Here is a 72,089-nt window from a genome sequence, read left to right as displayed (position 1 = left end):
ACATCAAGAACTTTAATCGGTAGCAGGTAGCTGTGGGTTAGAAATAGGAAATGACAGAGATAGATAAGATTTATTATTTAATTTATGAAATCATAGAGTTTAGAGCTAGGGGGAAGTGAAAACTTCATTTAATTTCAACAGATCAGTGTTTTGAGGCCTATAAAAACAGTCAAAATTATAAGGAAAAGATAAAAATGATTTAGTTTCTATATTCATATGTATAACCTACATCAGTGCCTAAATATAATCATACAAATTCTTAGTGCCTCATTTTATCCTTCTGCTTTCTTTTCCCGCATCTTTCTTCCTCTGTATACAGCACGGTTCCCTACTAATTTATAAAAATGAGATAATGTGTACTTTTCAGAGTTTTGCTTTACTAATTCATTATCTCATGGAAATCTCTCCAAAACATGATATAGTTCCAATTCATTCTTTTAAATTGCTGAGTAATATTTCATGGATGAACCATAATTCAGCTGTTTATCTACTCAAGTATGATAGAGACTTATGATCAGGTATATCCAGTTCTTATCTCTTGCCAGACATATGAGAAGATTATACTTTCCCTCTCACTTTTGTAAGGCTTTATGATAAGTTCTGGACAATCAATTTTAGGTAGGAGTGATATGCATTCTTTACTTCTGTGCCAGAGTATTTGGGTAATAACACGAGACCCTCTGTTACATTCTTCTTCCTGCTGCAGCAATTTGTGATGTTATAAATGACAAAACCTCTGTCATCCTAGGTCTGTAAGTGAAAATTACATGGAATCAGGTTTTCTGATTAGCCCATCATGGTCATGTAGTATGAATAAGAAATAAGACTTTGTGGTGTTAAGCTCTTGTGAGTTTAGGGTTGTTTGTTATTGTTGGCATAACTTATTCTATCTTAACTGATATAATGGGATTTCTCTTTGTTTCCAGTTTTATGCACTATGAACATTTCTATAGGATAAATTATTAGCTTGGAGTTCATGGGTCTATGGGGCTATATATTTAAAATTTTAATAGATGTTGCTGGACTTCCTCAGTAGTCCAGTGGTTGAGACCGTATGCTTCCACTGCAGAGAGCACAGGTTCCATCCATGGGCAGAGAACTAATAAGATCCCACATGCTGTGCAGTGCAGCCAAAAAAAAAAAAACCCAAAAAAAACAAAAAACCAGTGATAAAACTATGGTGCAGATCATCTAATTATTTTAATAATTTTCAAATTAATTTTAGTTTAAAAATTATTGCTGTGATACTTGCTTGATGAGGCTGTCTGTAGTTAAGCCTGTGTCTGAACCATGATTTTTCAAAAGATAATGCATCAATTTTTTTTCAGTGACTTTTCCAGTAAATTGATAGTCATTAAATGATGTAGTTTCAAAGAGTAGAGAATTTCTTTGTCAACAATATTGTTCATAGTCAACAATATTGTTCCAGTAGCCATCAGTGGATGTGAGAAGTGGACCATAAAGAAAGCTGAGCACCAAAGAATTGATGCTTTTGAACTGTGGTGTTGGAGAAGACTCTTGAGAGTCTCTTAGATTGCAAAGAGATCAGTCCAGTCAATTATGAAGGAAATCAGTCCTGAATATTCATTGGAAGGACTGATGCTGAAGCTGAAGCTCTGATACTTTGGCCACCTGATGTGAAGAGCTGACTCATTTGAAAAGACCCTCATACTAGAAAAGATTGAAGGCAGGAGAAGGGGACAACAGAGGATGAGATGGTTAGATGGTATCACCGACTCAATGACATGAGTTTCATCAAGCTCCGGGAGATGGTGAAGGACAAGGAAGTCTGGCATACTGCAGCCAATGGGGTTGCAAACAGTTGGACATGACTGAGTGACTGAATGACAACAAATTGTTCATAGTGCCAAATCCTCTCTCAACTTATACCAGATTAACAGCTATTACATTTAAGATTTTCTAGCTCTTATAATAGTACCTGAGATTTTTGTACATTCTGTTTATCACCTAAATAGCAAATATGCATGCTCAGTCATGTCCAACTCTTTGTGACCCTTTGGATTAACCCACCAGGCTCCTCTGTCCATGGGATTTTCCAGGCAAAAATAATGAAGTGGGTTTCTCTAAATAGCAAATATAGTTTATTGGATAATCATGTTTAATTAAGTCAAAACTACTTCTTCAACCACCGGGGATATGATGTGTATGTGAAAAGTATGGGATTTGTTTGGCTGACTCAGTTTGGAGTCCTAGCTCTGCCATTCAAGTTCAGAATAACGTCTCTGTGGCTCAGCTTTCTGGGCTGTAAAATGGTGATAATTATAAATAGAGAAAATGAGTTAACAGACATTTTGAAAGGTGTCTAGCACAAAGCAAGTGCTAATAATTATTATCTCTAATTTTTGTTAATGGAATCAATGTTATGAATGCCCATGACAGGTGGGCCTGTTTAGTCACTAAGTCATGTCCAACTCATCGTGACCCCATGGACTGTAGCCCACCAGGCTCCTCTGTCCTTGGGATTTCTCATGCAAGAATACTGCAGTGGGTTGCCATTTCCTTCTTCAGGGAATCTTTCCAACCCAGGGATTGAACCCATGTCTCCTGCATTAGACAGGCATTGGCAGATGGATTCTTTACCACTGAGCCACAAGGGAAGCCAGCCATTATTATTACCCACCTGCTTATTCCAGTTCCTTTAAAAACAGAAGTTAACCTGAGGGCTGTAGTTCCTACAAATGAACATGTTAGGGCCACCCAAGGCAGCTTTGGTCAGTAATTGGTGACCACAGTCAAAGACCAGGTTGGATTGGAACACTGGTATTTTGGTGCCAGCTCTACTGATTCAGGTATTCTTTGCCTCACTAAGAGCTGCATTTGCTTTGGAGGACTCATGGAATGGTTTGTGGTACATGGGAGTCAAAGCAGGCTAACTGGCAGACCAGCAAGTAGATGAACTTGAGGATGTCCCCCTAGTAGTAACCATCTCTGGTGTCCAGGACCCTGAAAGAGCATGAGTGTAACATAGTCTGACCTTCCAGACACCCTGTGGAAGGAGGAAGGTAAGGATGCCAAGGGAGGTGGAAATTTTTGTCTAATGAACTTGATTCCTGTGACCTTTATAAATCTGCTTACTAGTTCTCATAGCATTTTTGTATATTCCTTACAAAAATCCTTATATTTTCTGCATAGATGGTCAGCATCACCTGTGGATAAAGGAATTTTTACTTTATCAAACTCTATGTTTTTTTTCTTTTTATTGTATTGTTACACAGGCTAATATTTTTGGTGCTACATTGTATACACACATGGTGAGAGTGGACATCCTTGCCTTTTCCCCAGTTATTTCACCTTAAGTATGATACTGTGGTGTTGGAGAAGACTCTTGAGAGTCCCTTGGACTGAAAGGAGATCCAACCAGTCCATCCTAAAGAGATCAGTCCTAGGTGTTCATTGGGAGGACTGATGTTGAAGCTGAAATGCCAATACTTTGGCCACCTGATGTGAAGAGCTGACTCATTTGAAAAGACCCTGATGCTGGGAAAGATGGAGGGCAGGAGGAGAAGGGGACGACGGAGGATGAGATGGTTGGATGGCATCACTGACTCAATGGACATGGGTTTGGGTGGACTCCGGGAGTTGGTGATGGACAGGGAGGCCTGGCATGCTGCGTTTCATGGGGTCGCAGAGTCAGACACAACTGAGCGACTGAACTGAACTGATGATGTTATTAATAGATATCTTTTAGCAGGTTGAAGAAGTTCATTATATTACTAGTTTGCTGGAAATTTTTATTATGAATGAATGAATGAATGATGAATTTTCTCAAGAATTTTTCCACATGTTTTGAGATTAATAACTGATATTTTGTTTTTAGTCTCTTGACATGGTGAGTTACATTAATTGACTTTTGAGTGTTAAACCGACTTTGTATTCCTGGTATAAATCTCACTTGGTCATACATATTATCCTTTTTTATATATTATTGAATTTGATTTCTAAAATTCTTATGAAGAATTTTTGCATCTTGACATTATTTGTATTGTTTGTTTTATTTTTAGATTCCACATGTAAGTTATATCATATTTTTGTCTTTTTCTAGGTCCATCTATGTTGCTGCAAATGGCAATATTTCTTCATTATAACTGAATGCACATTTCAAAATGAACAGTTCTGTGGCATTTAATATATTCACAGTGTTGTGTAAGCCCTACCTTTATCTAGTTCCAAATCATTTAATTACCCTCTAAGCTGTTATTCCCCATTTTCCACTCCCCCAGCCCCTGGTAGCCACCAGTCTGCTTTCTATCTCTTTGAATTTACCTATTCTGTATATTTCAAATATGTGGAATCATGTCATATGTGAGTTTTTTGTGTCTAGCTTCTTTCACTTCAATTATTTTTTACACATGTGTAGTGAAGGAAGTTAACTATATTATTAGTTTATTATTCCTTAGCTACACAGACTAATTTGCTAACAATCTTCTATTGATTTTCACGGATAACAATACTATGAATTCCTTTTAAAGAAAAAGGTCTACTAAACAAAGATGAGAAAAGTTAAAATACTTTTTGGTGAGATTCATAACATATTGTTGATTAGTTGCTGAGAAGTGGTTACACGTGTTATTGTGAGTACAGTTAATACTGCTCATATTATTCAGCCAGAGAAGTAATATCTAATTACCAAGAGGTTATATAAAGTAACAAAAATAGAATGAAAGATATTATACTAAGGGTTAGAGAAATGAGTTTTGATGTATAGGAAAGAAAAATTGATACTGATCTGACTATATGACTCTACAAATTTTATTACAGAAAACACTAGCAATTCCTATTAACATTTATAGATGACCTTAATTTTAAAAATGTTTTCAAATGGATGGAACAAGTTTGTATAAATTCATATAAATCTGACATATTAGAGGCTTTAACTGGTTACCAAAAGAGAGCAGCAAATTGACGTAATTTTTATACATATTAAATCAAAATTGTCTCTTCACTTCGGAGCTCCAAGATAATAAAATGATCAATGTGCCCATTAGGTCCAGCTCTACTTGCTATCAATTATCTGTGTTGTTTAAGAAAAGAGCATTAAAAGGAGTTTAATAAACAGATTTTGTTTCAAATTGCAGGCTATTGTAATTTGACGCTTATAGATAACTCAGAGTTCAGATGAATAAACTGATGTTTAAAAAAGTATCTGTTGCATAGGATTTTAGAATTTTATGGAACTAGAGCATACTGCAAGGTAGAAAAGCACCTACTCTTTGAGGTGGGGAAAGCGTTAGTAACTCTGATCCATATTCCAATGTCACTCCTCTGTTAAACTAATTGTGAATGGCTTTTTTTTCACCTTTGAAAGTGAGTTAAAATTTTAATGTAATAAAAAAGATATTAGGAGACTTGGACTTTAGCCTGGCTTTGCCTGTAACTATCTTTAGAACACTGAAGCAGTTAATAACCTCTCTATGCACAAAATTATACACTCTGAGATTAGCAACTATATGTTCACTTATGCATTCAATAAATATTTATTGAACATATCATGTTTACAATAGGCTGATTTGATCTGTGAGGATACAGTGATGACCATGACAGATAAGGCCCTCCATTTATGGTGCTTATATTCTATTTGGAAAGGGAGAAACAGAAAAACATGTAAGCAAATAATATAACATCAGAAGCTTATAAATGCTATGAAGAAAGTATGAGAGGGTAGGATAAAAAGTGATGGGCTAGTGTGAGACAGTACATTTGGTTGTCAAGGAAACCTTTTCTGGGGAGATAATGAGGAAGCCATTTGGAGATATGGTGAAAGGGCTCTTCATAATGAGCAAACAGCAAATGGAAAGCCCTGCTGCAAGAAAAGTTTAGAATGTTCAAAAGAGTATAGTAAAAGGAAGAGTGAAGAGTGAAAAAGTAACACAACATGTATCCAGATAAGTAGGCACAGACTATTTTTATTTACTGGAATTTTAAAAACAGCTTTGTTGGGGGTATGATTGACATGCAATTAACTGTTAGTCGCTCAGTCATGTCGGACTCTTTGCAACCCCGTGGACTGTAACCCGCCAGGTTCCTCTATCCATAGAACTCTCCAGGCAAGAGTACTGGAGTAGGTAGCCATTCCCTTCTCCAGGGGATCTTCCTGACCCAGGGACCGAACCCATGTCTCCTGTGTCTCCTGTGATTTGTTTCAGCAGGTAAAGAATTGCTTGCGATGCAGGAGACACAGGAGACATGAGTTTGGTCCCTGGGTCAGGAAGATCCCCTGGAGAAGGGAATGGTAACCCATTCCAGTATTCTTGCCTGAAAAATCTCATGGACAGAGGAGCCTGGTGGGCTACAGTCCAAAATTGCAAAGAGGTGGACAGGACTGAGCATGAGCAAGGCGAACATTGCAGCAATCTATAAATTATGGGCTTTCCCTGGTGGCTCAGATGGTAAAGAATCTGTCTGCAATGCAGGAGATCCGGATTCAATTCCTGGGTTAGAAAGATGGCGATCCACTCCAATATTCTTGCCCAGAGAATTCCATGGACAGAGGAGCCTGGAGGGCTACACAGTCACAGTCCATGGGGTGGCAAAAAATCAGACAAGACTGAATGACTAACACTTAAATGAAACACAATTAACTGTATGTATTAGTTTCTTAGGGCTGTTATAAAAATGCATGACAACTGAATGGCTTAAACATCAAAAATTTCTTGTCTCATAATTCTAGGGGTTAGAAGTCCAAGGTAAAATATTGGTAGGGTAGGAGCATGCCACTCTGAAGGTGCTGGGAAGGGATCTGTTCTAGGCCGATCTCCTAGTTTCTGGTAGCTCCTTGTGGCAAGGAACTTTAATCATCACATTTCATTCTCCCGGCTCCTATGTCTGTGTCCAAATGTCCCCTTTTTATAAGGATACCAATGATGGGTTGTTTTAGAGACCTAACCCACTTCATCTTAACTAATTTCATCTGCAATGCTCTATTTCTCAAATAAGGTCACATTCAAAGTTACTAGAGGTTGGCACTTCAATGTATGAATTTTGGGGGTACAGAACATAATGGTGCATATATTTGAAGAGTATAATTTGATAGGTTTTGGCATATGTACATCCTGTGAAATCATCATAGTCAAGAAAAACATATTACCCCTAAAAATATGTACATGTTACCCCTAAAAATTTTCTGTGCCCCTTTGTCATCCCAGTCTCCTGTTCTTCCTTGTCTTTCCCCATCCCCATATAATCATTGGCTTTTGCTCTAATGATTAATTTGCATTTTATAGAATTTTATATAAACAATCATATGGCATGCACTTTTTTTGGTCTAGCTTTTTCACACTGAATAATATTTTTTATTGAGGTAACAGTTTATAACATTATATGCTTCATGTGTACAACTTTATAATTCAGCTTCTGAATAGACAACAGTGTGTGCACTACCAAGAGGCTAGTTTCTATCCATCACCATACAATTGACCCCCTTTACCCATTTTGCTTTCTCACCAACCTTCTTTCTCCTCTGGTAGCCACAAATCTGTCCTCTGTATCTATTTGTTTGTTTTTGTTTGTTTTGTTTATTTTGATTTTTGAAATATTCCACATATGATTGAAATCATTTATTATTTGTCTTTCTCCACCTGACTTATTTCACTTAGCATAATACCCTCAAGGTACATCCATGTTGCTGCAAATGGCAAGATTTCATCTTTTTATGGCTGAGTAGTTTTCCATCTTCTTTATGTATTCATCCACTCATACACATTTTAGGTTGTTTCCATATCTTATCTATTGTGAATAATGCTGTCATGAACATAAGGGTGCATATATCTTTTTGAATTAGTATCTTTGTACTCTTCAGATAAATACCCAGAAGTGAAATATATGGATCATATAGTTGTATTCTTAATTTTTTGAGGAATTAACCATATTGTTTTTCATAGTGGCTGCACAAGTTTACCTTTCTACCAAGTGTATGAGGGCTCCCTTTCCTCCACATACTCTCCAAGACTTGTAATTTTTTTCTCTTTATGATAATAGCCATTCTGATAGGTATGAGGTGCTAACTCAGTGGTTCTGATTTGCATTTACCTATTAATTAGTGATGCTGGGCATGTTTTCATGTGTCTGTTGGCCATCTGTATGTCTTTGGAAAAATATCTATCTAGGTTCTGTGCTTATATTTTAATTGGGTTGTTTGTTTTTTTGATGTTGATTTGTATGAGTTCTTTATATTTTTTGGATACTAACTCCTCATCGGATATATGATTTGCAAGTATCTTCTACCATTTGGTAAGTTGTCTTTTAGTTTTGTTGATGGTTTATCCTTTGATGTGAAGAAGCTTTTTAGTTTGATATAATACTGTTTATTTTTGCTTTTGTTTTCCTTGTCTGAGGAGACATATCCAGAAAGATATTGCTAAGACCAATGTCGAAGAGTATATTGCCTGTGTTTTCTTCTAGAGCTTTTATAGTTTAAGGTCTTAAATCCAAATCTTTAATCCATTTTGGATTAGTTTTTGTGTATGCTCTAAGATAATGGTCCATTGAACTGTTGACATATTGCTTTTGTTACAGTGAGGCAAACAGGTTAAAGGGGTAAAACTGAGTTATGGCTGTGGAATGAAGAAAAGTGTATTTTGGTTCCAAAGATTCAGTAATTATTTATTGAGGTACTCCCCCAGCCATTTATGCATTCAACAAATTTATGCATTCAAAAAATATGTACTAGGTGCTGCAGCTAAATATTTTTAAATAAATAAATGTTGAGTTATTATAAATTGTGGTTGTTTAGTCACTAAGTCACATCCAACTCTTTTGCATTGCCATGGACTGTAGCCTGCCAGTTTCCTATGTTCATGGGATTTTTCAGGCAAGAATACTGGAGTGGGTTGCCATTTCCTTCTCCAGGGGAATCTTCCTGACCCAGGGACTGAACCTGCATTGGCAGGCAGATTCTTTACCACTGAGTCACCTGGGAAGCCCTTACCTCACATTTAGTGCCAGGCTGGATCAATCACAAGGTGGATCAAGATTGTTGGGAGAAATATCAACCATATGCATATGATACTACTCTAATGGCAGAAAGGGAAGAGGACCTAAAGAGCCTCTTGATGAGGGCAAAAGAGGAGAGTGAAAAAGCTGGCTTGAAACTCAGTATTAAAAAAACTTAGACCATGGCATTCAGTCCCATAATGGCAAATAGAAGGGAAAAAAATGGAAACAGTGAGAGTCTTTATTTTCTTGGATGCCAAAATCACTGCAGATGGTAACTGCAGCCATGAAATTAAAAGACACTTGCTTCTTGGAAGGAAAGCTATGGCAAACCTAGCCAGCATATTAAAAAACAGAGACATCACTTTGCCAACAAAGGTACATATAGTCAAAGCTATGGTTTTTCTAGTAGTCATGTACAGATGTGAGAGTTGGATCATAAAGAAGGCTGAGCACCAAAGAAATGACGCTTTCGAATTGTGGTGTCGGAGAAGACTATAGAGTCCCATGGACTGCAAGATCAAACTGGTCAATTCTAAAGGAAATCAACCCTGAATATTCATTGAAAGGACTGATGCTGAAGCTGAATCTCCAATATTTGGCCACCTGATGTAAAGAGCTGACTTATTTTTTTTTTGGTGGGGGGGGCTGACTCATTTGAAAAGACCCTTGATGTCTGTAAAGATTGAAAGCAAAAGGAGAAGAGGGCAGCAGAGGATGGTATGGTTAGATAGCATCATTGACTCAATAGATATGAATTTGAACAAACTCTGGGAGATAATGAAGGACAGGGGAGCCTGATGTGCTGCAGTCCATGGGGTGGCAAAGAGTTGGACATGACTTAGTAACCGCACCACCACCACAACAATAACAGCAACAGCTATTTATTGAGCACTTATTATATGCCAGACACTGTGTTAAGTGCTTTACACAAACACTGATATTACCTTTAAACAGGCAAAGAAACGGATAAAAGAGAGCTCAAGCATGCTAATGTCATATAGCTAGTAAATGACAGAGCCAGGATTTGAGCTCAATCAGTTTGAGATCTCAAAATATTTGGCCATTTACTTAAATACTATTGTTTCCTACATGTAAATTTTATTTATTAAGTTTTAAATTTAAAGAAAAAACAATTAAGATACTTTGAACTATTTTAATCAGCAAGATATGTACCAATTGTCCTGGATTGCCATAAAGAAGTTGCCTTTGCTTTATAGATGAGCAATAATTTTATATATCTCTAAATGAGCATTTAGATAAAATTTGGGGCGCTCAAGTTTCCCCCAAATTTTCATTCCCAAGACTGACATAGACTGTATTAATGGGTCTTTTTTGTTTTGTTTTGAATTTGTTTTTTCTCCTTCTCTGTTTATATTTTTTAATATTAATAAATATTAATAAAGGATGTATTTATAAGGGTAGTTTTATTTTGAAATAGGAGAAAAGGAAAATTCATGCTACAATAATGTCAGAGTTTCCAGAGGAAGATGTGAAGATGTTTGTCTAAACACATTTTATTTGAGATTCAGTATGAATTTTCAAGAGGTGATTTTCAGATAAGAAAGCAGTAATTCAAACGTGATTATGTAAACAAGAGGATCAGAGAGGAATTATCCTGAAGGGTATAAAATGAACCAAGAGTTTTTAGTCTGGGTCATTACAGCATCAGCTCACCAATGCAAAGTAAGGTAGGTGTCTACCCTGAGAAGGATTTGTGAAATGAAATGTTGCTATTCTAAATTATTCTTATTTTCATCATTTTAGCATTTATTTAAAAATGGCAAATGCTGAGTGATAATTTGCCTTGATAAGCTCTAGAAATCCTAATTACTGCTCCAAAATTGTTCAATGGTGGGTGAAGATGAATAAACTACATATGTAAGGATAAGAAAATTTTCTATTGACTTCAAAGAAGAGGAAAAATTGGTCAATTCCCTAATGAAGGCTGATTGCTATTCATGGCCTTCCCTTAATATTTACATTTGATTTAAATGTTTTAATCAATTGAATAGTCTATGTATTAAATCCTGTAAATTACTAATGATTATTTTTGATGATAATGTACTTCTGAGAAAACCTAGAGTAAATTCAGTTTGGGGTACTTGCAGAGGTAATTTACTCTGTATTATTTTAGTTATAGCGAACCCACCTTGGATAGTGTCCAAAGCACATATATACCTTATAGTACATTTTGCTCTCTAGAAAAATATATTGCTTTAGGGTAGTTCCTGGATTGTTCACAGGGTGGGCAATTGATTATTTTCATAGCACAGTAAGGGATTTGAAGAGAAAAGATTGGTGAAAGAAACTAGAAGAATAGAGAGAAATTGTACTTAGAATAGAGGTAGTAAGAACAAAAAGATGAGAGAAAAGGTTGGGTAGGGGACAAAGGAAAGAGGATATCTTGGAGTCAGGAAAAATGTTGCAAGTGTAGATGATCATGGCACTGAAAAGGGCATCTCATAATTTGTGCCTGAAATCATGCCTCTGTGCTTAGGTGCTCAATAAATCATTTATGAATAGTTTTAAAAGAGGCTATTAAGTTGCAGAGGTTGAGAATCCAGGTGAGGACACAGGAGAAATTGTGGCAGGTCTTACAAGGAGGTATTAACTAACATTGATTTATATACTGAATGTTACATAGTTACATAGTCTTCTGTAGCATTCCAAGTGCTTCACGTGTATTGTTTTATTCTTATGATTTTAGGAAGGAGTATATGGAAAAATGAAAGCACAAATTTCTTGATTTCTTAGTTACACACAATTGCAATAAAATCTGGAAGCATAATTTTAGATCACTATTAAACCAGGGGCCTGACACTAATTTATCACATAGAATCATACTCTGTTTGTGCTGAAAAGTCCTTCCTTATCATCTTCTAGGTCTCAGTGTTTTTTTACAGCTGAAGAAATTAAGGCCCAGAAAAATTCTTTGGGTGAAATTTTACTATTTGCAATAAAGGAGAAAGAATAATTCTTTATTTACTGTTATATAGCAAAGATGATTCAGCACTTTTAATTTTTCTTTTGTTAGCTTGGAGTTTTACATTTAAAAGAGAAAATTCAGAACAATTTAAAGTGTCCATAATGGATATGACAACAATGAGTAAAAGTTCCAAGACTGTTTTTTAAAAATTCTACAGTTTCAAAAAGGATGAAATGTACTTGTCTCTTTCTGCTTTGCAGATGGGGAAATCAGGCCAGACAGATTCAATATTTTAGTTAATTTCTCATAGATCTATGGGAGATCTTGAAATCTGTTCCTTACCCTCAGAACCAATATTCTCATCATAGGTTAGCACATATCTATTTTATATAGATCATATGCCTAAAAGTTAAAATACGTGAAATTAATTATTTCCTATGGCAAAAATCCAGTGGTTGACTGGCTAAATGGGCAAGAACCGTATGATCATGATGTGTGAGTATTTTATGTCATTTCCTCAGTCAATACTTTTAAGATCCTTCAGAGGATTAAGTCTGTGGCTCTAAAATAATGGAACCAACTCTACCATAGAGGGAGCTCACATCTGTGAAGCACTGAGAAAATCAGACTCTATGAGCCAGGAATTCTTGTAATTTTGCTCTGTTCTTTTGTAATTTTGTTCTTGTGCTTTCACTCTGTTCTTTTGCTGTACAAAATGTCTGTAATTTTGTTTCTTGGTATTTCATACCAAGAATATGCAAATTTTATTTGAAAGTATTTACCAGAAAACCCTTTTTAATGGGTTAGTTCACTTCCTTGTCTATATAGAAAAAGTCTGATTATTGTGGTGTCAGAGTCATAGTTTCAAGTTTCTGAGCACTTAAAACACTAACTACTTTTTGTAAACATTTGTTCTTATTTATCTTGAGTGGATATCTAAGAGTAGAATTGCTGGGTCATCAGTTAAGTATATGTGTAATTTTATAAGAAACTGTCAAACTGATTTTCAAAATATTTTTGTGTATCATTTTACCATCCCACCAACAGCATATGAAGGTTCTATTTACTCAAAATCATCACCAACACATGGTGTTATCAGTTAAACAGTAGGTAGTTTTCTTAATTAGTGTTCATAGTTATCTCTTTCACTAGACTGTCAGCCTTTGAGGTCAAAGACTATAACAGCCATTTTGTATCTCTCAGTGCCTAGTTAAAATACTCAATATATATTTGTCTAATTCATCTGCAGTTCTCATTCTGCAAATAGAAGACTGGTGGAAATGGCCACTAATCTCTGGAAGCTGACATTTAAAATACCTGGTAGCTTGTTGAATATGGTTTCATTTTTTTCCTATGAGTTAAGTTAATTAAAGACAAAAATTCTTTAACTTGTTAACAGGCTGAGTCCATGAGATTTCAATTAATGGAAGTTTTAGTGTATGCAGTTTAAAGATGCTATTGGAATATAATTGATAGATTTGAGGAAAAATTGAGAAAAATCTTGATACAGTCTTCTTGATTGAATAACAATGTTTAATGAATTATAATTTAATAAAATAATAAAACAAGTTTGTGTTCAAAGCTATTCCATGAAGATATGTATTTTCTTTTCTGACTATGGTCCTTGAGAAGGTAAAGAATCCAAATATGCCAAGCCAACTGTACAGTATTTATAAGATGAAAAAAATCTTCTTAATCTTTGAAGTGATCAACTTATATCCAAAAGTCTCAAACTTGATTATCCCCTCTCAGTGGCAAAACTTAAATAAGTCATAATATTATCCAGCTCATTACAATGCCCAGTTGATAGTGAACACACTCTTCATCAGAGGGCTCTCATTATTTAGGGCCTGAAATCATACCTCTTTGTTTAGGTGCTCAGTGAATCATTTATGAATGATTTTAAAAGAGGAGATTAAGTTGCAGAGGTTGAGAATCCTCTGATGTCTTCCATGCAGCCAAAACTTATTTTACTTTCCTGGCTAACCTACAGTGGACCTGCCATCCTTGATTGTGTTACTCTCATTGTGTCAACCTATATTTTTTGCCTCCATAATCTTTTTAAGATAATGAGTTCCATACAACTTCAAGTAAAATAGTTTTATTTTTCCAACTCTATTTCTTTCAACTTTAAAGGAATATCCTAAGGGTTGAGAAGAGGGGTTTTTAAGTTGCTGGGTTTAGCCCCTTAACACCAGTGTAATTTTAGTTGACCTTTTTTGGACTTTCTCTAGCCTTGTCTTTCATGACAGACATTGGGTAGAATCATACACAAGATTATTTGCATTGAGCTGATACTCAAGTTTGATCATTCACTTCCTTGGTTTCTTTGCCCTTTCTTATTATGACCAGTTTGTTGGCTTTTTAAGCTATTGAACCAAAGTTTTTAGAAAAGCACATTTCTGGGAAAGCCCTTACTGAAGCTTATTAACTCACTTCTTATAATGATAAAGGCAGGTATTTCGATTGTTTCCAATGAATGAATTATTTTGTACTTAGTTGACTCTATGTCCCTGCTACTTTTCTGTTGTAGTGTTTCAGGCTCACCATTTCACTGGATCTAAGTGGCACTTGCAAGCAGGACTTTCACTCTGTAAGCTTTGTCATGATGAGGTACATAGGTCATAGCCACATCTAAGTGTGCACAGAAAGGTTATTGAGAAAATTAACTATTAAAAAACACTAATATAGGGTCTAAGACAATGTAGGTATTCAATAAATACATATATTTGTACACACACACATACACATTATAGCACTTTCCAAATGTCCCTTCTGAATGTTCTAAAGGATACATGTAATATCTTAATCTTATCTTTGATTTAGCATGACTGCTATCTTCCTGATGTCCATGATTTTTGGCCTTGCATGTGGACAAGCAATGTCTTTTTGTATTCCAACTGAGTATACTATGCATGTCGAAAGGAAAGAATGTGCTTACTGCCTAACCATCAACACCACCATCTGTGCTGGATATTGTATGACACGGGTACGTAGTTCATTTCAGTTCTTTTAGCTGAAAATTAGATAAACCTAGACCCAGTCCTTTTCTATCCAGAAAGAAAATGAAATAAACCACAACCTCATTTCCAAAATCTAATGCTTCTTGGTTCCGTAGAGGTAGAGTGCACAGGTTACAGTGTATACTCAGCACAGTGGACACAGATAACTGTTTATAATAGTTTTACTTCCAAAATTTATTTAAATGTCATATTGGTCGCATGATATAAGATGAAAGAGAGGGAGTGTCACTTTTATCTCTACGGGATTTAGTGTGGATATATTGAGTTGGCACTGGGAAATAGAACTAGAGAATCCTCCTCCAGTCCTATTTATGATGAATATAAGTTAATTAATTTTTATCTGTTTCCATGACTATATATTTTCTAAAGTCCTATCACATTATGCTCCTTTTAAATTCTTTCCTCAGGATGTCAATGGCAAGCTGTTTCTTCCCAAATATGCCCTGTCTCAGGATGTCTGTACATACAGAGACTTCATGTACAAGACTGCAGAAATACCAGGATGCCCACGCCATGTTACTCCTTATTTCTCCTACCCTGTAGCTATAAGCTGTAAGTGTGGCAAGTGTAATACTGACTATAGTGATTGTATACATGAGGCCATCAAAACAAACTACTGTACCAAACCTCAGAAGTCCTATGTGGTGGGATTTTCTATCTAATTTTAATAGTAATGTAATTTGCAATTTGGTTAAATGTATTTACCTGGAATAAAACTAATAAAATATTGACATATTTCACAATACCTTGTGTACATTTGAGTACTATTTCATCCATATCCTACCCATTCATGCATTAGAGAGCTTAAGGGCTTCAGAAGAAAAGGGGAGTGAAAGAGCATTTCCAGCTCATATGAAGAATGATTTCCACATGAAAGGGCAGAGTGGTAAAATGAAGAACAGGGACATGAATTACTAATGAAAGCCAGTCTTAAGTAGACTCTTTTAACAGAGGGCCATGAGGGTCATCTTAGCCTATTACTAGAAAATGAATATGGGAAAGCTACAGAGTAATGTGATCAGCCCCTGAAGTAACACATGGCATCAGTGTACTGGAGACACCTACTTCCAAAGGCTGAAACAAGACTGGAGCAGAGGGGAAGGGTAAGGAATATGTGAAATTTGCAATATAGTACTTTATCCTGTCATTCAAATGCACAAGATAAAACTTCACCAAAACTCAGTAAACAGTATATTCTAATCTATTTAATTACTCTGGTGGGCCTACTGACTTATGAAAGCTATACTCCAAAAGCCTAGATAAGAGGCCACGATCATTTTACATGTAGAAGTCTAAATCCTTTGTAGTCTTTCAGGTAATTTGAGACATTTTTCAGCAACTTATGCTGTTTGGGGTTTTGATGTCATGAAAAACTAGTATAATTATGAAAGATTTTAGGAATAGTGGTAGAGTGTGAAGGGATTTCATTGAGAGGAATCATCTTAAATTCTAACCTAAACCTTCAATATGGAAACACTGTTTTCTAGTAAATTTGCTTAGCAAGTGTTTTGTTTTTCTTTTCCTTTCTTAAGTACTCTTTCATTAGAGTTTGGTTTCAAGAGCAGTGTGAAGTGACAGACCTAGTCCCTTGTAGACTTGACCTCAGAAGGACGACTAATCCTGTATTTTCCATTTTTCTCTATCCAAATTCTGGATAGAGAATTTGCCACTGGGTGAAAACCATTGTCAGCAGGGCCAGTTGTCTTTGCTATATCCCACCGTCACTGGTTGCATTAACATGGGCATCATGTAAATGCCTACAACCTGACAGTGTCTGAGGGGGTGCTAAGGCAGTGCAGATGGATTAGTACCCAAACCCATGCTCCACCAATGAGGACACAGTAGTTGTACATTTATATGCAATGTCAGGAATCCAAATTATTCTTACCTTAATATCTGAAGTTGATATTAGGATGAACTCCAAATATTAATCTGGGTCTTCAGGTTCTCATATTGCTTGATGACATGAACACTTAAAGCTTCAGGATTATAACATTCCCTCTGAATACTGTATATTGAATACAAATATTTGAATTTGTCTAATGTTTAAACCTAACTGGTACTAATCACATATGACTTTCAGAGAATCTGAAAAATGTTTTTCAAGAACTTGAAATATGGAAAGGCTATGAGGTTCAGAGAGAGCCCTTATAAATAGTCTGGCTCAGAAGACATTTTTAAAAAACTAATTTATTTTAATTGGAGGCTAATTACTTTACAATATTGTAGTGGTTTTTGCCAAACATTGACATGAATCAGCCATGGTTGCACATGTGTTCCCCATCCAGAACTCCCCTCCCACCTCCCTCCCCATCCCATCCCCCAGTGTCATCCCTGTGCACCAGCCCTGAGCACCCTGTCTCATAAATCAAACCTGGACCAGTCATCCACTTCACATATGATAATATACACATTTCAATGCTACACTCTCAAATCATCCCACCCTTGCCTTCTCCCACAGAGTCCAAAAGACTGTTCTTTACATCTGTGTCTCTTTTGTTGTCTCGCATATAGGGTCATCACTGCCATCTTTCTAAATTCCATATATATGCGTTAGTATACTGTATTGGTATTTTTCTTTCTGACTTACTTCACTCTGTATAATAGACTCCAGTTTTATTCACCTCATTAAAACTGATTCAAATGCATTCTTCTTAATGGCTGAGTAATATTCCATTGTGTATATGTACCACAGCTTTGTTATCTAGTCATGTGCCAATGGACGTCTAGGTTGCTTCCATGTCCTGGCTATTGTAAACAGTGCTGTGATGAACATTGGGGTACACGTCTCTTTCAATTCTGGTTTCCTTGGTGTGTGTGCCCAGCAGTGGGATTGCTGGGTCATATGGCAGTTCTATTTCCAGTTTTTTAAGGAATCTCCACACTGTTCTCCATAGTGGCTGTACTAGTTTGCATTCCCACCAACAGTGTAAGAGGGTTCCTTTTCCTCCACACCCTCTCCAGCATTTATTGTTTGTAGACTTTTTGATAGCAGCCATTCTAACTGGCGTGAGATGGTACCTCATTGTGGTTTTGATTTGCATTTCTCTGATAATGAGTGGTGTTGAGCATCTTTTCATGTGTTTGTTAGCCATCTGTATGTCTTCTTTGGAGAAATGTCTATTTAGTTCTTTGGCCCATTTTTTGATTGGGTCATTTATTTTCCTGGAATTGAGCTGCATGAGATGCTTGTATATTTTTGAGATGAATTCTTTGTCAGTTTCTTCATTTGCTATTATTTTCTCCCATTCTGAAGGCTGTGTTTTCACCTTGCTTATAGTTTCCTTTGTTGTGAAAAAGCTTTTAAGTTTAATTAGGTCCCATTTGTTTATTTTTGCTTTTATTTCCATTACTCTGAGAGGTGGGTCATAGAGGATCCTGCTGTGGTTTATGTCAGAGAGTGTTTTGCCTATGTTTTCCTCTAGGAGTTTTATAGTTTCTGGTCTTACGTTTAGATCTTTAATCCATTTTGAGTTTATTTTTGTGTATGGTGTTAGTGTTCTAGTTTCATTCTTTTACAAGTGGTTGACTAGTTTTCCCAGCACCACTTGTTAAAGAGATTGTTTTTTCTCCATTGTATATTCTTGCCTCCTTTGTCAAAGATAAGGTGTCCATAGGTGCGTAGATTTATCTCTGGGCTTTATATTCTGTTCCATTGATCTATATTTCTGTCTTTGTGCCGGTACCATACTGTTTTGATGACTGTAGCTTTGTGGTATAGTTTGAAGTCAGGCAAGTTGATTCCTCCAGTTCCATTCTTCTTTCTCAAGATTGCTTTGGCTATTCAAGGTTTTTTTTGTATTTTCATACAAATTGTGAAATTATTTGATCTAGTTCTCTGAAAAATACTGTTGGTAGCTTGATAGGGATTGCATTGAATCTGTAGATTGCTTTGGCTAGTATACTCATTTTCACTATATTCTTTCTTCTGATCCATGAACATGGTATATTTCTCCATCTATTTTTGTCCTCTTTGATTTCTTTCATCAGTGTTTTATAGTTTTCTATGTATAGGTCTTTTATTTCTTTAGGTAGATTTATTCCTAAGTATTTTATTCTTTTCGTTGCAATGGTGAATGGAATTGTTTCCTTAACTTCTCTTTCTGATTTCTCATTGTTAGTGTATAGGAATACAAAGGATTTCTGTGTGTTAATTTTATATCCTGTAACATTACTATATTCATTGATTAGCTCTAGTAATTTTCTGGTGGAGTCTTTAGGGTTTTCTATGTAGAGATTCATTTCATCTACAAACAGTGAGAGTTTCACTATTTCAGAAGACATTTGTCATATGAGCTTCCTCCTTCACTAAGGAGGCTACGCCTGGACATGGGTATGGTGGCCTGTACCACCATGGAACCCTACAATGGGTGCATCAGGGACAACTTGTTTCCTTCCACTGAATGCAATCCATTTGCGATAGACACATATATGTTGTATTAAACTACTTTTGAAAATGGAGTTGTCCAAGGCAAAGAATCCTTGAAAGAGCTTAGAAATTGGCTTGACCCACAATTTACCTCAAATGGATCCAGAAACTTGAGCATATGGAAATGCTGTTTTGGAAAGTATTAGTATTCTTTGGGTTTAGAAGTAAGACAATAAATAGAAAACTTAGAATAAATAAGAAATAAATAATAAATGAGAAACTGAAGAATTATTGCTTGTGTGAGAAGAGAAAGATAGAAATTTGGGAACATGTTCTGAACTAGTCTTTAATTCAATCTCAAGTTTGAAGGAGTCACTTTTTGGCAGAGGATATTTGAGATTCAATTCTTTAAAAAGAGTCTCTCGTTTCTCATTTGACTTTGCAATATAAAGAGTTCTTTCATAACCTAATGGATTTGGAATCAGTGCAATAATCTTTGCTTTTCTAATGACCAAATTCTTTAGAAATAAGTGAATGTACCAAGATGATATATTGTCAGGTAATAGTGTGATGCTTCCTGATAAAAGGAAATTCAAGTAATACAACTTCTCTTTTAGAGGAAATGTATCTCAGCATAATAAATGTCATATATACAAGCCCACAGAGAACATCATACCAATGAAAAAATGTTTTCTCTAAGATGAAGAACAAGACAAGAATATTCACTCTCACCATAGTATGGGAAATACTAGCCAGAGCAAGTAGGCAAGAAAATGATAAAAGACATCCAAATTGGAAATGAAAATGGTCACTGCATGATACTATATATAGAAAACCTATAAAAAGCTATATATATATAGTTTTTATATATTATACTATATATAAAAAACTAAAGACTTCATCAAAAAACTGTGAGAACTAATAAGTGAATTCAGTAAATGAATTCAGTAAAATTTCAGGATACAAAATCATGCATAGAAATTTGTTGCATTTCTATACATTAGTAATAAAGTAACAGAGAAATGAATAAAGCCATCCTATTTACAACTGCATCAAAAATAATAAAATACCCAGGAGGTGAAAGTCCTGTACATTGAAAACTATAAGACATTGATTAAAGAAACTGAAGAAGACCCAAGTAAATGGGAAGATATTCTGTGCTCATGGACTGGAAGAATTAATGTTGTTAAAGTAAATTTCCATACTACCCAAAGTGATCTACATAATTAAATTCAATCTTCATCAAAATGCCAATGCTATTTTTTACAAAACTAGAACAAACAATTCTAAAATTTGTATGGAAGCACGAAAGACCTCGAATAAACAAGGCAAACTTGAGAAAGAAGAACAAAGCTGGATCATCATCCTCCCTGATTTCAAACAGTATTGCAAATCTATAGTTATCAAGACAGTCTGGTATTGGCATTAAAAAAGACAATCAATTGAACAGAATAGAGAACCTAGAATAAAACCATGCATATATGGTCAATTAATATACAACAAAGAAGCCAAAATTATACAATGGGGAAAGGATAGCCTTTTTAATAAATAGTGTTGAAAAAACTGGACATCTATCTGCAAAAGAATGAAAATGAACTACTTTCTCACACCATATACAAAAATCAACTTAAAATGGATTAAAGACTTAAAGGTAAGACCCGATTCCGTAAGACTCATAAAAGAGAAGGTAGGCAGTATGCTCTTTGATGTTGGCTTTAGCAATAGTTTTTCAATCTGTCTCATCAGACAATGGAAACAAAAGAAAAATGAACTGCATCAAACTAAAAAGCTTCTGCACAGCAAATGAAACTATCAACAAGATAAAAAGACAACCTACTGAATGGGAGAAGGTATTTGCAAACAATATATCCCAAGGGGTTAATATCCCAAATAACAAAGACTCATATAACTCAACATCAAAAAGATACATAAGCAATCTGATTTAAAAAATGAGCAGAGGACTTGAATAGAATATTTTTCTAAAGAATACATATAAATGGCCAACAGGTACATGAAAAAATGTACAGTGTCACTAGTCTTTGGGAAATGCAAATAAAAACCACAATGAGATAGCATCTCACACCTGTTTAATGGCTATTATCAAAAAGAAAACAAGTAGCAAGGAAGAAAGGAAACCTGGTACACTGTTGGTGGGTTATAAATTGGAGCCACCATGGAAGACTATATGGAGTTTCCTTTAAAAATTGAAAATAGAGCTGCCATATGATCCAGCAATTCCACATTTGGATATTTATCTGAAGAAAATGAAAACACTAACTGGAAAAGATATATGCACTCCTATGTTCATTACTGCACTATTTATAATAGTCAAGATTGTAGCAACGTTGAAAACAACTAAGTGGCCATGGATGGATAAAGTTTTAGTAGATGTATATAATAGACTACTGCTCAGCAGAGAAGGAAATCTTCCCAATTTTGATAACATGGATGGACCCTGAGTGTATTATAAGTGAAAAAGTCTGATGGAGAAAGACAAATACCATTTGATTTCACTTATATGTGGCAAAAACCCCCAAACAAGTCCAGAGAAAAAATAACAGATAGGTAGTTGCCAGAAGTGGAGGGTGGGGGGTAGATGAAATAGATGAAGGGAGTCAAAGGGAACAAACCTCCAGTTATAAAATAAATAAGTCATAGGGTGTACAGCATGGTGACTGTAGTTAATAATAGTGCTGCATAGTTGAAAGTTACTGAGTGAAAGTGAAATGTGAAAATGCTTCCCTGGTGGCTCAGAGGTTAAAGCATCTGCCTGCAATGTGGGAGACCTGGGTTCGATTCCTGGGTTGGGAAGATCCCCTGGAGAAGGAAATGGCAACCCACTTCAGTATTACTGGAGAAAGTTACTGAGAGTAAATCTTAAAAATTCTCACCACAAGAAAAAAATTCTTTAACAATTTATGATGGCAGATATTACCTAGACTTACTGTGGTGATCATTTTGAAATATTTACAAACACTGAATTATTAATTTGTACACCTGAAAGTAATATATGTCAATTATACCTCAATTGAGAGTCCCTTGAACTGCAAGAAGATCCAACCAGTCCATCCTAAAGGAGATCAGTCCTGGGTGTTCATTGGAAGGACTGATATTGAAGCTGAAACTCCAATACTTTGGCCACCTGATGCAAAGAGTTGACTCATTGGTAAAGACCCTGATGCTGGGAAAGACTGAAGGTGGGAGGAGAAGGGGACGACAGAGGATGAGATGGTTGGATGGCATTACTGACTCGATGGACATGGGTTTGGGTAGACTCTGGGAGTTGGTGATGGACAGGGAGGCCTGATGTGCTGCGATTCATAGGGTCGCAAAGAGTCAAACATGACTGAGTGACTGAATTTTTAAAAAGTTTGTTTTTTTTTCCTGTATGAGATTGCCTCCTTTACCGAGCAGCAAGTCTGGGTTTAAGTGCAATAACAATTCTTCTTTTGTGGTATCTTCCACTCCACTTCTATTTTTAAGTATTAAGTTCTTCCCTACCCTCTCATTTCTCCTGGCCAATTTCTATTTAGCTTTTAACATAGCTATGTCTCACTTTCTCTATTTCTGTTACTTTTTACTTGACTCATTTGTATGTATCTTCAGGACTCAGTTTGGTGTCTTAAAATTCAGGAAGCCTCTCTCCTCTGACCATCCTCTCCAAGGCTGAGTAGATCCACTCTGGGTTAATGATTATCATAACACTTACCTCATGGTAATTATACTTTCCTGTTTTCCACTCTAACCTCCTTGAGGCAGATACTTGCTTTGTTCATTTTAGCATATCAGCATTCTCATAAAGAGCTTTTTCAAGTGTACAAAATAGTAGTTCCAAAATAAAGTAAAAAAACATTCTAATATTAGAGTGGGTTGCAAAGAAATAGAGGAAAACAATAGAATGGGGAAGACTAGAGATCTCTTCAAGAAAATTAGAGATACCAAGGGAACATTTCATGCAAAGATGGGCTCAATAAAGGTCAGAAGTGCTATGGACCTGACAGAAGCAGAAGATATTAAGAAGAGGTGGCAAGAATACACAGAAGAACTGTACAAAAAAGATCTTCATGACCCAGATAATCACCATGGTGTGATCACTCACACTCACCTAGAGCCAGATATATGGGAATGTGAAGTCAAGTGGGCCTTAGGAAGTATCACTACGAACAAAGCTAGTGGAGGTGATGGAATTCCAGTTGAGTTATCTCAAATCCTAAAAGATGATGCTGTGAAAGTGCTGCACTCAATGTCAGCAAATTTGGAAAACTCAGCAGTGGCCACAGGACTGGAAAAGGTCAGTTTTCATTCCAATCCCAAAGAAAGGCAATGCCAAAGAATGCTCAAACTACTGCACAATTGCACTCATCTCACACAGTAGTAAAGTAATGCTCAAAATTCTCCAAGCCAGGCTTCAGCAATAGGTGAACCATAAACTTCCAGATGTTCAAGCTGGTTTTAGAAAAGGCAGAGGAACCAGAGATCAAATTGCCAACAGCTGTTGCATCATTGAAAAAGCAAGAGAGTTCCAGAAAAACATCTATTTCTGCTTTATTGACTATGCCAAAGCCTTTGACTGTGTGGATCACAATAAACTGTGGAAAATTCTGAAGGAGATGGGAATACCAGGCCACCTGACCTGCCTCTTGAGAAACCTGTATGCAGGTCAGGAAGCAACAGTTAGAACTGGACATGGAACAATGGACTGGTTCCAAATAGGAAAAGGAGTATGTCAAGGCTGTATATTGTCACCCTGATTATTTAACTTATATGCAGAGTACATCATAAGAAACGCTGGGCTGGATGAAGCACAAGCTGGAATCAAGATTACCAGGAGAAATATCAATAACCTCAGATACGCAGATGACCACCCTTATGGCAGAAAGTGAAGAAGAACTACAGAGCCTCTTGATGAAAGTGAAAGAGGAGAGTGAAAAAGTTGGCTTAAAGCTCAACATTCAGAAGACAAAGATCATGGCATCCGGTCCCATCACTTCATGGCAAATAGATGGGGAAACAGTGGAAACAGTGTCAGACTTTATTTTGGGGGGCTCCAAAATCACTGCAGATGGTGACTGCAGCCATGAAATTAAAAGACGCTTACTCTTTGGAAGGAAAGTTATGACCAACCTAGATAGCATATTAAAAAGCAGAGACATTACTTTGCCAACAAAGGTCTGTCTAGTTAAGGTTATGGTTTTTCCAGTGGTCATGTATGGATGTTAGAGTTGGACTATAAAGAAAGCTGAGCGCCAAAGAATTGATGCTTTTGAACTGTGGTGTTGGAGAAGACTCTTGAGAATCCCTTGGACTGCAGGGAAATCCAACCAGTCCATCCTAAAGGAGATCCCTCCTGAGTGGTCGTTGGAAGGACTGATGTTGAAGCTGAAATGCCAATACTTTGGCCACCTGATGCGAAGAGCTGACTCATTTGAAAAGACCCTGATGCTGGGAAAGATTGAAGGCAGGAGGAGAAGGGGATGACAGAGGAGGAGATGGTTGGATGGCATCACTGAATGGACATGGGTCTGGGTAGACTCTGGCAGTTGGTGATGGACAGGGAGGCCTGGCATGCTGTGGTTCATGGGGTTGCAAAGAGTTGGACATGACTGAGCAACTGAACTGAACTGAACTGAAGAATGTGTTGCATCATACAAGACAGAGAGACCCAGAGAAAAATACAGGAACTCTAGCTATGGCTCTTGATATATAGTTTTAAATTAGAATTGGGAAATATATAAAAAACTATTCATTAATTCAACAGATGAATGTGTTCAAATAGGTATTTGGTATCTGTGGAAGTATCTTTAGTTATGCACAATTATGCATGTTTGAATTATATTAGGTTGGTGCAAAAGTAATTGCAGTTTTTGCATTGTTGACATTTGTTATTTGATATTGGAATACTTTCTTAAATAAATGTGATTATGTTAAAACATCATTTTAATGCACATTTCTCATGCTATGTTTTTCCTAATGATTTATTACTTGCTCTATATTTTAGGCTAGGGAAACAATGTTAGACAAAAGCAAATTCGAGTGATTTTCTTATTTGAGTTCAAATGGGTTGTAAAGCAGTGGAGACAGCTTACAACGCCAACAATACCTTTGGCCCAGGAACTGCTAATGAACATACAGTGCAGTGGTGGTTCAAGAAGTTTTGCAAAGGAGATGAGAGCCTTGGAGATGAGGAGCATAGTGGCCGGCCATCTGAAGTTGACAATGACCAACTCTGAGCCATTATCGAAGCTGATCCTCTTAAAACGTCACGAGAAGTTCCCCAAGAATTCACCGTCAGCCAGTCTCTGGTCTTTTGGCATTTGAATCAAATTAGAGGGTGAAAAAGCTTGATAAGTGGGTGCCTGATGAACTGACTGAAAATTTTAAAAAATTTTCATTTTGAAGTGTTGTTTTTTCTTATTCTACACAACAATAAACCATTTCTTGGTCGGATTGTGATATGTGATGGAAAGTGTATTTTATATGAAACTGCTGATGACCAGCTCAGTGGCTGGACCGAGAAGAAGCTCCAAAGCACTTCCCAAAACCAAACTTGCACCCAAGAAATATCATGGTCCCTGATTGGTGGTGTGCTGCAGATCTGATCCACTACAGCTTTCTGAGTTCCAGCAAAACTATTACATCTGAAAAGTATGCTTAGCAAATTGATGAGATGCACTGAAAACTACAATGCCTGCACCTGATATTGGTCAAAAGAATGGGCCTAATTCTTCTCCATGACAACACCCAACCGCATGTCACACAACCAACACTTCAAAAGTTGAATGAGTTGGGCTGCCTCATCAGCTATATTTACCTGACCTCTTCTCAACTGACTACTACTTCTTCAAGCATCTTGACAACCAGCAGCAGGCAGAAAATGCTTTCCAAGAATTCGTCGAATCCTGAAGCACAGATTTTTACACTACAGGAATAAACAAACTTAATTCTCATTGGCAAAAATGTGTTGATGGTAATGGTTCCTATTTTGATTAATAAAGATATGTTTGGTCAAATTATAATGATTTAAATCTCACATCTGAAATCACAATTACTTTCATACCAACCTAATAATTAACAAAACTCATAAACATAATAACAATAGGTAATATTTATCAATGTTAGGTATGCTAGACACTTTGCTAGTTATACCTTTTAATTTAATTTAAATTTCTTCTATTTAATATAAGTAAAACCATCATAAGTTATACAGGACAAAAACAAAACAACATCAAAAGTTTTGGAAGTGTTACTGGCATATGAGCTATAAACTTTGTGAAATCAGCATGGATTTTTCTTTGTAGCATTCTGGACATATTACTTCTATTCCTCATGTGTTCCATGTCCCCAGGAGAGAGCCATCCGAATAGTGGACTCCTGAAATGTATTTAGTCATCCTTGTTAAAATGAGAATATCAACAAAATGATTAATAACATTTTGCATTGGTGTAGTCTTTTTACCTTTCAAAGGACACCCACACGCAATACCTCACAGGTACATCTTATAGAAAAAAGAGTCATGTTGAAAGAAGATAGAAACCTTTTGTCTTTCTTAAAGTATACGTGTGTGTATGCTATGTCATGTCAGTCACCTGTGATTCCCTACGACCCTATGGATTGTAGTCCACCAGGCTCCTCTTGATTCTTCAGGCAAGAATACTGGAGTGTGTTGCCAAGCCTTCCTCCAGAGGATCTTCCTGACTCAGGGATTGAGCCTCTGTCTCCTGGGGCTCCTGCATTGCAGGCGGATTCTTTACTGCTGAGTCACTAGGGAAGCCCGTCTTAAAATATACCTTGACACAAATTTGATTTTGATAAGCCCAAACTAAGATGATGTAGTTAGGCAACTAACTTCAAAGGCCCGTTGGTGCTCCCTCCTAGGGGTAGGGAAAATGGGGTTGCTGAAATCAAGGGCCTGGTGGTCAAAGGGCATTACAAGGGAGCAGTGTGCAGTTTTATAGGTTGTATTTTGGATAATAAAGGAGCTACTCTGGGGAAGAGAAATGTAATTTGGGTGAAACAGTATTAATTGAAATAGAACTATATACAATAACTTTATGAGAATGTTTTAAGTCCAGCTCCCACTTCAGTTCAGTTTAATTCAGTCACTCAGACGTGTCCAACTCTTTGCAACCCCATGGACTGCAGGATGCCAGGTTTCCCTGTCCATCACCAACTCCCAGAGCTTTCTCAAACTCGTGTTCATCAAGTTGGTGATACCATCCAACCATCTCATCCTCTGTTGTCTCCTTTTTCTCCTGCCTTCAGTCTTTCCCAGCATCAGGGTCTTTTCAAATGAGTCAGCTGTTCGCATCAGGCGGCCAAAGTACTGGAGTTTCAGCTTCAGCATCAGTCCTTCCAATGAATATTCAGGACTGATCTCCTTTAGGATGGACTGGTTGGATCTCCATGCAGTCCAAGGGACTCTCAAGAGTCTTCTCTAACACCACAGTTCAAAAGCATCAATTCTTTGGCGCTCAGCTTTCTTTATAGTCCAACTCTCACATCCATAAATGACTACTGGAAAAACCATAGCTTTGACTAGATGGAACTTTTTTGGCAAAGTAATATCTCTGCTTTTCAATATGCTCTCTAGGCTGGTCATAGCTTTTCTTCCAAGGAGCAAGCGTCTTAATTTCATGGCTATAGCCACTATCTGCAGTGATTTTGGAGCCCAAGAAAATAAAGACAGCCACTGTTTCCACTGTCTCCTCATCTATTTGCCATGAAGTGATGGGACTGGATGCCATGATCTTAGTTTTTTTGAATGTGGTGTTTTAAGCCAATTGTTTTACTCTCCTCTTTCACTTTCATCAAGAGTCTCTTTAATTCTTCTTTGCTTTCTACCATAAGGGTAGTATCATCTGCATATCTGAGGTTATTGATATTTCTCCCGGCAATTCCAGAATGTGCTTCATCCAGCCTGGCATTTCACATGATGTACTCTGCATATAAGTTAAATAAGCAGGGCAACAATATACATCCTTGACATACTCCTTTTCCTATTTGGAAACAGCCTGTTGTTCCATGTCCAGTTCTAATTGTTGCTCCTTGACCTGCATACAGATCTCTCAGGAGGCAGGTAAGGTGGTCTGGTGTTCCCATCTCTTTAAGAATTTTCCAGTTTGTTGTGATCCATAGTTTCCACTAATAACACTATGGAAAGGTTACTACTCTTTCCTTTTTTCATCAATTGTTTAGGTTGATTGATATTAATAGTTAGATGTTTAGATAAGTTGTATGAAGGTGTGGATAAATATATAATGGAATTTTAAGATAAATCAAACAAGCAATTGTAGTACATAGAAAATTTAATTTGAAATAACTTAAAATATTTCATCAATATGCTTTGATTCAGTGTCTGGGTACCATACATTTAAGAAAATGTTTGGGTCTGATCTCATATTAGTTCAGGTAAACAAATATAACCAAAAACTTATATATGTGCATATATATTTGTACACATATATGTATACATGTGTTTATATATGTATACATATATTCAGGTTATACATATATATTCTATATATATAGAGAGAGTCAAGATATATACGTATATAAGTCTACTCTCACCCAGAGGTTAAATTCTCTACTTTCACTCATGGCACATATTTTAGAAAAATTACTCCCAAAAGGTGCACTTTAATCATATATGGAACGAATCTCTACTCTTCCACTTTTAACTAAACTTCTTTAAGGTTAATTCAGATATAGAATGAAACTCACTTTTGTTGAATCTGAGCTGAAAGAAACCTAAGTATACCCTGAGGCTTGTTTCCTGTCTTTAGGCAGACAAATGAAGTAAAGCCACCAAGAGAGATGGACTGCTTGTTCTTTACTTTCAGAGCTCTATTTCTCAACTACCAGCATAGAAACATCTATTTCATGAAGTGATTTTCTTAAAATAATCTTTTTGTTACCTATGGACAGAGCAAAGTAACCATGCACAATTAAATTTTCAGCTTGCCTCCAACTGGACTTTTTTTCTAGAAATCTTCCTCCATGATTATTAGCAGTAGCAAGTATGGCAAGAGAAAAGCAGTTCTCTAAGGGAATGAGATTATTTCAAATGGATAGGCCTTTTCAGCAAAATGTTTTATGAAAGTTTCTTGAAGTGTACACTTTCCCTTACACAGACCCAAAGATTTGTGTTCTCACACAAGTATAAACTTATTTGAGGGTTTCAAAAGTCCCCCATACTTTCATTTTTGTGTGGCCTTTTAAAATGTAAATTAAAAAAAAATCTATGATTTACTAGATGCAGCAAATTGTTAAAAATGGACATACATGTCAATTTAGATTATAAATTTGGGATTACAATGAAGCATCAAGACCATAAAGAACACAAACCTTTTATTTTTATGAAGAGACTTGCACAGAAGGAACATGTTTCTGTTGTGTGTGTATTTTTATTTCCTTAGCTTGTCTCTGTTGTGTGCACAAAACTAGGAGAGGATGTTTTCCTTTATTTTGGTTTAGCTAAGGATGCTCTGATATATTTTAAGAGGTGAAAACTTGTAGTTCTTAATCTATAAAGAAGAATTCTCTAGGTGAATAAATAAGAAAACTACAAAAAATTAGGAAAATATGTAAACTCAAGTTATGAGGTATTTCAAAGATACAGTGCCAGTAAAAATTTTCTTTCCCACAAGTTGCAACTGCCAGATCTCTTGCTTTAGTCTTTCTATGCTTCTATCTGAAGAAACACAGAAAAGTTTGAGATCAAAGCCCTTTTGTGGATGTGAGGGTGGCAGTGATTCAGAGAAGAGTCAGAACTGTCTTTATATAAGAACAAAATTATTTAACTGTCTTTATATAAGAACAAAAATATTTCCTTAAAACGTTGTTAAAAGATTTTCCTTTTAGTCCTGAAAACACGGTTTTATAGAGCATGTGATTGTCTGTGTGACACTCTTTCCAGAGTGAGGGTTTTTTTTTTTTTAATACTAGGAAAGTATGACTTATTCAAATTAGATTTTCCATGCTATATTTAGTTTTACAGGTGTATTTAATTCTAAATTCTGGAGAGATTACATATATTTTAAAAAAATCCCAGGAAACCCTTACACCTAACCCAAACACAGTTGCTTTTATCATTGCACCATGATCTCTCAATTTCTGTGGCTTATTGCTTCCATAAGTTAGAAATCCCTGAATTCTCTGTATCTTACTTCCTATGGCTAGAGTCTGAGAAACTGACCTACTATCATTTTTCTTCTAAATAACCAAGTTTCTTTTTTCAAAACTTTTTGATCTTTTTCTTAGAGTTAAATATGCTCACATACCAAGATTCAGGAATTCCCAGCAACCAGATTTCATTATGCATATACCAGAAACACGCAGATCACACATGAACATGCTCTCAGTCAGCATACATAGGCATTCATTAAGGGTGAAAACCAGTCTTGAGCCAAACACACATACATGTGCAAATGTACAATTAACAGCAAATTATTTTAGATCCTAATGTCCTTTGAATATTAAAAACGAGCCAGGAGACAGCCCCTGTGACATTTCTATACTCTAGATTACACTTTTCATGTAGAAGTAGCTTCATATCACATCTCGTGAATTTCGTATCGCACAGCAAAGGACCATGCTGAATACCATGCCAAAGATCTGAAACAGAAGAAGCCACTTGTTAATGACTTTCAAATGATGAAAATTGATTTTTAAAAAAGGCCAGCAAACTGCCTGTATGTTTAACTCAAGTTAACAAGTAATTATAACCAATAATTACTGGTTATAAATGGCACTTTTATGTGTGATACACAATTATGGCTACTGGTTAAAGACTTCCATTAACTGCTTAAAATACATTCCTATTTTATTATTGTTTTAAAAATAACAAGACTCTGCTCTAAGAAAAGGCATCTATTTCTAGCTTATAGGACTGTTCTTAATAATTATAAAAGACTTAATACACTACTGGTTTTGGAATTTTATATTTCAGGTTAACCCCAGATCTCATTTTTATTTTTACTTTGGAAAATGTGTTTGTAACCATTTGTTGTTTAAATACACCTGTGGTCTAAATAGTTTTCTATTGCTGCCAAAGCTTTGAATTTTTGCAACACTGACCACATATTAAAAAATGGAGCATCTTGGGACTTTCCTGGTAATCCAGTGGTTAATACTCCAGGCTTCCACTGCAGGGGGCATGGGTTCATTCCCTGATCTGAGAACTATGATTAAGATTCTGCATACCAAGTAGCATGGCAAAAAAAAAAAAAAAGCCACTGATTTATTAAAAAAGTGGACCATCTCTTCATTTCCAGTTAATTTTTAAGTGCAAATGATTCTTAATAAAGCATCATTATTTAACTCAATTTCACCAAAGCATAAACTGAGGTGTTTGAACTATGGCATTACTGACATCTTCTATGTCTTGGATAATTCTTTGAGAAGCTAAATATCTGGCAAAATCAATAGCTACTTAAATGGTTTGAACAGAAGGATGCCAAAAAATCATTTTTGTCCTCAATAACTTCTACAATTTTGTAGAGTCTGTGAAATGCTATGTGTAGGTGTGATATTTATAAACTGCTACCAATGTTTGTTCAAAGAAATTAGTATCATAACTCTGATGCTTTCTTCAATCTCACCCTACATCAGACTAAGATCTATAAATGCTGGGTTTAAAAAGGCACATGTTATCAGTTTTTGGAAGGGAAAAGATAGACTTAAGGGAATAACCGGGTTCGGGACTCCAAGCTTCTGACTGACAGAATTCAGCACCAGGGTGTGGCAGGGGAGACACCTAATGGCCATCTTGTTAACTGATTACACAAAAAAACTTATCTTATGAAGAAAAGAATAAAAGAAGGAACTTTGGGGGTGCTGAGTCAAGATGGCCAACAGAGGGCATTCCCCCTTTTCCATGGTTGTAAGGCTGGATGCAACCCCTACTTAAGCCACATTGTACCCTCAGAGAGAAGCTTCTTCAGTCTCCCCCTGGCACTGTCGCGAGTCAGGGGCGACCACTTTTAGAATGGGCACTTGAGATTGTAAAATTGTTGGCTGGGTCTATTTGACACTTCTGTTAATGCAGATCTTTTTCAAATCTTCTGTCTCAGAACTGTCCTTGGGAAGCCACAGACTGGTCATCAGGCTAGCCCCAGAGTGGGTGGGGAGGGGCCTGAGAGAGGTCCCCAGATAGGGATGTCCTCAGCATAGTATTTTCACCCTTTGCCCCAGCCCTCTGTGCTCTAAATGCAAGAAAGGAGCAAAGATGACTGTGTGTCCCCTGAGAACTGCCAGTTCATTAACTTCCTCACAATTCCATTGCCCTCGCCTTAGCTTAGACCATGAATTAACCTACAAAGGAGGACTAGAGGGTAAGTCTATCTCGTCTGCTCAGTTGTTCAGTCATGCCTAATTCTTTGTGACCCTATGGCCCACCAGGCTCCTCTGTCCATGGGATTTTCCAGGCAAGACTACTGGAGTGGGTTGCCATTTCCTCCTCCAAGGGATCTTCCTGACCCATGGATTGAACCCACACATCCTGTGTCTCCTGCATTGGCAGGCAGATTCTTTACCACTGAGCCACCTGGGAAGCCTAAGTCTATCTTGAAGTGAAAGTGAAAGCAGCTCAGCCGTGTCCAACTCCTTGCGACCCTATGGACTACACAGTCCATGGTAGTTCTCCAGGCCAGAATATTGGAGTGGTAGCCTTTCCTTTCTCCAGGGGATCTTTCCAACCCAGGAATCGAACCAGGGTCTCCCACATTGCAGGTGGATTCTTCACCAGCTGAACTCCCAGGGAAGCCCCAAGTCTATCCTAGCATTAGAACTCAACCCCTGGACAGTGGAAATCACCTCTTTAGGGGCTTACCTAAGTCTTGCTTCCCTCCAACTTTATCTCCACATTGAACTACATGTCCTTCCAAACCTGGGTGGCTCCCCTCTACCTTAAAGGATAAAGCCCGACCTATCAAACAGTAACACAAAGAACTCAATTATGTGGACCCTCCTAAACCATTCCAGTGTCATCTCTTCCCCCATAGCTTTCTGACCCTATAGACTCTTGTACATTCTTCTTTTGGGCTTTAGAGGTACTGAGCTACTTGCCAGTGCATGGGTGCACTATGCTTCAATTCAGACTTCTATGTATATTTTGCCTGGGTCCTGGTTTGGGAATACTCATTACATGTAGATCTAGCATTTATTGACTGCTGCATTCCAGACACTTTATATGAATTAATTTCTAATTATTCTTTATATCTATTATCCCACTTAATCTTCACAACAATTTTATGAGGTTGATATATTAAGATCCCCATTCTGCAGATGAAGGAATTAAGACATAGAGAAATTAAGAAAACTTCCAGTGACCCCCAGGGCTGGTAAGTAGTGGAGCTAGCAGTTGAATCCAGGGAGTGGGATACCAGAGGTCACATTGTTAATCACTACATGGTGCTGCCTCTGAAGATCATAGGTGAGAGAGTTTAACCTATGTTATCTTCAATTTCTAACAAAGGAAGAGACTCGGAATTAAAAATCACTTGTCTAGTTTAAGCTTGATGGCCTTAAAATGGGAAGCTATTGCAATGATAAACTCAAAGTCATAATTTGTTTAAAATGGAAATTTGTATCATATTTTTAGAGAATTAAGTATTGATGGATCTAATTAGCTTTGTTCTTAGATATCCTGTCAAAAAGTCTTTGCCTTTTATGAGAAATCTCTCCAAAGACACTGCCACATCACACTTGAAGAGAAGATGCAAAGGTTCAAAGGCTTTTTAGGGGGTCAGAGAAGGTACATTCTAGAACTTTCTTACCGTGAGGCCTGCGATTCCAATACCGACAATTCCGATGAGCTGGAGCTTAACACTGATTATGCTCTCAATTTCATCAATGCAATTCTGTTTTGGAAAAGAGAAGGTCAGGAATAACAACTGATGGCATGTGTGAATCATCCAGTTCTAATCCATTCCTGTGAGAGTTGACCTATGTCAGCTTCTGCTCATATTTAAACCATTCTTCCTAGGTACTTACAATCTCCTTTAGGGTCTGCTAAATCAAAAATGTAGTTGGGAGAAAAAGGATAATACTCTCCTTTTGGTGGAATTTTCCTATTTAGGCCAATGGCTGCTTCAAAGCCCTGAAATCTGGCTGGGGGAAGCTATTCTGGAACATGAGGCATTTAAAAATTTGCAGCCTCTCCTTTCTTTCAGCAAATAAAAAATAAGTAAAATACACCCAGAATAATAGCCCCTTGTTTTGGGTTGCCATTTATAGTTTAAATGATTTTACATACTTTTTAAAAATACTTAGTCCAATTCACAATGCAAGGTAGGCATCACCTAGTGGTAGGTATGTAAGTAAGAAGCTATGAAGTCTGTATAGGTTCAAATTTAACAAAGGAAAGCCAAGTGCTGGGGGCTGGAGGAATGTTTTCTTCCAGGGTGGCTGAGATGGATGGCCTTATTTTTCCATCTGCGTCCCACAGAGACTGTGCAGGGCAGCCCCAAAGAAACTTCATGGATGGGGGAATATTGGACACAGGGGCAGAATAGCTCACTCGTATAATAATTGAAATTACTTTCTCCAACTTCTGTTTGGTCCTCTTAAATACAGAGGTATTCTTGCAACCCAAATTTGTCCTTAGGCTGCCCAGGTCGTTTTACTTGTCAATGATCAGCTCTCTCTGATACTTGCATAAGCTATATGAAACTCTTACCACTCTCCTCACATCTCCTATCATATCATATCATGGTTAATTCATTCAACAAACATTTCTCAGCATCTGCCTTACACGCTATGCCACTGCAATGGCGTGATGGATTTGGAGATAATAAGACATGGTTTCTTTCACTCTCAGGGATCTAGTAGTTTAGAGAAGGCCATGGACTCACAAAAATAATTACATTGCATTCTGGTAAAAGTTTGAGAACCACTGCTCTAAATAACGACTCCTTTACTTACTGGAGTCAAGCCATAGAAATTCTTCCGATCTTCCTCACCTGCTCCTATAAACTTACACACCCCATTCATCCAGTGCCAGGTACTACTCTCTGCAGGGAGTATGCAAGGTGAGCAAGGCACACTACTTCTTGTCACTGCCCTTGTCTGTGGACAGTTAACCCCTTTACTGACTCTGGATCTTATTCTCTCACTTCTGGAAGCTTGTACTGCCACTTATCTCCCTTCCTTCCTACACATTCAGCCTCTCCTTCTCCACTGACACTGTCACTCATCATGTAACACCATGCACATGATCTGCAGTCTAAAACAGAAATCCCCTCTAATAGTGTCCTCCAGCTCTGCCCAGGTCCCCTCCTTTCTTTCACAGAAAGTTTCTTTCTGTGAAAAAGAAACTAAGAGGTAAGGTGAGGAGATAGGATACTATGAGGACCATGATACAGATGCTTCTAGAAACATTCTCATACTTCCCTCCTTATTTCCCACATTGTTCCTGCGCTTTCCCAACTGCTTCACCAAAACTGCATGGCAAATGTCATTAACGATCTTCTAAGCATCAAATCCAACACATTATTTCCAGCCTTTACGTCCTTGTCCTCTCCTCAGCATTTGACTTTATGGACAAGGCACCACCTCCCTCACTCTGCAGGAGCATTGTCTTCGAACTTTCCTTCATTCTGACTCCTCCTACACAATCTCATTCTGGCTACTTGTCCTCATGAGTGTGCATGCTCAGTCACTGAGTCGTGTTCAACTCTTTGTGATTCCATGGACTGTATAGCCCACCAGGCTGCTCTATCCATGGAATTTTCCAGGCAAGAATACTGGAGTGGTTCCATTTCTTTCTCCAGTGGATCTTCCTGACCCTAGGATCAAACCCACATCTCCCATGTCTCCTGCATTTCAGGCAGATTCTTTACCACTGAGCCACCAGGGAAGCCCACTTTGTCTTCACTTTACCCCTTAAATGATAGTACTTTAGCCAACCTCCTTCCTTATTCTACATGCTCCCCTGGGCACTTCCATCCACTCCTAGGCTTTAGCTATCACCAGCTTGCTGGATTCTGACACCTGTGTCTTCATCTCAGATTACCTGTATATTTCACAGGTACCTAGTGTGCAAACTTAACTGAAACTGAAGCTGTCGACTGCTCCTTTCCCTCTGTTCACCTCTCTTAGTGGAGTGAGTCTCTGCCTACCCAGCAGGAGTCCAAAGTCTTAGCTTCTTCCCTTTTACTCCCTACCCACATCTAGTCAGCCACCTAGGGCTGTGGATTCTACCCCTGGACATCTCTGAGTCTGTCGCTTCCTCTCCCTCCCCACTGTCTGTAACTTGCTCTAAGCCTTCATCCTCTCTTACCAGGGTGAAAACAGGTGTCACCTCATGGCCTCCCTCCATGGCACTCCAGCCTTCTGTTCTACCAGTCACACTCCCAGTCGCCTGAGTGCTCTTTCTACAATGCGAAACCGATTATGTTCATCCTCTACTAAAAGCAATGGCTTCCCTCAAGTTCCAGGTACAAAATCACGCCTTTGCCAGCCTTTCCAAAAGTGTCCCTTGCCATTCCCTCTGGGCTCCCTATGCTCCTGCAGTCCTGGAATTTCATACTGTCATGTGTTCTGTTCCTGCTACTTTCAGGACCTGGAATGACCTCCCCTTGTTCAAACTTGGCTCAAGAATCCCATCCTTGGTCAAGCTTTCCTGAATCCCCTGTGTCTCCACTGTATGCTGGGCAGATACTGTACTCTGTACTGCACCAGCTCCCTTGACTAGTCTGTGAGGCCACTGAGACAGGGACCATCTGTTTTCCATCTTAGAGTTTTCAGAACCTGGCATAGTGCCTGTTATGTAGCATTTAATAAAGGAAGCATATATCAGTGCCATGACACCCATGGAAGGGTATGGGGCAACATTCTCAGAGTGCACACCCCTGGCCTTGGTAAACTTAACGAATGCCACTCTATTTGCCTTATCACCGGCAAGTCAGCACACCATTATTCCCCAGGGTATCAGGAGACTGGGACTCAGTATTGCTTCACTTGTTCTATATAGAATAAAACTGAGGCTAGAAGCCACTGTGAAAGGGCCTCCTAGAATCACACCCTCCATCCTGAGGGCAAGAACCATCTTAACACCACAGGCAGCATAGAAATCTGGTAGAGAAGCTTACCTTGTGTCCTAGGAGCTCCTTTGGGCAGGTGGGTTGGACCTGTTCAGAGCTTTCCTTTCCACAGCACTGAAACTAGAAAGTCAGAAAAGAGCTTTTAGGGAAGGTAATCGGAGGGCACAGAGGAAGAAATAGCAGTTACAAGCCTGGGTCTCTCTGTAAAGGACTGGGATTGCTGAGGCCACAAAACATCTTTGTTGCCTGACATTGCAACCCAACAGCCATTCTGGGGAGAGTGTGGTCATATGGTCATGCTGGCAAAGCAGAAAAATGACTTCACCAAAGTGTCCACCTTTTATGACAAGAGGTGACTGAAGGCAATCCAAACAAGGTAAGAAGCTGACAGTGCCTGTGTAAACTGCTGTTTTTAGACAGGAGTTGGGTCTTTAGATTTTTCCTTTCGGGTTTGCTGAGTAGCTAATGTTTTTAGAGCTTCAGGAAAGGCTCATTAACTGCAGAGAGCCTGGAATAGAGAGGAGAAGTGACCACAGAGAACCCCAGGGACTAAAAGACTGGCCAGTCAACAGGTATCCTTCCTTAGGGCTGCCCTTCAAAGACAAAGGAACCTGTGTGCTGTTTGACGTCCTCGGGGTGGCTGTGGCTGAACAGGATAAATGGTTGGCAACTTCCAGGACAGACCTGTGACAGACAAGAACTGGGCTACCTGAAAACACCTGGCCAGGAGTTCATTGCTGCTTCTCTGTATCACAGTGCTTGAGAAATCAGGACACCATTGGCCTGGCCCATCTCCCCCGGAAGTCTTTCTCGATTAACCGCTGGTAGCTGAAGAGTACTGCCCAGACAGCACGTTCCCACAGGACGTCCTGGGAGAAGCCACACATGCTCTCTCACGTACCCCTTTGGCTCACAACTAGGGGCTGAGTGAGGATCAGGGAGGCAAGGAACTTGCTCCAAGTCATGAAGCTGTTCTGCGGCAGAGTAGCAGCTAGAGATAAGCTTTTCTGACGTGAGGGTCATGGTGGTTCCTGTTACACCGCAGGGCCACTCTTGACCGAAGCTGGCATTTACTCGGGCAGCTTTGTCTCTCTGGGTGCATGTCCAGACTTCCTCTTGTCAACTCTGTGTTAGACCTTTTTCTCTTCTAGATTCTACATATAACGCAAACAGTGACTCCCACGAAGGCAGAAATACAATGCTGCTGCCTGGCTTCACTCAGTTTATTCTTATTTTTAATTTAAGTGATTAGAGAGAACCTAGCTTGTGCATAGTATTTGTTGCTGTTCAGTCACTCAGTCATGTCCAGCTATTTGTGACCCCAGGGACTGCAGCACTCCAGGCTTCCCTGTCTTTCACTATCTCTCTGAGTTTGCTCAAACTCATGTCCATTGAGTCGGTGACTCAATAATCTTTAGAAGATGAAATCTGAAGGAAGAAGTAAAGTCACTTACCGTTGAGTGGAAGGTGATGAGAGTCCCATTTCCCTTTTCCTTGTCTCTAAGGTAATCATTATAAGCTTCTTCATACATGGTCTGAACATGTCGTATTGCCTGAAAAAAAAAATCAGGAAAACAAAGGGACATGAGTGGGAAGTTTCAAATGCTCTCCTTTCATCAAGAAAAAAATCCCTCTTCCCCATCTTTCAAGAATATGGCCTTTCCATGTGTTTATTTGGACTTGAGGGTAATTCTGCATATATGGACCAGATTGCAGGTTCTGGAATTTCTAAGATGCTTCTGATGGAAGGATAGCCTAACCAAAAATAATTTTCACAGAATGGAAAGATTTCTTAGAGTGGAGGTTCTCAGCCCTGAATGGACAGCAGCAAAAACTGAACCCCAGGATCCTGGGCCCCACCCAGGTGATTCTGATGCACAGCCAGGGTAGAAACCTATGCATTCTTTGGATTCCCTTGGAACAAGTACTCAAGTCTTTTCATGACATGGTTTAAAAGGTGTTCATGACCAAGGAAAACTGTTTCAGCATTTAAATACCATAGAAAATGCAGAGAATGCTTTTTCTAGTGTAACAGCATGTGACCCCCAAATCCATAGGCTCTCAAGAAGTCATAAGATCCAATTTCTCTAACCTATATATTTGAGGTTAAAGGAATTTGGGTAAACTCCAGGAGGTGGTGAAGGACAGAGGAGCCTGGCGTGCTACAGTCCATGGGGTCCCAAAGAGTCAGACATGACTTAGCAACTGAACAACAACAACTTCAGAAAAATTCCAGAGGAGGTGATATTTACTCATTCTACATATTTATCATTTAAAAAATCTAAAATAAATTCATAAACAGAATTGATAGCATGTGAATTTACATGAAATACAGCAAAACTTAGGATTCCATTCTTCCTCTTCTTCCATTTCACTCCTCTTTGCATGTTTAAGCCTAAAAAGTTCCCTTTGTCTGTGGGTTCTTCTGATAACTTATCCTGCACACTTACAGTTTGAGCACAAATCTAAACTGGCTTCATGGCCACCCAGAAGGCGAACTGTAGTCTTTGAGGTTGACCTGGCCTCTGCCCAGGCCAAACCCTAAGAACAAAGGACAGGCAAACAGGGGTTCGAATGTGTGTTCTTCCCCATCCCTACTTCTCACACCTGTAATCTAGCTCCTCCCACATTCCAAATGGGATCACCTTAAATTAGAGATCCTTTTGTTACAAAAACCCATAGATTCCTTTGTGTATCTAATGAAAGCAATTAACTACCTCCCCAGGAATATATGTGCACTTACATGTATGCGCGCGCGCACACACACACACACACACACACACACATGCTTAAGCCTGTACCACGTTTTTAGGTTAAAAATTCTGCATAAAAGATAATTGTGGGGGTTATTTGGCTTTGGAATATCACTGTTGTTGTCAATATTCTCATATCCTTTGTCATAAAGAGAACACTTTAACCATCATCAAAGAACATTTATAAGTGACATTTACTTACTACATCCTTGCCTATGAAAGCAAATACTCCAGTGGTTATTTCAGCAGCAAATATCACCAATAGGCAGGTAAAAAACTGTAAAGGAGAGAAAATACTAACTTCATTAATTCATAACCTTTTCAATTTATTTAACCTATTTAAATATAATTCCATTTGAAAAACAAGGTTATTAGTTTGAACAGAAATATTACAGAAGGAAGCATCTGATCCCTTAGTCCACTTGCTGTTTGTTCACTCAGTAATTCATTCAGCAATCATTTATTGAGCATTTGCTCTGGGCCAGGAACTGCCCTGGGCACTGGGTATACAGTGGTGAATAAGATAAGATCTCAGTGTCTCTGCTCTTCTGGACGTAATATTAATAATAGAAAGAGGAGGAAATGATGAATGAGTAAGCAATAGAAGAGTAAGATAATTTCAGAGTGATAAAGAAATTCCACCAGTGCCTGGCACCCATATGTTCAGTGACTGCTTGATGAACAAAAGAGGTTCTATAAAGATATAAAATAAGACCAGGAGATAGAGAGTGACTGAAAGTGTTGGTTTTGGGGAGGAGGTGACCTGAGACTGGATGCTCTAGATGGATTCTCTGAGGAGGAGGGGGTGGAGGTGAAGGGTGTTCTTCTGGACAGATTTCTGCTCTGATCTCATGGGTGTGCTCTGATTAAACTAAGTTCAGTGATAAACAAGACACAAGATGCTCCACAACAGGGGAAAAAGAAAGAGTGGAGAACTGAGGAAGTGAGTTAGAAACCTTACATGGCAGGAGATCAGGAGAAGTGGCCACAGTTCAAACATCAAAGATTGCAGAGAGCAAGGAGAGGCTGCCTAATAAACCTGCTGTTTCTGATGCCTCGTGGAGAAATACAAAAACTTCCTTCCTGCGCCTCTTTTTCCTCTGGTCACACTGGCATTGGATGGATAGCAGTTAACTGCAGTTTTTCCTTTTTTTTTTTTTTTTTTTTAAACAGAGGCTGCTTGTTAAAACAAACCACAAGAGGGATGTTTGCTTAAATTATTGATCTCAAAGAGCAGTACTTTTCTTGTAGATAACAGTGCTTCCCTGACTACAGGAATCTTGTAGCTGCCTCAGTCGCTGTGAGGTATCATCAGGCACTTTTCCTCCCCAAACATCTTCACAGTAATGAACTAATTTTTTTTTTCAAGCTTTCCATAGACATAGGGACAACGATAATGCCCAGCTCCAGGCCAAGTCCCTCCCCATCTCTCCCCACTTACAGATCCGAGAACACACTGCGACTCCCTCGTGGCCCCACAGCACCCGAAGAAGCCCACGGCCATCATCAGGGCCCCTGCTCCAACCAGCACATACAGCCCTGTGGGGAGAGGACAGAGAAGATGCTGACCAGTCACGATCGCTCTCTGCCAGCACCAGCGCTGCCACCTGGCCTCCGCCACCACCACCCCAGACATCCCACCTGGCAGAGCCTTCAGTTGTTAATAGGCTAAAGGTTAACTCTTGGGGAATGCTTCCTGCTGAGCGCTTCCAACACCCGCACAAGGATCCTGAGAGGGAGGGGCTACTATAATCGCCAGGGAACAAAGAAAGCTTGTGTTTACAGAGGTGAAGCAAGCCGCTCAGGGTCACACAACGAGCATCTATTCCACAGCTCGCGCTCTTAGTCACCTCCAAGTGCCTCCTATCTGCCTGGCACTGTACCTTCCAGCATCCCCTACCTACCCCTGTGAAGTGAGTGTTAGTGCCATTCATATAAACTGGTAAGACTGATTCCAAGAGTGGTGAGGAACCAGGGCCAGAGCGGGGATAAGAACCCACGTCTTCCTAGGAGCCTGTGGTCTCTCTGGAATAAGCAGCTCTCCCCACCTTGTGAGAGGCCCTGAGGACAAAGTGTCTGGGAGGGGAGAGGGCTGTTGATCTGCCCAGGCACAGACATGGAAGCAGGGAGGACGTGGGACAGAAGAGGGAGGCTTTTAATTAAGGAGAGGGGTGGAAGACACAGTGACGAGGCAATAAGGTTCTGTGTGAAAAACTTTACAGAGCAATGCCACATACACAGGACACATGCTAGGTTATACATGTTACAAGAAAAAAGCTGGTGAGGGGAGGTGATAAGGTAATATGCACCAACAGTGTTATTGTTAATACACTATTAGCTATATTTGCTTTAAGGGCTTCTTTTCTCCAGGAACTGTTCTAAGCACTTGGCACAAATTTATTCATTTAATCTTCATGAAGCAGGTACCATTATTATCTTCATTTTTTTTTTTTTTTTTTTAAGGCAGAGGAGCTGGGTTCTGAAGGTCAAGTGATTTGCCCAAGATCATAGAGCTGGGATAAAAATACCCATCTGCCTCTAAAGCCAGCTCATGGCCATCAGCCCATCCTGTCTCCCCAGCAATAACAGCGGCCTCAATTTGAGTGATAATTTTGCTCAGTTCTAAAGTCAAGCCACAGGAACAGCTGTTCTCACAGAGAAAGAAAAGGGCAGAAATGTTCTCATTGTGAGAGAAAGAAGGACAAGCCAGGTTCTGACTTCCTTTTCTGATCCTGAGATAAGTTAGAACACAATATGGGGTCTGGAACTTGGCTTGCTTAGAATAATGCCCATTGCCTCAACTTTATTTTCTGCATTTTATTCATGTGAGTCACCTGGAAACCACTCCCATCCACGAGGGGGTGGGGAGTTGGCACGCCACCCTTGTGGGGAAACCCTGAGGCTGGCCTGCAGGGTGCCTCTGGGTGGGAAGCCCCCTCTGGGCGCTGCCGGTGGTTTGTGGGCAGACCTTGCTGTTCCCTGAGAGACGGAGCGGCAGGCCTGCCACTTCCTGCACCACCCAGGCTGTTCTCAGGTCCCTTTTCAGAGTCAGGGAAGCCCTGTTCTTCCAAGGTCCCGAGACAGGTATTTATGTATTTCCTGCTAGGCAGGCTCAGCCACTTCCTCCCTTTTCCTTTTCCCTAAAAAAATAATTTCATGGAGAATGGATGTGGTAATGAGAGAAATGAAAACATATTAAAAATAATACTACTGTTGGCCCCCCTGCCTAAATACCTTATTGTTCTAAAGAATTTCTTCACTTTTCAAAGCTCTTTTATTTCCATCTCCTCAAAGCAGTAAGTAAGTAAGTAAGGCAAGTATTTTACATATTTCTATTTCTATAATGGGGATCAGGGCAGCAAAGGGCTCCAAGCAGGACACACAGGCCCAGAGCCCTGATTCCACTCAATTGAAACAGTTCCCTCACAGAACATCTCCTGGTTGAGCCACCTTATTGGATGGATTTCCTGCTTACAATGTCTGTTGCCTCTTCACCACTACATGATACTGTCTACAGATCCTGCTTGGAGTCACAGCCTAGAGACTGGATGCCCTGGGATCCTTACCCATCCTACACTCCAGTCACATAGGAATTCACCATGATGAAACTCAGCCTGTGGGTTCCCATATATGTCTTTCTCATCTATAGATGTTAAACCCTCAAACAAACGTTATTCACCCTACCTAGAATATGCCAAGAGCAAGACAGAATTCCCAGTCAGTGTTTGTTGGATACAAGGATAAAGAGAGAGCAAATCAGATTGGAAGTTCTGGATGGACTGTCAACCATCACCCATCTTTGCTTAGAGATACATGCTGGGACAACAAGCATCCAAGGAGCCACACGGCTGGGCTCTCCCGAGTCAGGCAGATGAAGACTGGCTGCAGGCCCTGTAGAAAGGCTCCTGAGAGTGCAGCTTAGGAGGGAGGGGTGCCCCTGAGGAGGCTCGGGTACAGTGGACAGAGGCACCTGAGTCTGAGGAGGACAGAGCCGCTCCCCACTGCGAACAAGCTCCCTCAGCCCCTTGCCCTTCTGAAGTAAGAGCTCCCTTAGAAAATGTGCTTATTTGTACAATATTCCATTCTTCCAGTGGTAAAGAATCTACCTGCTGATGCAGGAGATGTGGGAGACGTGGGTTCGAGCCCTAGGTTAGGAAGGTTCCCCTGGAGTAGGAAATGGCAACCCACTCTAGTATTCTTGCCTGGAGAATCCCACTGGCAGAGGAATCTGATGGGCTACAGTCCATGGGGTCTCAAAGAGTCGGAAATGACTGAACACATACATACTCCATACTCCATTCTTAGGCTATCAGAATCACAGAACTCAAACACGCTGAAACTAACCCAGCAGCTCCAGTTCCCGAGGCCTCTCCCTGGCAAACCTCTCCCCAGCACACCTCCTGTGCATGTGTGGCCGCATGACTCAGCCCCATGCCAAACTGGTTGGAGTTGATGTGAAAATCAGAAGAAATTCTACTCGTGGCAAAGGTCTTGGGCCTGCTGAATCCACTTTCAAATCTGGCTGTAATACTCTGCACAGGGCCACTTGTAGCTTCCAAGGATACCTTATCCTTTTTCTGATCTGGCCCTCAAAACACAGCTATTGAAGGGACAGATTGATTGGCAGCCACACTTTAATTCCAAGATGCTTTCTGTAGGTCAGGAAGATCTGCTGGAGAAGGGATAGGCTACCCACTCCAGTATTCTTGGGCTTCCCTTGTGGCTCAGCTGGTAAAGAATCCACCTGCAATGCAGGGAGACCTGGGTTCAGTCTCTGGGTTGGGAAGATGCCCTGGAGAAGGGAAAGGCTACTCACTCCAGTATTCTGGCCTGCAGAATTTCATGGACTATACAGTCCATGGGGTTGCAAAGAGTCGAACATGACTGAGCAAATTTCACTCACTTTCTGTGGAACCCTTTTGCTCCCATAGCAGCTTTGTGACAAGTGGATAACCTATACCCAATCCCCTATGCTTCCTGAGGCCTGTTTCCCTTAGTTTGAGAGAGAGAAAACATTTTGATATTGCATTTTTTTGCATTAACAGCTGGGCCTTGTCATGCTAGTGATCTCCAGGTGACATGCTACCACCAATTGCCTAACAATTCCATCACTTGTCTCTGGTTTCAGATCCTTCTTTCTAAGCTAGAAGCATCATTCCAAGTAACACAGAAAGGAGACAGTGACTTCCTAAAAGCCTTGTCTGAGTCAACTCATTTTTAAATGGCTCACCTTTTAGGGACTGAATAGTGGCATGGACATCAATTTCAGTGGCTTTTTGGCAGCAGATGATTTTACATATCCATCTAATGACCATTTTTCATCTAAAAATATTTTTCTCTGCTTCTATGCAACTTTCCCTTCCTCCTAGCTTGTCGTGGACACACACAATTATATATGAATTTAGAATACTGTATGGGACTTAATTTATGGAAAAAGTTAGGACTTGTGTGATCAGTTGCTCAGCTGTGTCCGACTCTTTACGACCCCATGGACTGTAGTCCGCCAGGCTCCTCTGTCCATGGGATTCTCCAGGCAAGAATACTGGAGTGGGTTGCCATTTCCTTCCCCAGGGGATCTTCCCGACCCAGGGATGGAACTTGTCTCCTGAATTGGCAGGCGGATTCTTTATCACTGAGCACCTGGAAAGCCAGGTAAGGACTTGGGTCCTCGCTAAATAACAATAGCAGCTGTTAGTTATTGAGTGCTGTTGTAGGAGTTTAATATGCATGAGACACGGAGTCATTCAACACTAAGAGTGACCGCCACCACTCCAGCGCCTCAGGGAGCTCCGAGTCTGTACTGTGCCCCTGACGGGCATTATCTTGGGAATCTGGTGCCTGAGAAGCCTCAGTGCTATCAGCTAGTCTCTCGCTCCGACTACCCGGCATCTAAACCACTCCAATATCTCCCCTTCTCCTACTCTCCTATGTAGTCATGCCACCCACAGGCTGACTCCTCCCGTGGCCTGCCCTGCAGTAAGAACAGCCGCTAATATTTACTGAGGACTCACTGCACTTGAGTACATTCATAGGTGAAATCATCTCATACGCACATCAGCCCTGTGAGGTATGTAGAGGTGGTATTCATATTTCAGAGGGGAGGAATCTGAGACACAGAGAGGTAACTTACCGAAGACTGCACAGCTAGTAAGGCTTGGAACTGGAACCAAACTCAGGGCTCTATTCCAAAGTTCACACCCTAACTCCTATGCTGAGCTTTCATTTCAGCAGGAACCAGAAGAAAGGTGATTTTCTTAATTAGAAATCTGTAACTTTTCATTGGAAGGACTGATGCTGAAGCTGAAACTCCAATAATTTGGTCACCTGATGCGAAGAGCCAACTCACTGGAAAAGACCCTGATGCTGGGAAAGATTTAAGGCAGGAGAAGGGGACGACAGAAGATGAGATGGTGGGATGGCATCACCAACTCAATGGACATGAGTTTGAGCAGACTCTGGGAGATCATGAAGGAAAGGGAAGTCAGGCGTGCTGCAGCCCATGGGGTTGCAGTCCATGACAAAACAACAATAAATGACAGGAGGGTTATTTATCTCCTTCCTTGAGAAAAGTGCCCAAGGAATCTAACACTGATGATTTCTGGGTTTTCCCCTCAAAGCATTTTCTGGGGTGGGAGCCAGAAATCCAGGCCTGCCAACTGTCTGTTTAGGTAAGTCCTCTTATTTCTCAGTTTTGTTATTTGCAACATGGCAATAATTATCTATACTTAAGTTCCTGTAAAAATGCTTTGGAGAAATTGTGTCTACAGTGTAAGCTATATCACATGTCTGTTTTGCGACTACTAAGAATCTCAGGTACAACTAAAACTTGAGAAATAAAAAATATTACCAGAGTGAGTCAGACTCTTTAAAAAGCCCCGAAACACTCAGCACTGGAACGCTTACCTTACACATGACATCTAGCCACAATCAAAGCCAGGTTCTGCAGCTCTGTATTCGCTGAGGGACAGCCACAGACAACCTGGGATTCCAGAGAGTGAGTGGCTGAGTCTGAGCAGGCAGCTCCTTCCCCTTGGAGAGGATTCTGTTGATGGCCTCCATCCTTCCCTCACAAACATGACTTCATGTGTTCCAGCTTCCTGAGGGCCCAGGGAATCTCTCCCCACCCTGTGCCTCTGGAAGGAAGACCCCTGTGTTGTCTATACCCCTAAGGGGCAGCCCCAGAGAAAACTGTAATGGGAGAGCAGAGTGGCATGTTAGTGGAACTTTGAAGACATTGGGGGTTTCTCCCAAGAGTGAAGGAGACCAACATGAAGAGGGTCTGGGAAACACCAAGTCACCTAGCCTTTCTTGTTGCCAGTTCCACTCTTGCCAGGCTCTCCCTTCTCCAGCCTAGCAACCAGTGGATGTAATACCTTGGGTCAGCCTCCAGGTCTTGACCTGAACTCAGAAGTCCTTGAGAAGAGGCAGTAGGTGCTGTCAGTGTGACTGCCCTGGCTCCCTGGCCTCATTTCTAACTCCCCTCACAGCTGGATCCTCTCCACACTGATCCTTAACTATAAAGTCAATTCCAGATCTTTATTATATGAAGGGACATTCTCTCCATCACCTAGGAGGAAGACACAAGGGTCCCAGAAAGGAAAGCATCCCCCTAGAGGAGGAAGTGCAGCGTGCTATGCTAAGTAGTGTCCGACTCTTGCGACCCCATGGACTGTAGCCCGCCAGGCTCCTCTGTCCTTGGGGATTCTCCAGCCAAGAATACTGCAGTGGGTTGCCATGCCCTTCTCCAGGGGATCTTCCTGACCCAGGGATGGAACTTGTGTCTCCTGCATTGGCACTCGGGTTCTTTACCAATAGCACCTTTTGAACTGTGATGTTGGAGAAGAGTCTTGAGAGTCCCCTGGACTGAAAGGAAATCAAACCAGTCAATCCAAAAGGAAATCAACCCTAAGTATTCATTGGAAGGACTGATGCTGAAGCTGACGCTCCAATACTTTGGCCACATGATGTGAAGAGCCGACTCATTAGAAAAGATCTTGATGCTGGGAAAGATTGAAGGTGGGAGAAGGGGGTGACAGGACAAGATGGTTGGACAGTATCATTGACTCAATGGACATGAGTTTGAGCAAACTCTAGGACATGGTGAAGGACAGGGAAGCCTGGCATGTAGTCCATGGAGTCACAAGGTGTCAGACACAGCTGAGGGAATGAACAGCAACAACCATTTGGGAAGCCCCAGAGGAAGAAGGATTTCCTACAAAGGGTGGCAGTCATCTGCCCAGAAGCAGGGAGTTACACCACATGCCTTCCTGAGGTCCCTCTCAGGGAAAGGTTGTGTTTCTTTAAGAGCACTTTAATGGGCCAAGCTTGTTCTCCAAGGCTCTTTAACAAAGTGGTGATAAGAGTTTAATGTGCTGATTGCTCTGGAACCTATTCTGAAAAGAAAATACACAGTTCAGTGCACAGAACCTAGCAACATGAAGTGAGATTTTCCAAAAACTGGGCCTGCTTCTTCTTTAAAGTCCTATTACCTCATACTGTTTGCTATGCAAGTCCATAAAATGGCATCCTGGTACATTTTTTCTTTTCATTTTATTACAAGAGATCTGGTATCTTTCCTATTTGGAAAAGTATTTATTGAGGAAAGAAATACCAACTTCTATAAACATGTATATTGCTCTTTCTATCTATAAGAAATATTTGAAATGGAGAGAAGTTTCCCGACTTCACAAGGACTTTGTTGGCACTCACCAGAGAAACAACACAGGAAAACAAACAGAATAAGCACAGGCCTAGGTATTGGCAAACCTGGATTGAGGGCTGAGCCCCACTGTGAAAAGCTGGAAAACCACAGCTGACTGCCAGCCCCCCTTTCCTGTCTGTTTCACGCCCTGGCCCTTAGTCTCCTTTTTCTGTTCAGTACTAAGACTCTGTGATAACTCTCTTCTCTGAACTTTGAGCACTGAACATAAGCATTCTCACCACCAGCCCGTTGTGGGTGACTTAGAGAGGGGAGGTGTGACTGAGGAAGAACCAAGGGTGGCCCATGCCCACATCCCAGGTCACCAAGAACAAGCAGGAAGGATTCAGGCCCTGTTGTGGGGCTGTTGTTTTTCCCACCCTGAGTTCACTGCCTTTTCTTCTCTATTAGACAAAGAACCTCCTTCACTCTCAGCCCATGTGGTCTGAGAGGGCTGACTTGCCCCAGCTCCATGGCAGGTGTGAGGCCCAGGCTTCAGCCAACAAGCCCGTCTCAGGCACTGGTGTGGGAATGGGCACTGGACCCAAGACCGCCAATGACAGTGAGACCCAGGACTTTGGTTGAGTCAGCTGGAAGAGGAGCACACTGTTGCCATGGTTACTTAGGAGATGGTACCTGGAGCTGTGGGTGGCCGATCTATCAAATCTAGGGGGAATCTGCCCCAGACTAGAGCCACAGGAAAACAGAGCTAAGAGATGGCTACAGACTAGATTCTGATCACATCACTTGTGTCCCTAAGATGAGTATTAATCCTGATTTTTCCATTATGAGCCAAGAAATTTCTGTTTTGCTCAAAACAGTTTGAGTCAAGTTTCTGCGATTTGCAATTGAAAGAGTCCTGACAAATACATCCACAAACATGTGACATTTCTTGCATCTTGGGCAGTTCATATTGCTTTAGTTTAGATTTGGAAATAGAGTCAGGAATGTTCGGAGCTAGTTCACCCTCCTACTCAGTGCAGGAATCTGCTGTATGGATAGAAGATCCATTTGGATTTTTGGTTAAATACCAATGTATCAGAGGGGTCACTTTCTATAGAAATCTGCTCAGCTTCTTTGGTTTATCAAACCATTGAAAAGTTTTTCTTTTGTTGGACCCAAATCTACACCTGTGAAATGGCTATCAGTGCTTTGTTTCTGGAGGAAGACAGATAGAGGCTGCTCCCAGACTGGCTTTCATCCTTCCTTCCACACCCTCACCCCTTCTCTAACCCAGCAGGGTCCCTGACTTCTGTAACTCAGGTTTCCATCTGAAAATCATGAGTTGTGACTTCTATGTTTGACTCTTATCACTGATACCTTTTTTTGTTTTGATTCCTTCTGTCCCTGAGTTTAACAATGTTTAATAATAACATTTAATAATGCTTAATAAAGTTTCTTGCCTTTCTATCCTTTTCTTCACAATTCCTACTGTTACCACCATGGGTTATGCCCTTATTTCTTCAGGTCTGACTGTATCAATAATCTAGCATGGTCTTTTTTGTCCTCCCCTCTCATTCCAGAATAATCTCTTTAAAATGCAAGGTAGATTGATTGTGAAAGTGAAAGCCGCTCAGCTGTGTCTGACTCTTTGTGAGCCCATGGACTATACAGTCCATGGAATTCTCTAGGCCAGAATACTGGACTGGGTAGCCTACCATTCTCCAATGGATCTCTCCTACCCAGGAATCGAACCAGGGTCTCCTGCATTGCAGGCAGATCCTTTACCAACTGAGCTATCAGGGAAGCCCTGTAGATTGATTGTACCCTCCTCCAAACTCTAAACTATCCTTCTGTTGTTTATTTTGTTTTTTAAAACTGCATTATTTATTTACTTTTGGCTGTGCTGTGTCTTCGTTGCTGTGTGGGGCTTTTTTCTAGCTGTGGAGACAGAGGGCTCCTCTCAAGCTGCCATGCACAGGCTTCTCTTGTTGTGGACCACAGGCTCTGGGGCACACGGGGTGCAGTATTTGTGGCACTTGGGCTCTAGAGCACAGGCTCAGTAGTTGTGTTACATGGGTTTAGGTGCTCAGAGGCACGTGCTATCTTCCTGGATGAGGGACAGAACCTATGCTTCTGCGTTGGCATTAGATTCTTCACCACTGAGCCATGAGAGAAGCTCCCCTTCTACTGTTTATTAAATTAACCAGCACTGACATTCAAGGCCCTCTGTATCTGTCCTCCCTCCCTTCTCAACACTTCTAATCGTAATTTCTTCCATGCCCATATGCTTTACATTCTGGTAAGAGTTATCTGCCCAGCCTAGGCTTGCTAATCACTGTCTCATAGGCATGCCTTGTGTCCCAAACCTCTTCAGTCCCTAATCGTCCTCTTCTCTATTGATTAAGGTTGGTTTTTCATACCTAACTCAAATCCTTCTTGCCTCACCAGTTTAGAATGACCCCTGATGCACCAACTGCAAACACCACCAAGTTGGCATTTAGTTATACACTAGTTTCTCAGCCTCAACTTATCACATGGTCTATACCAGCTTCCCACTCCTCACCCCTTTCCCACTGCAGGAAGAAGGCTGAACTATCCCTCCCACACTGAGGTTTCTGCCCAGGGAAGCTCTCCTGCCCCCACTCCCTTCCCTGCCCTCCCCACCCCACTCTGCTCCACTTCCTCTCCCCTTTGCAGTCCCTAGTCATGGAGGGACTCAGATTAGCCCCTCCACACCTTGAGCTGTCTCTCTTTATTTTGAGTCAGGTGTCTCTCCTAGACAATTTAAAATACACAAAATCACAAATACACAAAACAAGAGCTTGACTGGGCAGGGCTTCCCTGTCACCCTATGGATGAGCAAAGGACTGACATTGTCATGTACCCACTTCACTCAGGGGGTGCAGCGGGGTTTTCCAATTCTTTGGACATGAATTGTGGTTACGTGCTGGGCTTCTTTCTTGAAGTGGCTGAAAGAAGTACAACCGTTCAGTCCCACCTGGTCGTCCTCGGTTTTGGAAGCAGAGGGATGAACCAGGTGTGGGGTAGCAGGGCCCTCTTCCCTCTGCCTGGCCTGGGTGGGCATCTGGGGCTCTGATTTGCCTCCTTTCTCTCCCTCCGTTCCCCTCCCATGGAAGTCCAGCTGCAGGCCCCCCTCTAAGCCCGGGCAACCCCATCTAAAGAGGGAGAGGCTGCAGTTACTTACCCACATAGAAGTACTCTGGGGACTTGTCCTCCGAGGAGAAATCCTTCATGGAGCCTCCAAACCGAAACCATAGTCCAAAAGCAATGACAGCCGACCCTGCCAGCTGAAAGGGAAACAGCCTGTGTTTACAAGGGAGGGGAACGTGTGTGTATGCTCTGGGAGACTGGGGGCTGGCAGAGTGGCCCCTGAAAAACCAGCTGGACCCCTCTTCATCTTTCATATAATGGGGGTGGAATGATGTGCTCAGAGTCCCCAACCCCAGGTCCCTGATGGGATGTTAAAAGCTGGGCTCTCCTGATTTCAAGCTCAGAGTTTCTCCCATTCTGTCAGGCTGCCCTGCGATTACGGGGCAGGCACAGTCTAACCTAGGACGCTTCTCAAAAAGAGTTCCCACAACAGACCCCCTGGAAGCTATCTGCTCCTTGTCCTATTGTTCCCTGCTGGGTACTCTGGACTTCCTCACCAGCACCACAGAGAGAGGTCACCAAGAGCAAGATGAACTCCCAGACCTGGGGGACACCCACTTTTCTAAATAGGAAGAAAACACGCCAACCTCAGAACCCACCCACACCTCCTGAGTGTGCAGTGCCCAGTTAGAAAGCCACTTTAGAAGCATCTAGAACCTGTCCTGCCCGCCCAGGCCACCATGGTCACTGCACTGCCCCGCCTGAGGATGGTTCTGCAGGAGGGAAACTGGCCGGGGTTTTTCTGTTTCTTTCTTTCTTTTTTTTGGTTGCTATTTTGGGTTTCCATGGAAAGCAAGAAAGGAAAAAATAATTTTCTGAAAAAGCCTGGTCTGTGTGCTGTGTGGCTCATGGAGAGGCTGAGTGGCTGGCACAGGCGGTGGCTGGGCAGGCTGGCGGCTGCTAGACTCATTGCCTGCTTCTCTGCGGCTATGAGGGCTTCTGTGAGGCTCCGCACTGGCTCTGAACACCTTCCCTATCACTGCAGGACGGTCCCAGCGGGCTCCCGCCATGGCTTCCTCTCTCTCCACAAACAACCATCTCGAATTTCATTATATCAGTTCAACGGTTACTCACTGGCACCTTCTGGACTCAAAGCACCACAGGAAAGTGAGCAGAGATGTAAAAAGAGCCTCCTGGTTCAGCCAACCCATCCGGTTAGCGCTGGGCTGCCTAAGCCATCCCCGAACCATTAGTTCAGAGGCTGCCCCGGCCCCAGTAGGGCAGAGCAGACCCGGAGGCTGGCAACAAGGAGGCAGAAGCATGAAAGTCAGAGACAGAGGTTTAATAAGGAAAATGATGTCAAAGTCGGGGTCAGAGCCCTATTTATACAGGATCCGTCTGTGGGCTATCTGTGAAGGGCTGGGGCTCTCTGACTGGATTTATATGAAGACTTTATCTCTTTTCACCCTCTATTCCCCCAAGGCCCATTCCCTTGGTGGCCAGCTTCTTCAGTAGGGCAGCATGATGTCTGCAGGAGGAACTGGAGGCGCAGAGTTCTACCAGCTGGGCTCTCTGAGTTAGAACAACTAAAAGTTTCCAGTACTTAGAGGAAAGCATTAATTGGATAATGTGAGGGACAGCTAAAGAAACTGTGCTGCTCGACCAGCTTTAAAAGATTTTTGCAGTTTAAAAAACATTAGCAAGGCATGGAAAAATATTTAAAGGAGTACTATTAAAACATTAAGAATATTTTTCTTTGAAAGGTAAAATTACAGGTGACTTTTCTCTTTGCACGATCCTCTCGAAGTTTTGTGGGTGAAGCAGGTATAGTATAAGCTTAAAAGCCTGATATGGTAGTTTATCTCATCAATCCAAAAAAACTGGGGTGAGTTTTCTTGGGCTGGGCTTTAGTTTGGGAGGAAACTGGCTTTGGAGATCATTACTGTTTCTTGTACAGGGAAGAGAGTGATGCCCTTTGGGATAGCCCTGTCCTCGGGGTGCTGCCTGGATGGCTGTATCCAGCAGAACCTCACAAGCAGCCCTGCCCGCCCCACCTCTGTAGCCACTCGGTGGAAAAGAGTTTCCAAACACAAAGCGAAAATCTATTGACAGAGGCATCAGGCCAAGGCTTGCAGCCACCGGGCAGACGGTGGAGGAGGTGACTGGTCCCAGGGACACCCTACCACGAGGCCACATTTTTGGCATCTCTGTACACAGGCTCTAATTTATAGCCGTCTGGGATCATCCTCCCAGACGGAATACATTTGTCTGCTTCTGGCACAGATGTGTCTGATGCATAACGGAAAATTAAAAGAGAGGTTGCAATTTAAAACCCCAGGGCCAATGAGGAAAAAAATCTGAGCGTGCTCATCCACGCCCCTCCACCCCCAACCCCAAACCTAGGGTTTCCTCCTGGGTCCAGGAAACTGTGGGGGAGCTGAGTGTCGTCACTGTGGAGGGAATCCTCCCAGCATGCCGCCAGGTTGGGAACACTGTGGGTGTGAACCAGGTCAAGTCGTAGGCTGCTCCAGATGACAGCTATGCCTGCTTTGGAAAGTGGTATCAGCTGAGATGACACAGTCCTTTGGTCCTTTATAACTCACCATTTTTGCAAGACTTAAAATACTCTGTGTTCGCTGGGCTTTGGTTGCTCTACCACATACCTGAAACTGCGTGAAAATAATTCGCATCAAGTCCAGTGCAGTCAGGGACAAAGTGAGCAAGTCTAGCGTCAGTAAGACCCATCGCTCGGTGCCTCCCAAACCTAGGAAGAGATGTCTCACTGAGTGAGCCTCTAGGCCTACATTTTAACCCTCCTAGACAAACCCACCACCCCTCAAACAATGCCCCCATTCTCCGTCCGTCCTTTGCATTCAGTCATAACACTGCACCTCAGCCAACGTGGGGACAAAGGCTGCCCTCCTCTCCTTTCCTTTCTACATATCTTTCGAAGGTAACTATGGTCCTGACTGGGTACCATGCTAAGCATCAAAGAAGCAACAATGAAGAAGACAGTCTGACTTCCAGGGGGTGCTGGTGGTAAAGAATCCACCTGCCAGTGCAGGAGATGTGGGTTCGATCCCTGGGTCAGGAAGAAGATCCCTTTGGAGGAGGGCAACTCAATCCAGTATTCCTACCTGAAGAATCCCATGGACAGAGGAGCCTGGCAGGCCATGGTCCATAGGGTCGTAAAGAGTCAGACGTGACTGAAGTGACTTAACACACATGCACAGTCTGACATGGAAGATAATCCCATAAACTAATAAATATCACAGGATGCAGGAAGTGTGCTCCATGGGCCTGCACCACTACTCAGGGATTAGACCAAACTCTGATGACCGGCTGTCAGCAGAAGACATTCCATTTTGACTTACATCTTGAAGAATGAGTTAGGGGAGCAGGGAGGGACTGCAGGCAGAGGGAACGGCATGCGTAAGGACTGCGCTCCCTTATGTGGAACCCTGTGCTGGAGAGAGAGAAGCTTCTGGGGGAAGTCAGAGTGTGGAGCTTGAAACTGGATTTACAGCATGTGGCTCATGGCTTCTACTAAGCTCGCTACCATTGTGGAAAGCCCGTGGCAGGGTCTCGAGGGGAAGAGGAGGTGGAAGTCTTCACTTTGATGGGGACGAGTGCTGTGTGATGTCAGACACAGTGAGGAGCCACAGGTAGCGACCTGAGTGGCTGAAGACCAGATTGGGGTTGCTACGGGATGGATGTGGTGATGGGCAAGGACCATGAAGGATCCACTCTCTCAACCAGAGAAATTTGCTGAGGGATGCTCTGCATCCAGGACCAGTATCACTCCCCATGCCTTTGCAACAATTGCCATTAGGAATATTGTTTTTCCAGGAATGAACTTTTTCATACAACAGCATGAGTAGGGCTTGGACGTTAATCATTTAATAAGTATTTATTGAACATCTATTGTTGTTCAATAGATGTTGAGCCAGGAGGCAAAGATATACCAGATAAGGAAGATCTAGTTCCTTTTCCAGAGGATCTCAGGGGATTGTGAGAAGCTGGTCCTGCCTCTGTGGCCCAAAAGAGACTCTTAACGCTGTGGGTAGGAATTCCATCAGAGAGCCAGCCCCTGAGAAGACACCGGATGTCATCATTCTTTGTGTCGCCATTTCTTTTCTGAGTACCAGTTGCGCATTAAGCACTCAGAGAATGTTATGCAACAGGATTTTGAGGGCAAAAGTGTGTGCACTGTTTAAAAAGAGGACAGCAGTAAAATAGAGAAGATAGAAGTGAAAGAAACAGACAATGACATATAAATCCTCGCAATTAGATCGGGGATCACCCGGTACAATTACATTGTGCATTTTCACAGACAAGTTATTTCAGTAGCTAACTATATTCTGTAGAGTCTGCAGGACAAAGTTGCAAACTGTAAGCATGTCTGTGGAGAAAGTGTGTGTTTTAAAACTAAAGTAGCAGGGGATAGGACTACAGATTTGATTAGAAAACTTTTAATGCAAAGTGGATGGACAAAAAGTTTTCTTTTAAGTAATGCCCATCTGCCATAAACAGTCATTTAACATGAAGCAAAGCTTGTTAGTGGATTTCAACTGTATTGTACTGTATTTATTTCCACTTTCCTGTGATTGCTGATGAAAGGTTCTATCTTGAGGATATATATTTTTACTTCAGAAATTATTTTTTCATGGATCAAAAACATGGTTCTTAGGAAGGCACTAATTGAAGGGATGGACAGTACTGAGCCAGAAAAATGCAAATATTACTCCCCAGGCCTGGGTCCTCCATTTTGCTTAGCTCCCCCTGACTCCCACCCCCACGTCCAGCAGAAGATAGCCATGCTGACCACAAACAGTAAATACATGCTACTCTGTTATCTGATGATTAAATCCTCCTGAAAAAAAGCATCACTTAGGGGTATTCTCAGACAGTTCATGTGCTTTTCCCTAGATGGGTGTGTGTGCTTAGTCGTTCAGTCACGTCCAACTCTTTGCAACCCCGTGGACTGCAGCATGCCAGGCTCCTCTGTCCATGGGATTCTCCAGGCAAGAATACTGGAGTGGGTTGCCATGCCCTCCTCCAGGGAATTTTCCCAAACCAGGGATGGAACCCAGGTCTCCCGCATTGCAGGTGGGTTCTTTACTGTCTGAGCCCCCAGAGAAGCCCAGGAACACTGGAGTGGTTATCCTATCCTCCAGGGGGTCTTCCCGACCCAGGAACTGAACTAGGGTCTCCTGCATCGCAGGCAGATCTTTACCAGCCGAGCTACCAAGGAAGTGCCAGATGGGAGACGCAATAATTGTCCTCAGATGCTCTCTCTAGTCACACACAGTTCCTTCTCTCACCTGGGGACCCTGCTCTTGCTATTTTCTTAGCTTAGAAAGCTTCCTCTTCGCTCCACCTGGCTCATAGCTTTCAGCTCTGACGTCACTTCCTCTAGGATGCTTACCCTGGCCTACGTATGTGCCTTCCTCCACGTCTTATATAACCATTTCTGTTTAAATATTTTTGTAACTTAAAGAAAATTAAGGCCTGAGCTGTGTGAGGGCAAGCACAGGGTCTACACTGCTGTATCCCAAGCTCCTAATCCCTTTCCCTTAAACAACCAGTTCCGAACAGACAGCTGTTGAGTGAATGAATGGAGGGCCTTCTTCACAAAGGTGCCATTTAGGCTGTGCTGTGGACTGAATTGTGTCTCCCCCTAATTCAGACACTGAAGTCCTAACTGGCCCTCACTGTGATGGTGTTTGGAGGTGGGGCCTTTGGGAGGTGATAGGGTTAGATGAGGTCATGAGTGGGGATTCCCTATAACAGACATCAGAGCCCTCTCCTTGACATGGAGGATGCAGGGAGAGGCAGCCGTCTGCAAGCCAGGAAGAAAGCTTTCATCAGGAACTGAACTGGCGGATACCTTGAACTTGACTTTCCAGTCTCCAGAACTATGAGATATAAATTCTTGTTGTTTAAGCTGCTCAATCTATAGCAACTTTTTTTTTCTTTATGGTGACCTAAGACAGGCTGATAGGAGCAATTGTGGACAACCTCCTTCACAGCCCTCCAAGGGAATACTTTCAAGGTACTAATTTAATTTCTTCTGCACCTGGGGAACACTGGGCAGACAACTCAGATGGCACTGTGTTGAAGACACTGTTGAGTCTACTCAGCATAACACTTGCCCACAGAAAAGTAATTAGAGCAGCTAGTATCAGTTCTGTGTTTTTCCAGCCTGTAAGGATGCATGCCAGGCATCAGGCATGAACACAAAGGATAAATCTATATACACCTTTTACAGGCAGAACATATGAAGACTTAACATAATCATGGCAACACACACACACACAGCGCCCTTAAAGGAAAGAACAAACAAAACGAATTCTGTATTTCTAGCTCTTCCAGGGTGAATGCCATTGTGTATCTACATATCCAACTTGTTGGCAATTTTCTTCTTCGGGATGACGTCACACAAAGCAGAAAATGACACTTCAACCCTAGAGATTTCATTAAAAGCTTTTAAGCTAATACTTGCTCTTGGAGGCAATTCTCAGCCCAGATGGAATCATGTAATGAACACTCATAATTCTTCATCTGATTGCAAACCACATTAGGAAACCATAAGGGTAATGGAGTTTCATCCTTTTAGCAGGCAAAAGTCAGAAGCACATTTGCTCTAGAAGATGATACTAGTTTTCTCAAAGAGGAAAGCCAGCTCCCGAGATTTTCATCCTATTATGCAGTGAAAGCAAGGCAAGGATTCAGATGGCACTTTCTCAAGACGAAGGATTTTGTCAGAAGAAATTCAAGAGCCAAATGCCATATGACATCCAGGCAAAACCACCTCAGAGGAAGGTTGGTGTCCTTGCTTCCACATCAGGACCAGGTGAGGTGGAATTGGGATGCAGGATGGTGGCAGTGGACGAAGACAGGGCTGTTAGCTTGGAAATGCATGGCTGTCAGTCTGGAAATACACTGGTTAGATCCCAGTGTTTCTGATTTTCCACATTACTTTCCTTATAACGTTTTCATGAGAGCAAGCTCATGCTAAGAAATTCCTGAAAGACTTCCTTCAGGTAAGGATAGATTTTAAAATCAATGCTTAATTCTCGGTACAATGGAAGGGTGTCTGTATGTGTTAGCTGCTCAGTCATGTCCGACTCTTTGCGACCCCATGGACTGTAGCCTGCCAGGCCCCTCTGTCCATGGAATTCTCCAGGCAAGAATACTGGAGTGGGCTGTCATTCCCTTCTCCAGGGAATCTTTATGAGCCAGGGATTGAACCTGGGCCTCTTGTGTAGCAGGCAGATTCTTTACCCTCTGGGCCACCAGGAAAGCCCAATGGAAGGATTCTGCCATCCAAACTGCGACAGATTGGGACACTGTCTATCTATCTAGAAAGACAATCAGGCGATATAATTGTGTTAAACACACCTTCTTCTGTTTGTCTAGGTTGTTATAGGGTTAACTGATATGGATCAACTGACATTGTTGAGGTTGGGGGGATGCTTTGCACAAAAGAACTGGGGAAACACTAAATTCAGGAGAAGAAATTGAGCCAGGATGAAAAGCTTCCTCTGAATGATAAGGCAGGTAACTTAAATACAGATAGGCAAAGTTTATTCAGTGGTTGTACATACTGCATTTTTCTAAAGAAGTATAAGGAAAAGGAGAAGGGAGATCCGTAAGAATTAGGAGACAGATGATGGTTATATGGTTTTCTTCACACATTAAAACAAATGCCACAGACTACTGGCTAATGATTCCAATGAGCAGATGGCTTTATCAAATGAAGATCAAGTACAACTAAAGTAAAATCCAATCTACCAAGCTACCAAATTGATTTAAACCCAATGTCCATCTCACGTGACCTAGAGGACCAGCTCCAGGAGGACAAAAGTGGTTTTTTGGATGTTGTCTGAACGTCCTCCTAGTAGCATCTAGCTGGCTTCATCCCAGGCTTGCCTCTGAGTAAACATGTGACATCTCATCTGTATGGAGCTTCACACAAGCAAATTGAATATTTCCTTATTGAATAGTCCACAAATGGAATATTAAACAATACTTATTTTATGGCCTAATATTTTACAAGGTGGTCTGAGAGAACTACTCTTGAGCATATAGACAGGTTTCTTGAATATCAACCAATAATAACAATCTTTGGCCAGTTTTAGTTGTTACAGAAAGACAATGAGAGGGGAGAAAAAAATGTTTCAGGTAAAATTTACATTAGATTGGAACAAGCCAAAACACGTTTTTAATTTAAAAAGTTAGCTTGAATGGAACCCAGTAGGAATCATGAGTCTTGTATTCTAGAGAGATTTTTCTTAACAGCTATTTGACCAGAACTTATTTGGGGTCAGGAAGGCAGACAGCATGAGGTCATTCACAGGGGGCTAGACAGATACAGCTAGGGCAAGGAGAGACCACAGGGCTTCCGGAGGGAGTGGCAGCAGCTTCCAGGCCCATCCCTGCCCCACTGGGGGGCTCTGTTGTCCCTCCCCATTCCCTTGGCCTAGTTTATAAGCTGACGCTTTCCCAATCACAATTACAACGGAGAGGACAGGGCTTGGCACACACTTTGGAACATTCGCCAACTGCTCTTGTAGAAAACTTCACCTCTTCTGAGCTTTCAGACTGAATAATGATGCACTTGGACAGGTTAGTAATAAAAACATCCACTCGTATACGCTGTGTTGTCGAGGAGCTGCAGCAGATAAAAATGGGGGTTCTAGGCATCCTGGGTTTGAATCAAGCTCTGTCACTTACTAGTCCTGTGACCTCAGGCAAGTCTCTTAACCTCTCTAATCCTCAGCTTCCTCAGCTGCAAAGTGGAGGTAATAATAGTGCCTCCCTGAGAGAATTAAACGACTTCATCTTACACACTTAGAACACTGAATGCCCAGCACTTATGATTATTATGGAGGTAGACTGACTAATGTTACATTAAAACTGAAAACTTAATCCTACTCAAGATAGGAAATACTGTGGCCATGATTCTAACGACTTAGACCTCGGCTGTCTTCCTCTACTAATTTTTACTTTAGCTCTCTCTGTAACAGCTGGGAGTTTTCTAAACCTCTACACTAAGTATGTCAGGGCCCCTTTCCAGAAGCTATGTTCCACCTCTCTCTTTAGTTTTAGTTAAGATCCAATAGAGAAGAGCAGGAGAAGATGACTTATGAGAGAAAGAATAAGTTAGGCTAGAGCTGTCCCATAGAACTTTCTCCAATGATGTAAATATAAATGTTCTGCTGTCCAATACTGCAGGCATTGGTGACCCATTGTCACTGAGCACTTGAGATGTGGCTAGTGTGACTGAGAAGCTGAATATTAAATTCCTTTTAATACTGGTTAATTTAAATGTGAAAAGCCACATGTGGTTAGTAACACAGCCACCATATTGGAGAGTGCAGAATTAACATGCTCATCCCAGCTTCAAACTTCTCTCCTTGTCAGTCTGTAGACTTGGAGTGGTTAAGAGGGTAGATGCTGGGGCCACACACAGAAATCCAGCTCTGCCGCTGGTCAGCTCTGAGGCCCTGGAAAAGGCTCTGAACTCTCTGTGACTGTTCCCTCATATGTAAACTAGGAGTGACAATAGCTGCTATTTTAGAAGGTCATTGTGAGGGTTAAAGAAGTGAAAATAGAAAATATGCATGGGAAAGCAGCTATCACGTAGCTTCCATTTATATTTTGTTGTTCAGTTGCTCAGTCGTATCCAGCTCTTTGCAACCCCATGGACTGCAGCACGCCAGGCTTCCCTGTCATTTATGTAATGTTTCATATTCTTCTTCAAGTTTTTGCTTACTGAAAGTAATTTTAAACACTATCTCTTGATATCAATATATACCCTTTATCAATTCCCATCTTGCTTTTCCTCTGCCTTAAGCTGATCAGAGGTATCCTCAATTTTTCCCTCTTTCTCCCATATGCCAGAGTGTTTTATGCATCTTTTTTGTACCTGCATTTCTGGAATGCATCAAGACAATCAAACACTGGATGTAATCTCTCTGTTCATAGACTTCACATTTTCCAAGTCTGCAGCATTTATTATACCTTACTTTCCAAGTGACTTCATAAGTATGTCTGGTGAAAACAGCACAGTGTTTAAAATCAGAAGACCCGAGTGTGAATCTTGCTTTTGTTCCTCTTTAACTCTTTGATCCTAGACACACCATCTACTGTGTCTGCCTTCCAGCTTCCACATCTGTAAAATGGGGGTTACATTATTTCATGGGACTGTTGTGATTCATGATCAAATGGGTCATGTACATAAGAGCATTTTGTAAGCCAAGGCATCATGTGAATGTTATTTTTGCCATAAAAAAAATTCAAACCGGATTAAAAAAAGCAAGCCAAGGTAACCCCTATTCATATCTGTATGATGCGCTCTCAACCCATCTGGTCATCCCATCTTACCCACTTCTTTTTCAATTCCTTCTCCTTAATTCCCCTAGCAAGCATGACATGATGGTTAGTGTAGTGTCACTTGCTTTAGGAGAACAGCCTTGTTGTGATATAAACTGTCAGTGGTAAGGTGGGGGATAGAAGTTATGTTCCTTTTTGTCACGCATGACTGGAGACTCAAAGATACTGCATTTTCTGAGATAACACAGTGAAATGCCACGGACAATGGACAGATGACCTTCTGGTAACTGTAGAAACCATCAACGCTCAATGTAAAAGAAAAATCTTAAAAGAATAATGGTAGAGAGGTAACTGGAAAAAGAACTGCCACAAGGAAGCCAGATAAGCTGGCCCAAAGGGAGGACACTCCCTGCCCCATTCAGAAATGAGAGCCAGCGGGGCACCTTTGATCTCTTAGGACCACATCTAAACCAGTTGTCCTCAAAATGTGTTTCCTGGATCAGCAGCAGCAGCAACATCTGGGGGCTTCTTAGAAATGCAGACCTACTGGATCAGAATATTTGTTTGAACAAGATTCCCTGGTGATCTGTATGCACATTGAAGGGTGAGAGGCACTGATCATGGGGTTTGCCTATTTCCACCCACTGGGCTCCGCTTGGTTGCACAGGAGCATGACAGGGAAGAAACAACAGCCGCCAAGCTGGTGTGCGTTACCCAGAGCCCTGTCAGTGACCGCTGAAGCTCCACAGGTGCTGAGGGGTGGGAGGAGGAGGAGATCGGCACGGCGCACCCAGGCCCCAAGGAGCAGAGACATGAGAGAGATGATAAACTACACTCAAAGGCACAAGGGAGTGTGGCTCATGATCTGACTAATAGATAACTAACGAGAACCTGCACAAGGAACTCTACTCAGCGTTCTGTGGTGACCTAAATGGGAAGGAAATCCAACAAAGAGGTGGTGTGTGCACACGTGCCGCTGATTCACTTTGCTGGACAGAAGAAACCAACGCCACATTGTCATCAGCTACACTCCAATAAAAAGTTAATTAAAAAAAGGCTCAATGAAGCACCAAATAAAGGCGTCTTGAGTGTCTCAAGATCAAGCAATGTATCTTAATCATTTCTGAATGCCCAGCACTTGGCAGGGTGCTGGGCACACGCTAGGTGGTCAGCACATATTTGCTGAGTGACTAATTGCAGGGGAAAGAATCTCTCCTTTTTGACTCCAGGCCTTCAATAAGCTACAAGACTCTTGCCACTTTGCTTGACTGGTTGGACTTAGGACACCTGTTTCCCACTTTTCCTTACTTTCATGAATCTCTTAGATTCTGGATTCCACTTTCCTAGTCTTTCCTGTCTTCTAGTGTTTAAACAGGATTACCACTAATATCTTGTGCTAGTGCTTACTACGCACATGTACCATACTTAATACTTTACATTCATTTACTCTTTTATCTGCACCAAAATCATAGATTGATGTTGGTACTTGATTAAGTCCATTATATAGATGAGAAAAGCCTCAAGGAGGTTAAACAGCTTACTCATCAAGCTTCCCTAGTTAATAAATGCTATGGCCAGGAATAAACTCAATGAGATGCAAGTATCCACTTTCCAGGCTTCGAATCCGTGGATGTGAACTGCCATGCTGCCTAGACCCGGCTGAGGTCTGTAAGACTACTGGGACGATAGCTCTTGCTTCTGCAGGCTGGCCCCTATTATAGGGTCCTTGCCTCTCCCAGCAACACTGGGTGCCCCCTGTCATCCACAATAGGGGAGGCTGGCAGCTGGCACTCTCTCCTCACCTTGACAGAAGTCAAAAGTGGAGACGAGGACTTCCCTAGTGACACAGTGGATAAGAATCTGCCTGCCAATGCAGGGGACACGGGTTTGATCCCTGGTTTGGGAAGATTCCACATGCGGGGCAACTAAGCCTGTGTGCTGCACCTACGGGAGCCCGAGTGCCTAGAGCCTGTGCTCTACAAGAGAAGCCAGCACATAAGAAGCCTGTGCCTTGTAGCTGAAGAGGAGCCCCTGCTCACCACAGCTAGAGAAAAGTCCATGCAAAGCAATGAAGACCCAACACAGCCAAAAAAAAAAATTACAAAAACATTAAAGATTAAAAAAAAGCAGAGACCATCCGACAACAGGGCCGAGAAAATTCCTAATCGCCTTCTGGGGTGGTCTACCTTTGGGGTGGATCCTAAAGAATACTTTCTTCATGTATCGTTCTTTTTTTTAAACAGTTTTTCTGATAGGTGGTACCTCTGAAGTTACTATTTGAAATAAGTTTGGGAAAGAGGAGGAGGCAACCTCTGTGAACTCTGGTGGAGTCAAACATCTTTGACTCTCAAGCCCACAAGACACAGCCCTTCTTAAAAGGACCCGTTAGACATCACCAAGTGAAACCCCAAAGCCGCATTAACAACAGTGAGAAGGAAAGGGGAGCAACTTCAAACAAGCCATATATGGCATCGGACTTTCGACAAGGAGCGGTCTTGTTTCCTGTTGGTCGGCAACCCTGAGCAGCTCACACAGCACAATGATAGGAAAACGCTGAACACACAACAAACCGAGGAATAAACAGCCCCCAAGTTTTTTTTTTTCTTTAAACCAACACAAGTGGCTTGTTGGATTGTGGTGTTTTATTTATATTGCTATGCAACGGAGGGAAAAAAATAAAGGTGATTTCAGTGAAATGCATGGAACTATGCCATGCTATCTGATTGTAGTATCCGAATTTAGACACGACAGATGTTGGGAGGGGTTATGTGTCAGACATCAACCGTGATAACAAATTAAATTAGTGGGGCTCAGGGCTAGGTTTTACTTTTGTTTTGTTAAAATTCAAGGGTGAATACAGTCAGCAGCCCTTAGCCAGGCTCTGGTGGAATCTAGTTGAACGTTTATAAAATCAGGAGCAAGACCTAGGGAAACTTTAGCCAAGCAGCCAGAAGGAGGTTGCAAATCCATTTGTCAAATTGCAGATCACAAAATATACCCCACCCCCGCTTGCCTCTGCGCCTGCCTTCTGGTGAGTTCCTGACAGGAAAGGAAGTGCTGCCACCCAGGGGGATCTCAGATGGGCAGGCACAGGAGCATCTAAGAGAGTGTGTAAATATTACGCTTGAAGTCCCGGCAAATGCCTGTCCTTCCAGGAAAATTCTCCCCCGCTCTCTCCCCCTTCCCCAAACTTCCCACAAATCCTCCAGCCAGGAAAAAACAACAGAAGAAGCTAGGGCGGGGTTTTTCTGCAGTCAGGTTCCCTTGGTTACAATGAAGGTAGATACTTAGACTATGTATCCCAAACAATCACATTCCTCTAAATCATTAGGCACTTGTTTCAAGTCCCCCCATTCCCTTTAGTTGTACAGGTATAGACAGGGGAGAGCTGCCGGTCCCTGGTCCCCATTCCTTGTGGAACTGAGAGTGAACAAGGCCCCACTTCTCCTCCTGGGCCCAATCTGTGCAAAGAATCAATTGACAGGTAATAAGTAGAAAGGGTCCTCCACATAAAGTTGACAATTGATTATCTGTGCAAATAGCAAAGGCCATGTATATCAAGTTCTCTAGATTCATTCATTCTTTCTACGGGTGCATTCTGTGTGCTGAGTACTATTAGGCACTAGAGATATATTTGTGAACAAGGCAGAAAAAAATTTTCTGCTCTCAGAGTATTCTAAGTTCTAGTGGGGAAAATCCACAAGTACAAACTGAGAAGCTAATGTGTAAATGAAGACAAGCTGCAAGTTCCTTGGCAGCAAACATACACAGTTTTCCCAGATATTAAGGGACTCTGGGGAAAGAGGGCTAACTTTCATTAATGCTTTCTGTGTGCCAGGCACTTAATAATAATCTTAAAAAATTGAGCACTTACTGTACACTGGGCTCGTGGGAAGGTGAAATCAAATACTTTATGTCTTTCCTTTTAATCTTCTCAACAACTCTTACCCCAACTGTTCAGCTGAGAAAACAAGGCTAGAAATAAGAATAACTTGCTCAGGCACACTCTGCTTGGGATCTCTGCACTTGAACCTGATCCCTTTGTCAGATGGCACTCTCACTCTTGCTCTGTCCTTCTGCTGGGGATAGTGGTGGTGTATCATCCCCTCACCCTTGTCCACCTCCAGTCTACCAGTCCTTCTAAATTCAGCTTAAACATCACCTTCTTCTGGAGAACAGTTCCAACTCATCACTAATGCTATGGACTTTTAAAAAAATTGCTTACTTATTTATTTACTGTGTGTGTGTGTTTCTATTTATTTATTTGATTGTGCGGCATGTGGGATCTTAGTTCCCTGACCAGGGATCAGACCTGTGTCCTGCAAGTCCCTGCATTGGAAGCATGGCGTCTTAACCACTGAACCATGAGGGAAGTCCCTCCTGTGAACTCCTTAATTAGATAAGACATATAAAAGGCCATGCCTAACCCTAGTGGCTAACACATGGTGGGCATTCAAGCATTGCTTGTTCCTACCTCCCTTCCTTCCTGTGTCAGAGGTGTGAAATTTGTCACTTGATTATATACTGTTGTGTTTGTTGTTGCTCTATGTGCCTTGGTCATTTCCTCAATTAGATTAGCAGCTCAGGGAACAGTATTTTTATTTACAAATATATATGTCTGATTGTGTGGGCATATGGATATTTATATTTACATATATGCTATTTTTACAAGTCTCATGTAATGATGGTCTAACAGTATGGTTCTCAAACTTGAACATGCATCAGCATTTCCTGGACTTGTTTAAAAATATCGCTGGGTCTCTCCTCCAGAATTTCTGATTCAGCAGGACTGTGATGGAACTTAGAATGTGCCTCTCTGACAACTTTCCCAGACACGCTCTGGCTCAGGACTCACTTTGAGAACAGCTGGCTAACTACGTGTACCACAGTCCTCAGAAGCATGAAGGCTGAGTTGGAGGCCCACCTCTGCCTCTCATTAGCTGTGTAACCTTGGGCAAGTGGACCTATTTGTGCTTCTGTTTTTCCTTATTTGTATAAATGGGGATAATAACAGTATGCACACCCAGAGTGTTGTGAGGATTAAGTTAATAATGAATGCAATGTGCTTAGCACTGTCTCTGACACAGTGAAAATGCTCAATAAATGTTGCCTATTATCCCTGGAAAGGCTGGCATGACATCAGGCACTAAATAAGCTGAACCCAGTCTAAGAATTCCTTCTCAGACTTAGATAAGACCTCTTTTAAGCAGTCAGAGTGTCACTGAAGCATAACACTTATAATTAACAGCTTTGAAATTAAGCCAGACTATTACAAAGTACAAGGTAAAAGGCCTTTAGGAATGTCCCTCCCCATAGCATGCTGGATGCAAATGACCAAACGTACAAAGCCCTGCGTAGCTTAGAAACTCAGGACTGTCTGCGGGGTCCCTGCTTCATGCCTCTCCCTGCTGAAGGATGCTGAGGGTGGCCACTTGGCCTCTGAGAGCCTGGAACTGCTGGAGTCACCCAGGCCTCTGGGCTTACAAGTTGGCAGACACCAGTGGAGACCATCTTTCAGTAATTAGTTGGTGTCATGGAAGAAAAGATCCCCAGAGTAGTCAGGACAGTCACCAACCTCCTCTATCCTAGTTGTTTGAAAGCCCTTAGCCCCCTGCTGCTCCCTCCCAGCTCTAAGAACTTCTTCACCCAAAGCAGAATCTATATTTTCCTTCAGGGTCTATCTGAGCAGTTAGAGTGGCTGGCAGTCCCTTGAGGAAGCCCAAGAAGGAAGGTGCACACAAGACAATTCTCAGACCTTGTCTCCTAGTCCTTCAGGGCCTCAGACAAAATATCTAGGAATTCAGGGATGGTCTAGCCTTAATCTTGTTCCAGCAATATGGGAGACAAGGGTCGTGGCCCTATCTGTGAACAATATTAGTGAACCACTAATCCCTGGAATGTTGTTCATTCAATGCAAAGTTGAATGAGATCATCTCTGGGAGCAGTAGTATTTTGCAAAGCCTGCTGGCAAGGGCGTTGTGGGGTGGTGCTGCCGCCCCTTGGAAGCCCCTCCCTTCCTCCCATTCCCTTACAGAACACAACCCCTTCCTTCCAACCCAGCGGTACCCTCCCCTAAAATTCAGAAAAAGGATGACCTCGCCAATATCACGTCCACTGCTACCTCCGATTTCCCACATATGACCACCACAGCCAGGGGCTGTCTTCACACACTTTGGATGGGGCACCACCTCTGGCAGTCCCGGCGCCCTGGCCAGGCCCCGGCTCCAGCCGAAAGGCAGAGCGAGAAGGGGGTGTGTGCACTGGGGTGGGGGTGGGGGGTGCGGGGTGCGTGAGGGAATCTGGAGGTAAGGAGAAGCTGGTGTCCCCGCATCTGGTATCATCAGGCTCCAGATGAAAAGCAAGGCAGAGAGGTTCTTCAACGGCAAGAGCCACATGCACGGGGTCTCCCCGCTTCTCACCATTTTTCGTTGCTCGATCTCTCTCTTGGTTCTCTCCCCCTCCATCCCTCTCTCCCTCCCCCCACCCCCTTTTGTCTGCCTTTTTCTCACCTCCGCCTTTTGGAACACCCAGGCTTCAGAAGCCGGGATCGGACGCCGCAGCGGTCAGCTCTCTAGGGACCCCAGCCCTGCGCCCCCGCCCGGCCCCCTCCCCTGCCCGGCCCTCTCCGCTCCGGGTCTCACCCAGAAGAGCAGGTTGAAGCCGAGCAGCAGGTACTTGATGCACCGCAGGCCCCCGCGAAAGCGCCCCATGCTGCGGCCCCGGCGGCGGGATCCGGAGTCCCCAGGCCCGGGCTCCGAGCGCCGGCAGCCGGCGGGGAGGGGGCGGAACGCGATGGACTGTGGGCGGGGCCTGCGGCGGGTGGGGCCTGCGGTGGGCGGGGCGGCGGGCGGGGCGGGAGCCCGCACCGGGTGAGAGGATCGCCGAGGATCCGAAGTCCGCTGGCTGGCTATGGGTGGGGGCGCCGCGGGCCGGGGATCGAAAGCCCAGAAGGAGCGGGTACCCAGCTCTCCCCCGGAACGAGGGAAGGCTGCCTCCGTCCCTCCCCAGGCCTGGGGAAGCGCCCCGCAGGCGCGCGGCTCGCGGTGATTATCGGAGCATCTGCGAGAAAGGAGCGTCCACTGGGAACCCGAGACCCATTTAATCAGCGCTCTGTGCAGACTCATTTGAGGCCTGCGGTGATGGTTGAGAATAAGGACACGGCCCTGGTGGCTATGGAAACCTGGGAAGGTGGCCTCGGGTAGAAGAGATAAGCAGGACCCAAGGCTGCCCAGAAGCTGTCAGTACCCGTCGCGGGACACCCGGCCCGGGGCACCCGGGTCCCAAGTTGTGGTTTCCCAGCGCCTTGCCAGGGCACAGGCCGCGCAGTAGCAGATTCTAGGGGACCCTCCCTCGGCTCCTCCCGCGCTTCTCCAGAACTCTTACCTTAATAGGCAAGAACTGGGAGAAGGCGCGGGATGAGGCTTTCCTGCGTCCAGAAGGTTGTTCCCCACGCTGCACGGCCTGGCCTGCGGAGAGGGGGTCTGACAACCCGGGTCCTGATGGATTCGACAATAGAAGCCCTTGGAAAGGAATGCAAAACCTCAGGGATTATTGTGATGTGGTGATGGGAGAAAAGCGGGAGCAGGTTTTGTTTTGCTTTGTTTTATTAATATAAAACCGCTGGTGGGGAAGCCAGGCTCCCACTCCCATTGACTAAGTGTCTGCAATATGTGGTGCCAGACAGTACGGCGGGGGCGACAAGAAAGTGTGAAATCCAGGGAGCCTATGCATTAATTCAGTAAAACTTCAAGTGTCTCTTATATACCAGGGATAGTAGCAAGCCTCAGGGACTCAACAACGAGGAGACAGCCAGGCCTGGCCAGATGACTCTGGTGGTCGCGACAGATCTGTGAACAAATAGTTATAGGAAGACGAGGGCAAGGCTCTGGTAGGCACCTCCTAGCCTCAGGGCATCGGGCAGGGAAGGCATTGCTGGGGACAGTGGGCCTGAGCAGGTCCTGAATGAGTCTGAAGAGAAAGGAAGAGCAGATGGGGCAGCTTGGGCAAAAGTACAGGCTGGAGAGGCAAGGGCCTTCTGCCAGGACTGTGAGAAGGGAGGGAGCCCAAATGGAGCAGAGGGAGGTGAGAGGGGACGGTGCTAGGGCACAGCTTTCAGTCAGCTCACCAAAGTGCAAAACAACGCTGGAGCCTCCGTTTCCTCCTCTGCAACATGGAGATAACAGTACATACATCATAGAGTTGTGAAGATTAATAAGTTAATATTTGTAAAGTGCCTAGAACAATGCATGGCACAGAGAAAGAACTGTAAGGGTTAGCTTTTACCGTGTCTTAGTCTACCTGTCAGTTTCTACCATGTTGCCATCTTTGCCTACCTCTATGTCTTTGGACATTTGTTTGAATATTTCATGCATTTTTCTTTTTTTGCAAGAGCCTTGAGCATGATCACATTGTCAGTCTTTTTTGTTTGTTTGTTTTGTTTTCACTTTTCCAGATTTTTTTTTCCATTTATTTTTATTAGTTGGAGGCTAATTACTTCACAACATTTCAGTGGGTTTTGTCATACATTGACATGAATCAGCCATGTAGTTACATGTATTCCCCATCCCGATCCTCATGCATTTTTCTTATGAAAATGAATAGAAGACAGAAAAATGAGTGTGCAGGTTCCAGTAATAAGCATAAGCCCCAAATCGTGAAATAGTCATTAGGTATGCAGAAAGAGGCACATCTTTAGCTTCAAACAGCTTGTCATCTCTGATCTATTAAAAAAGAAAAAAACTAAATTAAAAAATAATGTCTAGTACATAGTAGACATTCAACAAGTCTCTGAAATAAATGAAAAACAATGATGTCATACTTCAAATATATTGTTGGATATTATGTCTCCAAGACAAACTACATTTAGAGACTATTCTAGGCTTTTTAGGAAAGAATCCATATTATAAATTTATTATTCTTTCATATTACAATTTTAGTACACATGTAGTAGAGACAGATCATTGCCTACTAACATAACGGGTATAGATTTTGAGTGTAGACTTCCCCAGTCACTCCCTCCAACAAAGCTGTGTCTTAGGGGAGCTGACTCTTGATAGGACTAGGGCATTCTAACTGATAACACATGTTCAAGAGTAGATTATTATATGAAAGTAGGAAACTCCATTAAATAAGGAAGTTAGCCTTTAAACTGGACATTATGCAAAGCTAGAGACAGAAACTAAGCAGGGGTAAGATGGTTAGATTTCTATTTTTAGTCAAATTGGGGCTGTGTGGAGGATGCCTTGAAGTGAAGACTTGAAGCTAATTAAGAGACTAAAACAGCAATGCAGGGATTCCCTGGTGGCTCAGTAGTAAAGAATCTGCCTGCAATACAGGAGACAGGTTCAATCCCTAGATCAGGAAGATCCCCTAGAGAAGGAAATGGCAACTTGCTCCAGTGTTCTTCCCTAGGTAATCCCATGGACAGAGGAGCCTAGGGGGCTATGGGATCCATGGGGTCACTAGAGTCGGAATTGACTTAGCAACTAAACCACCACCCATAGCAATTCAGATAAGAAATGAGAACCTGAACCAAGACAGGGGTAGTGGGTTTAGGAAGCAGGCTCAGATTTGAGTGATATTCAGACTTGATGAAAGACCAAGACAGATTGGATGTAAGAGGTAGAGGGGAAAGAGAAGAAAGGATGACTGCTGGATTTCTTACTTGGGTAAGTAACCAGACAGATCATGGAACCATTAACAGAGATACACTTTTAGAAGGTGAAGCAGGCTTGGGGGAGAATGTTACAGACACTGTAGGTGGACTCACCTGTCACCCAATCCTACATCCAATTTAGAGGATAGGAATGCTAAGAACTTGCTTCCTGGTTTCCTTTCCAGCTAGGCATGGTCGTATAGCACAGTTCTGATTAATGGGATTTATATGAAAGTCTGTTGGAAGGTTTCTGGAAAACCTGAAATTGTCTTGAAAA

The 72,089-nt window shown here is 41.7% G+C and overlaps 3 protein-coding genes across 6 annotated transcripts in view; 2 read left to right on the top strand and 1 right to left on the bottom strand.

The window, feature by feature from the left end:
• Window positions 1-10,478, top strand: part of SYCP1 (synaptonemal complex protein 1) — a 171,445-nt gene extending 160,967 nt beyond the window's left edge. The window contains exon 34 of one of the 3 annotated variants that reach the window (XM_020873721.2): window positions 10,391-10,478. The gene's annotated coding sequence lies outside the window, so the exon portion shown is untranslated. The other 2 variants (XM_020873713.2, XM_070467258.1) reach the window with 2 other exon arrangements.
• Window positions 4,078-15,646, top strand: TSHB (thyroid stimulating hormone subunit beta). 2 transcript variants are annotated; one of them, XM_020873786.2, is made up of 3 exons: window positions 4,078-4,164; window positions 14,705-14,867; window positions 15,309-15,646. In XM_020873786.2, exons 2-3 carry the CDS (start codon window positions 14,706-14,708, stop codon window positions 15,561-15,563), a joined length of 417 nt encoding a protein of 138 aa, XP_020729445.1. In that variant the 5' UTR covers window positions 4,078-4,164; window position 14,705; the 3' UTR covers window positions 15,564-15,646. The 2 variants fall into 2 exon arrangements, with proteins under 2 accessions (XP_020729445.1, XP_020729438.1); XM_020873779.2 differs by lacking the exon at window positions 4,078-4,164 and adding an exon at window positions 10,560-10,640.
• A 12,911-nt stretch (window positions 15,647-28,557) lies between these two features.
• On the bottom strand, window positions 28,558-69,195 carry TSPAN2 (tetraspanin 2). Its single transcript, XM_070467257.1, has 8 exons — window positions 68,799-69,195; window positions 51,911-52,013; window positions 41,506-41,603; window positions 40,267-40,341; window positions 38,766-38,864; window positions 37,360-37,431; window positions 34,045-34,128; window positions 28,558-30,883 (listed from the first exon to the last, which is right to left on the bottom strand). Exons 1-8 carry the CDS (start codon window positions 68,865-68,867, stop codon window positions 30,818-30,820), a joined length of 666 nt encoding a protein of 221 aa, XP_070323358.1. The 5' UTR covers window positions 68,868-69,195; the 3' UTR covers window positions 28,558-30,817.
• Window positions 69,196-72,089: the final 2,894 nt, after the last annotated feature.

The sequence above is a fragment of the Odocoileus virginianus genome, chromosome 5 (genome assembly GCF_023699985.2).
Source record: "Odocoileus virginianus isolate 20LAN1187 ecotype Illinois chromosome 5, Ovbor_1.2, whole genome shotgun sequence".
NCBI classification, from domain to species: domain Eukaryota; kingdom Metazoa; phylum Chordata; class Mammalia; order Artiodactyla; family Cervidae; genus Odocoileus; species Odocoileus virginianus.
Note: the sequence above shows the minus strand (reverse complement) of the source record. Positions and strands in the feature narration are given on the sequence as shown.

Excerpts from the sequence above, each read along its gene's own strand:
- TSHB (XM_020873779.2), top strand. The coding sequence starts at position 10,582 with ATGAACCAAGAGTTTTTAGTCTGGGTCATTACAGCATCAGCTCACCAA. Across the intron at positions 10,641-14,704 it reads GCTCACCAATGCAAAGTAAG|CATGACTGCTATCTTCCTGA; the intron begins GTAGGTGTCTAC and ends TCTTTGATTTAG. Across the intron at positions 14,868-15,308 it reads CTGGATATTGTATGACACGG|GATGTCAATGGCAAGCTGTT; the intron begins GTACGTAGTTCA and ends TTCTTTCCTCAG.
- TSPAN2 (XM_070467257.1), bottom strand. The coding sequence starts at position 68,867 with ATGGGGCGCTTTCGCGGGGGCCTGCGGTGCATCAAGTACCTGCTGCTC. Across the intron at positions 41,604-51,910 it reads CCCAGAGTACTTCTATGTGG|GGCTGTATGTGCTGGTTGGA; the intron begins GTAAGTAACTGC and ends CTCTCCCCACAG. Across the intron at positions 37,432-38,765 it reads TCATCACCTTCCACTCAACG|TTTCAGTGCTGTGGAAAGGA; the intron begins GTAAGTGACTTT and ends CTGACTTTCTAG.